This window comes from Theropithecus gelada, chromosome 15, assembly GCF_003255815.1.
Source record: "Theropithecus gelada isolate Dixy chromosome 15, Tgel_1.0, whole genome shotgun sequence".
NCBI classification, from domain to species: domain Eukaryota; kingdom Metazoa; phylum Chordata; class Mammalia; order Primates; family Cercopithecidae; genus Theropithecus; species Theropithecus gelada.
In genome coordinates this window covers 55,017,375-55,089,463 of record NC_037683.1, presented here as the reverse complement: position 1 = coordinate 55,089,463, position 72,089 = coordinate 55,017,375, and the positions used below count along the sequence as shown (strand labels likewise).

The 72,089-nt window shown below is 38.8% G+C and overlaps 1 protein-coding gene across 2 annotated transcripts; it reads right to left on the bottom strand.

Annotated features, from left to right (window-relative positions):
• Positions 1-12,062: 12,062 nt before the first annotated feature.
• Positions 12,063-65,317, bottom strand: CAAP1 (caspase activity and apoptosis inhibitor 1). Of its 2 annotated transcripts, none has more exons than XM_025360672.1 (6): positions 64,421-64,988; positions 59,811-60,011; positions 58,620-58,704; positions 57,332-57,407; positions 31,784-31,857; positions 12,063-14,146 (listed from the first exon to the last, which is right to left on the bottom strand). In XM_025360672.1, exons 2-6 carry the CDS (start codon positions 59,877-59,879, stop codon positions 13,800-13,802), a joined length of 651 nt encoding a protein of 216 aa, XP_025216457.1. In that variant the 5' UTR covers positions 59,880-60,011; positions 64,421-64,988; the 3' UTR covers positions 12,063-13,799. The 2 variants fall into 2 exon arrangements, with proteins under 2 accessions (XP_025216457.1, XP_025216456.1); XM_025360671.1 differs by having other exon boundaries at positions 12,168-14,146; positions 64,575-65,317.
• Positions 65,318-72,089: the final 6,772 nt, after the last annotated feature.

Sequence of the window (72,089 nt, the reverse complement as noted above, 5' to 3'; positions counted from 1 at the left end):
CTAACAAGTCATAAAACCTTCATAATATCAGCCTTTCTGTGAAAGAAAGAGAAGGAAAGCCCATTAGGATAGGTTTTATCTCTAATAAGAATGCAAGGAATAATAAGGTCTGAATGGAGCTGGAACAGTGTAGCCCCTAAGAACTCCAGAAACGGACCAGCCAGGTCTCCCTTCTAGAAAGAATTCCACACTGCGGAGAAAGAACTAGTTGTGATATAGAAAATCCTTCTGCCTTCCTCTAGCAGCTATGGGAGGCCTTAAGGAAATAGACTCCCCTGTGACCCGACTCCCTCCAGGTCAATTGATCCTAAAAGATAAGTTTATTACCCAATCAGCCGCAGATACCAGGAGAAAGCTCCAAAAGCAAGCCCTGGGCCCTGAACAAAATCTGGAGGCATTTTTAAACCTTGCAACCTTGGTGTTCTATAATAGGGACCAAGAGGAACAGGCCCAAAAGGAAAAGCAAGATCGGAGAAAGGCCGCAGCCTTAGATATGGCCCTCAGACAGAAAAACCTTCAGAGAGGACAGAAAACGGAGCAGGCCAATCACCCGGGTAGGGCTTGTTATCAGTGTGGTTTACAAGGACCCTTTAAAAAAGATGGTCCAACGAGAAACAAGCCCCCTCATCCATGTCCCCTGTGCTGAGGCAATCACTGGAAGGCACACTGCCCCAGAGGGCAAAGGTTCTCTGGGTCAGAAGCCCCCAACCAGATGATCCAACAACAGGACTGAAGATGCCCGGGGCAAGCACCAGCTCATGTCATCACCCTCACTGAGTCCCAGGTATGTTAAACATTGAGGGCCAAGAAATTGACTTCCTCCTGGACACTGGCTTGGCCTTCTCAGTGTTAACCTCCTGTCTTGGATGACTGTCCTTAAGGTCCGTTACCATCCGAGGAATCCTGGGACAGCCTCAATCCAGGTATTTCTCCCACCTCCTCAGTTGTAACTGGGAGACTTGGCTCTTTTCACATGCTTTTCTTGTTATGCCTGAAAGTCCCACACCCTTATTAGGGAGGGATATGTTAGCCAAAGCTGGAGCTATTATCTACATGAATATGGGGAAAAAGTTACCCATTTGTTGTCCCCTACTTGAGGAGGGAATCAACCCTGAAGTCTGGGCATTAGAAGGACAATTTGGAAGGGCAGAAAATGCCCGCCCAGTCCAAATCAGGCTAAAAGATCCCACCACTTTTCCTTATCAAAGGCAATATCCCTTAAGACCTGAAGCTCATAAAGGATTACAGGATATTGCTAAACATTTAAAAGCTCAAGGCTTAGTAAGGAAATGTAGCAGTCCCTGCAGCACCCCAATTCTAGGATTATAAAAACCAAATGGTCAGTGGAGACTAGTGCAAGATCTTAGACTCATCAATGAGGCGGTAATTCCTCTATATCCAGTTGTACCAAACCCCTATGCCCTGCTCTCTTAAATACCAGAGGAAGCAGAATGCTTCACTGTTTTGGACCTCAAAGAGGCCTTCTTCCGTATTCCCCTGCACTCTGACTCCCAGTTTCTCTTTGCCTTTGAGGATCCCACAGACCACACGTCCCAATTTACGTGGACAATCTTGCCCCAAGGGTTTTGGGATAGCCCTCATCTGTTTGGTCAGGCACTGGCCCAAGATCTAGGCCACTTCTGAAGTCCAAGCACTCTGGTCCTTCAGTATGTGGATGATTTACTTTTGGCTACCAGTTCAGAAGCCTCATGCCAGTAGGCTACTCTAGATCTCTTGAATTTTCTAGCTAATCAAGGGTACAAGGCATCTAGGACGAAGGCCCAGCTTTGCCTACAGCAAGTCAAATATCTAGGTCTAATCTTAGCCAGAGGGACCAGGGCCCTCAGCAAGGAATGAATTCAGCCTACACTGGCTTATCCTCGCCCTAAGATATTAAAACAGTTGCAGGGGTTCCTTGGAATCACTGGCTTTTGCTGACTATGGATCCCCGGATACAGCGAGTTAGCCAGGCCCCTCTATACTCTAATCAAGGAGACCCAGAGGGCAAATACTCATCTAGTAGAATGGGAACCAGAGGCTGAAACAACCTTCAAAACCTTAATGCAGGCCCTAGTACAAGCTCCAACTTTAAGCCTTCCCACAGGACAAAACTTCTCTTTATATGTCACAGAGAGAGCAGGGATAGCTTTTGGAGTCCTCACTCAGACCCATGGGACAACCCCACAACCAGTGGCATACCTAAGTAAGGAAATTGACGTAGTAGCAAAAGGCTGGCCTCACTGTTTTAGGGTAGTTGTGGCAGTGGCTGTCTTAGTGTCAGAGGCTATCAAAATAATACAAGGAAAGGATCTCACTGTCTGGACTACTCCTGATGTAAATGGCATACTAGGTGCCAAAGGAAGTTTATGGCTATCAGACAACAGCCTGCTTAGATACCAGGTGCTACTCCTTGAGAGACTGGTGCTTCAGGTGCATATGTGTGCTGCCCTCAACCCTGCTACTTTTCTCCCAGAGGATGGGGAGCTGGTCGAGCATGGCTACCAACAGGTTGTAGTCCAGACTTATGCCACCCGAGATGATCTCTTGGAAGTCCCCTTGGCTAATCCTGACCTTAACCTATATGCCGATGGAGGGTCGTTTGTGGAGAGTGGGGATGTGAAGGGCAGGTTATGCCATAGTTAGTGATATAACCATACTTGAAAGTAAGCCTCTTCCCCCAGGAAATAGTAGCACTGACCCGAGTCTTAGAACTGGGAAAGGGAAGAAGAGTAAATGTGTATACAGATCGCAAATATGCTTATCTAATCCTACATGCCCAAGCTGAAATATGGAAAGAAAGGGAGTTCCTAACCTCTGGGGGAACCCCCATTAAATACCAGAAGGAAATCATGGAGTTATTGCATGCAGTGCAAAAATCCAAGGAGGTGTCAGTCTTACACTGCTGAAGCCATCAAAAAGGGGAGGAGAGGGGAGAACAGCTGCATAAGTGGCTGGCAGAGGCAGGGAAAGACCAGCAGAAAGGAAAGAGAGAAAGAGACAGAAAGTAAGAAAGAGAGAGAGAGGAAGAGACAAAGAGGGAGTCAGAGAGAAAGAGAGGAAGAGACAAAGAGGGAGTCAGAGAGAAAGAGAGGAAGAGACAAAGAGGGAGTCAGAGAGAGACAGAAAGTCAAAGAGAGAGAGAAAGAGACAGAGACAAAGGAGTCAAAGAGAGACAGAGAAAGGAAGAGACAAAGACGGAGTCAGAGAGAAAGGGAGTGACAAAGAAGTCAAAGTGAGAGAAAAAGATAGGAGTAGTAAAGAAAAAACGTGTACCTTATTCCTTTAAAAGCTAGGGCAAATTTAAAACCTATAATTGATAATTGAAGGTCTTCTCTATAACCCTATAACACTCCAATACCACCTTGTCGTCAGTGTAAACAAGGGCATAGCCTGAAAGCACTGGGGCCCTGACAACCCATAGTCTTCGTATTAAAAATCCTTAACCCAGCAGGTTTCCTAACAGGGGATCTAAATCTTAATTAATTACCATACAAAGGTCCAACCAGATCTAGAAGGAACTCCCTTCAGGACAGGATGATAGATGGTTCCTCCCAGGCGATTAAGGGAAAAAGACACAACGGATATTCAGTGAGTGATAAGCATTTAGGAAAATTGCCTAATAATCGATCTGCTCAAACTGTTTGCACTCAGCCAAATCTTAAAGTACTTACAGAATCAGGAAGGAGCCATCTATACCAATTCTAAGTTAATATGGAATGAATGAGGTTTTATTAATAGCAAAGAAAAATTAAAATCCCCAACTTACAAGGTTTTCAACTAAAGTAAAGTTTGCTAAAAGTTAACAGTGTAACATGCATTATCCTACTACAACACACTCTCAAAGGATTTGCAAGAAATAACAAAATCTATCCAGTAAAGATAGTAACTACAATCCCAAATAGACTCTTTGGCAGGAATGACTCTCCAAAACTGCTGAGGCTTAGACCTCCTCATTGCTGAGAAAGGAGGACTTGTAACCTTCTCAGGGGAAGAGTGTTGTTTTTACACTAAACAGTCAGGGATTGTACGAGATGCCGCCGACATTTACAGGAAAAGGCTTCTGAAATCAGACAATGCCTTTCAAACTCATACCAACCTCTGGAGTTGGGCAACATGGCTTCTCCCCTTTCTAGGTCCTGTGGCAGCCACCTTGCTATTACTCGCCTTTGGGCCCTGTATTTTTAACCTCCTTGTTACATTTGTTTCCTCTAGAATCTAGGCCATCAAGCTACAGATGGTCTTACAAATGAAACCCCAAATGAGCTCAACTAACAACTTCTACTGAGGACCCCTAGACTGACCCGCTGACTTTTTCACTGGCCTAAAGAGCTCCCGTCTGGAGGACACTACAACTGTAGGGCCCCTTCTTCACCCCATCCAGCAGGAAGTAGCTAGAGCAGTCATCGCCCAATTCCCAACAGCAGTTGGGGTGTCCTGTTTAGAGGGGGGATTGAGAGGTGAATCCAGCTGGGTTTCTGGGTCGATTGGGAACTTGGAGAATTTTTCTGTCTAGCTAAAGGTTTGGAAATGCACCAATCAGTGCTCTGTGTCTAGCTAAAGGTTTGTAAACGCACCAATCACTACTCTGTAAAAACGCACCAATCAGCACTATGTGTCTAGCTAAAGGTTTGTAAATGCACCAATCAGCACTCTGTAAAAACACACCAATCAGCACTCTGTGTCTAGCTAAAGGATTGTAAATGCACCAATCAGCACTCTGTAAAAATAGCCCAATCAGTGCTCTGTGTCTAGCTAAAGGTTTGTAAACGGACCAATTAGCACTCTGTAAAATGGACCAATCAGTGCTCTGTAAAACTGACCAATCAGCAGGATGTGGGCAGGGCCAAATAAGGGCATAAAAGCTGGCCACCAGAGCCAGTAGTGGCAACCTGCTCGGGTCCCCTTCCATGCTGTGGAAGCTTTGTTCTTTTGCTCTTCTCAATAAATCTTGCTGCTGCTCACTCTTTTGGTCCGTACTACCTTTATGAGCTGTAACACTCACTGTGACAGTCTGCAGCTTCACTCCTGAGGTCAGCAAGACCACGAACCCACCAGGAGGCGCAAACAACTCCGGATACACCACCTTTAAGAGCTGTAACACTCACTGCGAAGGTCTGCAGCTGCACTCCTGAAGTGCAGGAGTGTGGTCAGCAAGACCACAAACCCACCAGAAGGAAGAAACTCGACACATCTGAACATCTGGAAGGAACAAACTCTGGACACACCATCTTTAAGAACTGTAACACTCACCGCAAGGGTCCACGGTTTCATTCCTGAAGTCAGCGAGACCAAGAACCCACCGGAAGGAATAAATTCCAGACACAATATTTGAGCTGAGCCGTACAGAGAAAATCACCAGGATGGAATGAAGCCCAGTTAAAAGTAGGGGAGGGGAACAGAGCTGATAAATCTCAGAAAGCAAGCCACCATATTTTTGAACATTAGAGAACAAAAACAGACAAAGGAGCATAAAGGTAGAAAAGCTAACCTGTGCCAAGTTCCTTCTAAAAGTTCAGGAAAACAAGCTTCACATAAAAATGAGAAACAAAAATATTAAGGTCAAATCCCAGGCAATGTTGTTAAAAATAAAAAAGAGAATAGGAGCAGAATAACATTGCTACAGACAAAAGTACACATATTAAAATTATTACTTGTATTTTAAAATGAGATAAAAGTTATGAAAATGATAAAAGGCATAGCAACATAAATCAGCATTAGATATGAAATGATGGAATTCAGGGAAGAAATAGAAATGAAAGAAAAAAATTTCAGAACTGAACACTAAACTAGGAGGAACATAGGAGTGAATAAACACAATAGACAAAGCCTGAAGAGAAGCCAGTGAAAAGGCAAAAATTTTAAACTCAAAAGGAAGAAAACCAAATGATTTAAGAAAGTGACATATGTTGAAGAGAGGCAAAGAAGATAAAATGCAAATAATGGAAAATCCAAAAAAAAAACCGAACCAAGAACAAATGCTACAATAATAATTCAAGGAAATGTACTTGAAATTTTTTTCAAAAAATGTGAAATTACATAATGAAAGAGTACATTGCATATCTGATTATGTCAATACTAAATGATCAATACCAAGACATAGTCTAGTAAAACTTACTGAAATGAAAGAAAGAAGAAATATGGCCACCTATAAGGAAGAGTGTCATTGACAGCCTCACATATCACTGATTTTATTTGCTGTCATCTTGTGTATTCTTTCTCACATCCTTTCCACTTGTAATCTATTAAGATTCTACATTAATTTCACTAAACTTGGATTTAGCAAAAAATAAAAATTAGGATTGACAAAAGCAAAAATAGATTTTTAAAAAGTAACAGCTGCTTAAATATGGTATACTGAACATCACTTTTACCATGGCTCCCTCATGAAAGTCCACTGAAAGTTCAAGATATTAAAAGAATTATCCTATTTAGATAGTGGAAGAAATGACAGAGATGAGTCAAGAAAATTTTGGAAGCTGGAGCCAAATAAGTGAATGGAAATGATTTAGCAGATGAAGAAGGTTTCAACCTAGGGGCCTGTGAAGAGATGAAACTGTAACCACCTGATAGGTTCTTTCACTGCACAAACAAAACCAATCCACAGCATTACAGTACACAAAGAGTTTAATTGACATGAAGCTGGCCATGCCAAGCAGGAGGTGGAGTTATTACTCTAATCAATCTCTCCGAAAATTTGGGGACAGGATTTTTAAGGATAATTTGACAGGTAGGGAGCCAGGAAGCGGGGAGAGTTGATTGGTCGGGTCAGAGATAAAATCATAGGGAGTCAAAGCTGTCCTTTTGCGTTAAGTCAATTTCTGGGTCAGGGCCACGGGACCAGATGAGCTAGTTTGTCAATCTGGGTGGCACCAGCTGATCTATTGAGTGCAGGGTCTGAAAAATCTCTTGAGCACCAATCTTAGGTTTTGCAATAGTGATGTTATCCCTAGGAGCAATTGGGAAGGTTTAGAATCTGATGGCCTCTAGCTGCATGCATGACTCCTAAACCATAATTTCTAATCTTGTGGCTGATTTGTTAGTCCTACAAAGGCAGTCTGGTCTCCAGGCAAGGTTCGTTTCAGGAAAGGGCTGTTATTCATCTTTGTTTCAAAGTTAAATTATAAACTAAGTTCCTCCCAAAGCACAGAGCTCAGGAATGAACAAGGACAGCTTGGAGGTTAGAAGCAAGATGAGGTTAGTTAGGTCAGACTTATTTCATTGTCATAATTTTCTCGCTGTTAATATTTTTGCAAAGACAGTTTCAAACCTAAGAACTTGGTTCTAAACACAAACCAAAGTAAGGCTCAGTACTGATTCTAGGTTCTTCTAAGACAGAGTGCAAGGAGCAAAACATGAAAGTCAGTCTCCTCACAAACAGGCAACAATTCTCCATCTTCACAGAAGACCCAAGTTGAAGTAAGCGATTCTAAACTCAGGTGTACCAAGGAGAGTTAATCGTACTGAAAACAGGGGGATTAAGTAAAAGTCTACATAGTGATCTGTGGGTATCTTCAGTAAGCCCAAGAGAAAAGAGAAAATTCTTCCAATTAAGGAGCTTCATCCATAAACACAGAACTTCCAATCAGCTTTTTAGTGCCTTCCTCTTATAAATCAGCTTTTTAGTGTCTTACTCTTACATATAAAAGCAGCTATGGCCGGGTGCAGTGGCTCATTCCTATAATCCCAACACCTGGGAAGGCTGAGGCAGGTGGATTGCTTGAGGCCAGGAGTTCCAGACCAGCCTGGGCAACATAGCTAAACTTCGTCTCTATAAAACAAACAAACACACAAAAATTGGCCAGGCGTGGTGACACATGCCTGTAGTTCCAGCTACTTGGGAGGCTGAGGTGGGTGGATCACCTGAGTGGGAGAAGTCAAGGTTCCAGTGAGCCATGAATCAACCACTGCACTCCAGCATGGGTGACAGAGTGAGACCCTGTCTCAATAAAAAATAAAATAAAAATAAAATAAAAGCAGCACATCATCAAAGATTTAAGGAAATTTGAGAAAACATCACAGAGAGCACAAGAAAAAATTAACTTGAAAGAAAACAGCAGACAGGAAGCAGACGAAAACTTGAAAACAACCACTACAATTAACACCCTCAGAGAAGTAAATATTATATCCATGAAACCATCAAGCACAAGGCCAGGGGCAAGGGCCTAGCATGTCCTGACAGATTTAGCCATAAAAAAACCCAAAAAACAAAAAACAATGAGCTCTTTTTAGATTCAGACAGCTTATTATTTACATAGACAGTGAAAAATCAGTCAAAGGTGCCAAACCTCCAAGGTCCTGACCTTGTGCGGGGACATCAACACAAAGGGACCAGACAACACAACAGGAGTGAGCGACACCCTGTTGCTGCAGAGCTAATGCCATGCTGCCACTAAGCAATTTTATAGCCTGCAGCTGTGCCCCCGGTGAGGAGGAGGTGGGGGCACGAGGGAGTAGAAAGTCCCATGTCTCAAAGAAAACAGGGAGGGAGATGAGAAAATTGCCTGAAGGCATCCTCCTGCAACACAGGGAGCCTCCTAGATGAAAGAACGGCAAATGAGAAAAAGATCATGCAAAGGCTCTCACAAAACTGTCTGGCTATGCTCCTGGGAGGATCACAGGGTGTGTTCCACCAAGACAGTTCAGTCTGAGGTTCAGGCTCTGCCTGCATGGCCGATCAGGATACATGCAGGGTCAATACCAGGATGCCAAGCAGGAGCTACCGCCCTACAGACACAAAATTTTAGTGCTCTTTTAAAGAAAGAATATTCAGAGAATACAGAATAACAACATCTTTGGGATATTAAACATATGTTTGAAGTTTAAAAAAAAAATCATTGGAAGAACCAGAAGAGAAAATTGAGAAAATATAAAGGAAAGTAGAAAAGATGAAAAATAGAAACAATAAGAAAAAAGAATCAGGCCTAGATATCAATATCTGAATAAAGAGTTCTAGAATAAACACTAGAAAACATAGAGGGAAGGAACTTTTCAAGCAGTATTTTAAAACTTCCCAGAACTGAATGACATGAGTTTCTCCACTGAAGACATCCTCCTGCAAGACAGGGAGCCTCCCAGATGAAAGAACGGCAAGTGACAAAAAGATGATGCAAAGGTTCATGATTAACTCTTTAACATTAAATGAGTAATTCAACAGATAAAAAAAAGATCCATATCCTGACATATCATCAAACACTTTCAGAATATTGGGGATAGAGGTTAGATTCTGACAGCTTCCAAAGAGAAACAGGACACACATTAAGTATCAAGAATCAGAATGACCAATACATTTTCAAATTTAATGGAAGTTGGAAGGCACTGGTGCAATACTGTAAAATACAGGACAATGATTTCTGGCATGTAAACATTATTATTCACAGAAAGTTTCGATCAAGTATGTAGGCAGAACTGAGCCATGCTGGGTCACACCAATGAATCAGAATAACTTATTGTGCATGCAGTCTTTCACAGGAAGCCGTCGGAAGAGGTATGCCACCAAAAGAGAGAGAATTCAGGAAATGGGGGATCCAACATAACAGAGGTGAAGAGCAACCAATCCAGATTAGAATAGTACAGAGAGCTCCAGAAGGAATATCTTTAAAGAAAAAACTGATGGATTATATGACATGTTTGAACCTACTGAGAAGAGATTTACATTTCAGGAGGACAGCCTGGGTGTAAATTCACATCGTTTCATTCTGGGAAGTTTTAAAATACTATATACTACTATATAGCAGTCTTCTGCTATATAGACCACTTAGCAAATAAAACAATAAGGCAGTATTATTAATTCCAAAAACCTCAAGCCAAAAATTGGACCAAAAGAGGAAATATAATTACAGATACCACACATTCCAGTTGTGAATAGTATTTAGTATACATATTGAATGCTAACTTAACCAGAAAGTGTGATGTAACTGCACTCTACTGTGAAAATGAGACAGGAAGATATGTGCTTAGAGGAGAGGCAGAGGAATTACAGCTTAATCTTCAAATCCCAAAATAGGTCAACTGATAAAAATCTAAAACTGAAATATAAAAAAAGGCATAATAATGTTATTTAAAAATACAGAGATAAATATTACAGGTAACAGCTAAATAGCTACATTTGTGGACCGCAGTGAGTAACTCTACAGAGTATATATTAATACTTATCAAGCAATCTTGACACTTAAGACTGGACAGGTAAAAGAAAAAAAAATACTAGATTGTTCACGTCCAGCAACAGTGAGAGACAAGAGAGACTAAACAAATGCCTTCATTTTGAATTAGGTGGGGAAAGGAAGGGAGATGAGAAATACTTGAACTCAAAAGAGTTCTGTAAGTTTGGCAAAGTTGACAGCATTCTGTATTGGAATCACAGGCTATTATAGCTGAAATAAATCTTACATATTGGCTACAATTTATTTCCCTCATTTTACAGTTACTTGCCTAGATAACACAGCTGGTTAGGCAGAATCAGACCCTTCTGCTCTTAACTCTCACATTCTTTTCATTGTATCACAAAGCATTTAAAAATAATTATTAAATATCAAATATGTCAGTATGTTGACTATGAGTTCCTATTGATATACTTCACTGTTTTATTTGAAGAATATAAAGAAAATATAAACACATCTAAAGATGAAGTTTTAAGTTAAAATATATTGGCCTTTTAAAGAATTAAGCAGACACAATCAAGGAAAAGTATCCATAACTGACCTCTTCCTGTTTTTTATGATGGACTAGAACTGAGAATTTTTAGTTTTTAGGCTGCCCAAATATTTGGCCCAAATTACAGGTTCACCTCTGCTTTATCTACCTTGAAAATGGCATTGAAAAATGGTGATTTTATTACAATTTGTATTACTGTCCAAATGCTTCAGAATACCTTTAATCAGGTAACAAATCCTAAGATCTAACATTTTGCTGAAAATAAGTTTTGGCCAAAAGATTTATAAGGAAAGAACATATTGCCTGATTAACTTGAGGAATGAATAGTGTTCAACAAAAAGATGTGTGGATTTTGAGTGATTTTTCATAATTGAAATGTTACTGGTAACCTGTTGATAGACTTTTAGAATATATCTGTGTGGATTAGTAGGAACATCTAAATGTGAACCAAAGCTTAGTTTGAGGTATCTGCTCATTAACACAGAAGACTTATTATCAGTTGCCACCCAGCATTCAAGATTTGAGGGGCCAGGTTCTGTGGTGTGTGCCTGTGGTCCCAGCTACTCAGGAGGCTAACGTGGGAGAGATAGCCTGAGCACAGGAACTTGAGGCCAGCCTGGGCAACACAGCAAAAACCTCGTCTCTAAAAAAATAGAAATAAAAAGGATTTAAGTCAAGTTCTTCATCAAATATCGGGATTGCTTGACAGTGAATACAAATTCAGCTGCCAATTTTTTAAATTACTAATTAAATATTGCCTAAAAATGTTCCTCACCTTAACAAAAGGAAGGAATTGGGCATAAAAACAAGCAGCACCCATGTCTTTATTAACCAGTCGACTACATGATAAAAATCTATACTGTAACATCTCTAGGTTTAAGATTTTTTTTTTTTTTTTGAGACAGAGTCTCACTCTGTCGCCCAGGCTGGAGAGCAGTGGCACGATCTCGGCTCACTGCAAGCTCATCTCCCGGGTTCACACCATTCTCCTGCCTCAGCCTCCCGAGTTGCTGGGACTACAGGTGCCCACCACCACACCTGGCTAATTACTTTTTTGTATTTCTAGTAGAGACGGGGTTTCACCGTGTTAGCCAGGATGGTCTTGATCTCCTGACCTCATGATCCGCCTGCCTTGGCCTCCCAAAGTGCTGGGATTACAGGCATGAGCCACCACACCTGGCCTCTAGGTTTAAGATTTGAGTAAGACTGAGAACCTTACAGGCTTTCAATAAACACCTCTGAGCTGATTATTTAAATGGCAGCATCAGATAGATACATGGTATTTTCCCATTACTTAGGTATTTCTAAAGCAAACATTCCCATTCTCTAAAGCCATTCGTTTTCAAAAATCTCTCAAGTATTTCAACATTTTAAAAGAAGAAGAAGATAAAAAATTGATTTTCCAAGGTAGGGAATTAAGTAGACTAATTTGTTTTGTTCACTCTACCTCACACATATCCACTCCAGTCAAATGTCCTGTAAATCATTCTGCATAGAGCAGAACAGACACAAAATGCTTCATGAAGGTGGAGACTTTAATCATCTACAAAGCCCTCAGACCTTTTTCACTCTTATATGTTTAATCATACAGATGCCATCTACAGTATTTTGTAATTAGTAAGCAGCAATAAAGTTTATTCTGTACTATTTTAGCATATTAACTATTACTTTAAGTTGAAATAGAAAAATTATATCAATGTCTTTTCGTCTTGAAGTAATAGCAATGAAACTCATAACTCAAATCTGTTTACCAGCCTAAGAGAAGCATTTAAAATCATTAGGCTTCTTCTATGCTTTATTAGAAATATTTATGGAGGGGAAAAAATGGTAGAATTATTCCAAGGCATGTTCAGGAACAACAACAACAACAAGAATTTGTAACTGCAACTCCAACGTTTCATAAATGTCCTCTATTTCCATTTAAAAACCCTTTAAAATTAACATAATTAAAGCAGCTAATAAAATACAATCCCTGCAACTTTTATATATAAGGAAAAACCTCATATAGTATCAGTAGACCACGGCTGATAAATCAAATACGCTGTATTCGTTATCAAATATAGAAACAACAGTTCGAGATTTATGTTTTTTGAAAAAATTAATTTATTTTAAGTTAAGGATCTCTATGTAAATTTATTTTGGTATCAAACAACTGCAATTAGTGATGGGGGGATAAAAGCATCCATAATTGTGGAAGGATGGTAATTTATTTACAAAAACTATACAAAATTAGATTAATTATAACAACTTATCAAAGGTTCCTGAAATCAATTTTGCTTTTGAAAAAGTATCAAAAGTCTTCAGATCCAGAATGACAGCATTTTATTATTTCTGATTCATGAAATTATAGCACATCAGATCTTTAAGCAACTACATCAGATAAAATCCTAGATAATAAAATATTCTCCATTTCCTGACAGCTTGGAATGTAAATGAAAACTTGTTCCATTTTCATTAAAGAAAAAAATCTAGAATAATGCATCCAGTGGTATCGAATACCTGTTAGAATGGCTTGTCTGCTATAATTAAACATGGGCAATTAGTTCCACATTGTTAAACATTGCCTTAAATTAATTCCTTCCTTTAATAAAAAAGTTTTTCTCAGTCATTTCAGATCTCTGTTACTCAGTTTTAACTAGGAAATTTGCATCTACATAAGGAATCTTCAAAATAGTGTATATTTAAAAAGTGCATATAAGCAAAACTAAATTTCTCAAATTGTTAACAAATTTAAAGCAATAATTTAATATTATATTGTAATATATAAGTAGACTTAACAGAAACATGCTTGGTCAATCTTTTGCTTTTAGGTTTGGTGCCCAAACATTTAAAAATAAAGAAAAAACTACCATGACTCTTTGCTTTTAAGATTTGCAGACACAGCTAAATACTCATCTAACAAAGTATCCAGGCTATCCAGCTATACTGCCATGAATTCATAAGACACTAACACACATTTATAACAAAAAAGTAATCAAAAAAATAAAAAATAAAAAGAAACAGCCACAGGTATTTTAGGGCTAAAGTAAGTTGACCTAATAAGGGTTACATGAGAAATAACATATAAGACCCCAAATAAATTTTAGATACAAAATTAAATGCTGTGGCTTTGTTCAAACATACCTAAAATTCAAACTCAAGTTAAATACCTACGCTGGCTTTTTTATATCACCAGCTTTCATTAGGGCCTTAATCGCTCTTGCCCTCATCTCAAGTTCTAGCAGCTCCAGTTGCTGTGCAGAAGGTTGAACATCTTCTGGTGGAGGAACAGCCAGAGTGGCTGCTTTGGGTTCGTTTGGGCTAGACTCTGCCAGTCCTAGAATCTCATTCACACTTTTCTCAATGTCTTTCTCCAGGTCATCTATCTGACCAGCTTCACTTTGGACTGTATTTTCTGGTGCCTCGGGAGCAGCTGCTTCTTCGTTGCATGGGCCTTCTATGTCGCTGTCATAAGCATCTGCATTTATACTGAGTACATCACTATCTTCCCCTTTTCCTGTAACAAAAAAAGCAGAAAGATCCATGTTAACCTAAATACCATGGGTCAAAATTTCCTTACTGTTTATAATTTAAAAACTGCTTTGATCCCACCTCCCACTATGGAGTCCCAAACACATTCCATAATCCCCATGCCACCCTCTTTTCCCCTGACTCCTCAATCTTCAAAGCAGATCTAATGCAATGTGAATTCAAATGTATTTTTCATTCTAATTTAGAACATGGGAACATTAAGAAATGTATTCCATCATATGGAGTGCCCATGATCTATTTTCCTAATTAAAATGTCATAACATTTTATATCACAGTAAAGCTTCTGCACTACAAAATGAAAGCTGACACTGGAAATCCTCTGGATAGAATATGGCTTATTATTCAAGTAGTAAAATTTCATTCTAGAAGGTGTTTAAAATACTTTGCTTTATAAACTACAAAAAAGAAAAAGTATCATCAGCAAGCAGTACAACATATGCATTGCAACTATCCCAATATTTTCATATGCTTTTTCAAACACTGTGTTCCAAATCAATAAATTAAAGAAGAATGCCTAAGGCCATTTTCCAAGGTAAAATGTGTTTTAATGACGAGGATTTTAATTAACAAAGTTAGTACACCATAATTTTAAAAAATGCGTTTGTTATAAAACTTCTATAACAGATTATGGCTCTCCACCACCTTGTTCTTGGCATTGAATACTACTCAATTCCAGGCATCATTTGCAACTTTGAGTACTCACTTATATTCCCAATTAATTTATCTTTTAAATATTGAATTTTTTTTTAAAAAAGTCATGATCCCCAAAATGTTAGCTGTCCCTACTATAAGAAAGCTTTGATAGTGCTTTCCTTACAGTAGGGAAAGCTTTTTACAAAACACAGATTGATAGATGGTAAATTCTGGTAACAGACTGTACAGGAAGGACATAAACAATTATACTCCATAGGTTTTATAATAGATGATTTACTGACCTTCAGTAATCCTCCTACATGCTTATAATTCAAAAACCACCCCCATTCCAAAATTAAAGTGGAAAATAAAACAAAAAATCATTTTTGTGTCTATAAATAGAACTTGCAAAAAAAAAAGATTATCATTTTATTTGATGGCAAAGAACATTTTATATATGTCCACAAAGCAACAAATATTTCCAAATAGCAAAAAAAAAAAAAAAAAAAAAAAAAACACTACAGAAAATTGAATGTAACCTTTTAAGAAGCAATATTTTATACAAGTATTCTAACTTGAGACTAAAACAGATTTAAGAAAATAAGGCCGGTTGCGGTGGCTCATGCTTGTAATCCCAGCACTCTGGGAGGCCGAGGTGGGCAGATTACCTGAGATTGGGAGTTTGAGACCAGCCTGACCAACATGGAGAAACCCTGTCTCTACTAAAAATACAAAATTAGCCAGGCGCAGTGGCGCATGCCTGTAATCCCAGCTACTCGGGAGGTTGAGGCAGGAGAATCACTTGAACCCAGGAGACGGAGGTTGTGGTGAGCCAAGATCGTGCCATTGCACTACAGACCGGGCAACGAGGGTGAAACTTCGTCTCAAAAAAAAAAAAAAAGAAAGAAAAGAAGTGCTAAGTTGTTCACAGTCTCAAAAAATTAATATTAGTGTCCACCGGGCTTTACCTAAAATTTAGAGTGCGTAGTCACTGATTCTGAATAAGAAACTATAGGCTGTATAAAATATTTTAAAAGACAAATTTTTGAAAAATGTGACTTGTTTTTCAGACTAGAGGTTGTTGCGGGATAATGAATGAAGAGCTGAATAATATAATGAGGGGGTGGAGAAGAAGTAAACTGGTAGTTGATTCAGAGGCTTGATCAGACTCAGGTTCAATTTTCTGGTAAGAATATTTAGAAGTGACATTGTATACTTCCAGTACATAATATATAATTGCTTTTCTTTTTGTGATCATGTCAGTATCCACTGGGATTGGGTATTGTCTACAGCGGCTGATGAGAATACTCTTGATTCCCTAAACCTAACCACTGTAATGCTTTTGTTTGTAATCTAGTTTTCTTCCTGTGGAAACTTTCAGGGATATTTTTTTTATCCTTGAATTCTATTTCACAGGATGTGTCTTAGGTTTGATGTTCTACACTTGGCAAGCCCTTTCAGGGTGAAGGCCTTCTTCACCTTCTATCAGATTTTATCCAGATTATTTCTTTATTTTCCCTTTCCACTGTCTACTTTCTTGCTTTCTGATTTACTCTGACACTTTATCAAGTCCCTGCTCAAATGGTACCTTATCAGATCACGGTGATCACTCTCTGTGAAAGTGTCATCCTACTACTATCTTCTTATCCTGTTTTATTTTTCTTCATTGCACCTGACATTTTTATGTATTTTTACTCTCTCTACTACTCCAATTTAGGGCAGAGATTTTTGTTGTTCACTGCTGTTTCCTTGGTGCTTAAAACAGTGTCTTGTACACAGTAGGTGCTCAGTAATATTTGTTGAATTATATTCAGTTCCTGTTGGACTTCATGAGTTGTTCATCTTCATCTCTTAACTTTTATTGCACATTTAAAAATATTTTTTCCTGGATTTTGAGATATTTCCTTAACATTATCTCCCAGCAAATGCTGAATATTTGCTTTTTCGGTCGCTCAGGTTGGAATGCAGTGGCGCAATCTCTACTCACTGCAACCTCCACCACCAGGGTTCAAGCGATTCTCCTGCCTCAGCCTCCTGAGTAGCTGGGATTACAGGTGCACACCACCACACTTGGTTACTTTTTGCATTTTTAATAGAGACAGGATTTCCCCATGTTGGTCAGGCTGGTCTCGAACTCCTGACCTCGTGATCCACCTGCCTTGGCCTCCCAAAGTGCTGGGATTACAGGTGTGAGCCACCACACCTGGCCGATATCTGTATTTTTAAATTCTAACAATTCTTGGTCTCTGGCTTGTTTTCATTGCACCCTGTTTTATGGCTGCAGTGTCCACATTAGTCTCTCTAATAAGGATATTAAATGGACTGTCTTCTTCCCCTTTCTTTAAAAGATTATCTTCTGATCCCTGGATTTTATTTCTTTTGTTTATCTTGGTCCTTCATTTGTTTTAGTTATGTTTTTCTGGTAGCTGGTTTTTCAGCAGTTGTTTATTTCTCTAACAGATCTTTTTTTTGATGTAAAGTGGATGTGGGGTAGGCCTCTCAGAGTAGAGTGCTTGGATGTAGGGAAAGGAGGAGGAGTTCAGTTGGCTTAATTATTCAAAATGAATTTAATTTTAATTGCCATGTTGTTTGTTCCACAGCCAATTCTTCCTCGCTTCCAAGACTCTAAGAAAGAGTTACACTTATCGGCCAGGCGCGGTGGCTCACGCCTGTAATCCCAGCACTTTGGGAGGCCGAGGCAGGTGGATCACAAGGTCAGGAGTTCAAAACTCGCCTGGCCGAGATCGTGAAACCCCATCTCTACTAAAAATACAAAAATTAGCAGAGCGTGCTGGCGGGTGCCTGTAATCCCAGCTACTCGGGAGGCCGAGGCAGAGGACTGCCTGAACCAGGAGGCAGAGATTGCAGTGAGCCAAGATTGTGCCACTGCACTCTAGCCTGGGTGACAAAGCGAGACTCTGTCTCAAAAAAAAAAAAAAAGAGTTACACTTATCTACGGTGTCTTTGGTTGTGATTTTCCTTTCGTCAATTTGATCCTGTCTACTTACATTTTGTGAAAACCATAACATTTCTCGTCTTTACATTATATATTTTTTTGTTATACTATAAATTCATTTTTTCTTTTAATGCTTTTTACAGTTCATTCTTCTAAAAGGTTGAAGAAATACATGTTGGTTGACAGAGCAAAACGGGAAAATTCATTTTTCTTTTTTTTTTTTTTTTTGAGACAGAGTTTTGCTCCTGTTGCCCAGGCTGGAGTGCAATGGCGCAATTTCGGCTCACCACAACCTCCACCTCCCAGGTTCAAGCAATTCTCCTGCCTCAGCCTCCTGAGTAGCTGGGATTACGGGCATGCACCACCACTAAAAATAAAAATTTTCTATTTTTAGTAGAGACGGGGGTTTCTCCATGTTGGTCGGACTGATCTCGAACTCCCGATCTCAGGTGATCTGCCTGCCTCAGACTCCCAAAATGCTGGGATTACAGGAGTGAGCCACTGCGTCTGGCCAATTTTTCTTCTTCTTTTATTCCCCTTCCCAGAAGTAATCACTGTTAATAATTTAGAGTACTTAACAAAAACATAATTATCACTCTTTGGCTTACTTTTTTGACTTAACAATATAACTTGGTCATATTTTTTAACCTTAGCAATGTACTAACTTTTTTTATAGACAGATAAAAATCTTCATTTTTACTAGTAAGTAAAAAGTAATATTTTGTTTTAATTTACATTTATCTGATTAGAAATTAGGTTGAGCTTTCTTTGCCACATGTGTACTGCCTTCTGTATTTCCAGTTTTGTGAAATATCTGACTTGTTTCTACCCTTTGCCCATGCTTTTGTTTCTTAACAATACCTCAATTCTATATATTCTTATATTTGCCCTTTTTAAAAACAAATTTGTTATTTTTTTGTAGTTTTCCTGTCTTATAAGTTTATTTGTGGCATTTTTTTCTCAGAAATATTAACATTTAGCTAAATCTGTTGTTTTTTTTTTTCCTTTGTTTATTCCCCATTTTGTGGTTTACTTTGGAAGGACTGCTGTTAGTTCTGTCATCAGTTAACTTACAACTTATGTTATTATTTTAAATATCTCTCTTCCGTCACTTCAGTGGGTTCTTGGTAGGGATGGGAAGTAGATACGTATGTTCAATTTGCTGTCTTTAGCGGAAATTCATACCAGTATCTAAATAATCCATGCTCTACAGTTTGTCTTGGCTTAATTTAATAATTCACTGTCAAGAGGTTTCACAAGCATATCACTCAAAACACTAGATACACTTTCACCTGCATAAGAACTGTTTCTGATAAGCTAAATTATTATCAACTAGAATATTCGTAAGTCCTATCAAGGTTTAAATACGTTAGCATAATTTAAAAGTTCCCTTTATTTTTATACCTCAAAATGTTTGTGATGTGATTAATAGTTCTTATATGTGGCCAGGCGCAGTGGCTCACGCCTGTAATCCCAGCACTTTGGGAGGCCTAGATGGGCGGATCAAGAGGTCAGGAGATTGAGACCATTCTGGCTAACACAGTGAAACCCCGTCTCTACTAAAAAATACCAAAAAAATTAGCTGGGAGTGGTGGCGGGCACCTGTAGTACCAGCTACTTGGGAGGCTGAGGCAGGAGAATGGTGTGAACCCAGGAGGCGGAGCTTGCAGTGAGCCAAGATTGCGCCACTGCACTCCAGCCTGGGCAACAGAGCGAGACTCTTGTCTCAAAAAAACACCAAAAAAACACAACTCTTATATGTTTGTTTACTTTCATTGGATATTCTATTTAAAACTTTTATTTTAACAGAAAGCAAACCTATGCCACGCAGTATTTTCTTTTATCTAATTTAGAGAATCCCACAGCTCTCATGCATTGAGGTTTGTTATAAAAACAGTGGTACTACATTTTAGTTTTTTATATTATGTGGCACACTCCTTTTTATTTACATTAGGAGTCTATTAATTTTAGAGTGATTGGGTCTTACGTTGTTTATTTTTTCTCCTTGCTAATAAAATGTTTACAGAGTGTTGGCTGTTCTATTTAGCTGCCAAATATTTTGCCTTTATGGTTTTATCCCATATTCACAACTATGCCTCACTGAATAACATAAACATATATTCCTCTGAAAAATTATTCCATTTATTTATGTGTCAGTGATGAATCTGAGGAGTGATTGATTCATTTTGCTGTCTAGACACAAGTTTAAATGGATTAGTTTATTTTAAAAATCTTTAGTACTTGGGTGCAGAGTTTGACTGAGATATGAATCAAGTTGGTAGGACTGAAGTTAGCAGGAAACAAAAGAGAAACAGTGAAAGTGTACAGGCTAGAGGACAGTGTAATACAACAAAGGTACATTGGTGAGTAGCTAGCCAGAGGGTCAACCATAAGGGATTGAATGCATGATAAGGCCCTTTTTTTCCCCTGAGAAATCTTTTACGTCTTTGTCTTCTGTAACTATTGCCTAGCCAAGCTCTTAAACTACTTTACTCCTTTCCCATAAGCTATTTGCTCCATTTCTTCATTTGTACTATTTTTCTCTCAAGTGCCCTAAATGGTATGTAGTATTTCAGGGGTTACCCATCTTAGTGAAGGAGCACAGTCAATGTAAGGAATGTATCATATCTTCTTGTTTCTTTGTGTATTGTTTAAAGTTAACTTTAGTTCTTTTGCTGCTCTATAACATCAGTAACTTAGATCTAAGTTTTTACTTGCTCTCTTTCCTGTGCCACTTTGATTATTATGTCTCTAGTTAATAGTATGAATTTTTATTCTTATTATTTTTAATTGCATTTTTTATATTTTACCTCAGACCCAACTGTCTTTTATTTTTCTTGGTGGATTTCAATAATGTTAGTTTAACATCATGCATACATCAAAACTGTTTTTATTTCCTTTTTTTCCTTTAGGTATTTTTTAAAAAGCTTAAATTAAGTGGGCTTAAAGTACTAGCAGTGCCTTTGTAGAACCCAAACACCTCTTTAGTTCACAAACATATTTTTGACATTTTACCACAAACCATGTTATATGATTACTTCTAATAGTAAAACAATTTTTTGAGATGGAGCCTCGCTCTGTCGCCCAGGCTGGAGTGTAGTGGCGTGATCTCGGCTCACCACAAGCTCCGCCTACCGGGTTCACGCCATTCTCCTGTCTCAGCCTCCCAGTGTAGCTGGGACTACAGGCGCCCGCCAACACACCCGGCTAATTTTTTGCATTTTTAGTAGCGACGGGGTTTCACCGTGTTAGCCAGGATGGTCTTGATCTCTGACCTCGTGATCCGCCCGCCTCGGCCTCCCAAAGTGCTGGGGTTACAGGCGTGAGCCACCACGCCCAGCTAGTAAAACAATTTTTGAACAAAACTTTGTGAAAACTTATGTTAATGCTTTATTGAAATAGGTATCACATTACCTGTTATATTTCTTACTACTGACTATACTTTATTTGAAGGAGTAGAAATAATTTACCTCACTTCTTCCTGAAAACTCTCTCTTACACACATACACATACGTATGTGGGCAGAGTGGGGATTAGAGAGACAGAACATGACTACTCCCCAAAATTTTGAGATCTCTGAATGAGTTATTTGGGGATGAAGTTAATTCTTTAGAAAGAATGTACAAGTTTTACCTCTTCTATTTGAGGATCATGATTGATAGGGAAAACCCTGTAATTCCCTAATACCAAAAACGAGAGTAAATTATCTTTGGAAATGTATTAATAAGTTTGCAGATGATGCTTTAAAAAATGAGTTACTGACTCTACTGGAATGATGAAAATTAAGAAATACTGAAAAGACTTGAAGTATAAAGCTCTTCCAATAATTTGCCATGTTCTATTATACAAGTCACTTAACATATACTAAATTATTTCAGATGTGTAAAAAGTTTTGGCATCTATGATGCAGTTATAATGGACAGATGAAACCTATGAAGGCATTCAGCAACACTGTTATGGAGAACTTGGCTTTTTTTTTTTTTTTTTCTGTGTAGTGTATTAAACTACTGATTTAGATTTAAGTGCATTAGGTTGACCATCATTTATAAAATTTAATTGTGGCATAACTGATTTCTAAAGACAAAGAAAAAATGCAAATGATTTAGTAGAGAAAACCTGTCTAGTATTCTGTTGAACCGTCACTGAACTTCCAAATAACATGAATATCCACCAGCCTGTAAACTTGACTTTTAAGACTCACAAATCCATTAACTATCCCTTTCAGAGATTATTCCAAGAATCAAATAAATATTTACTAAGTACCTTTTTTACACATGCCATGATGGTGCTGTAAAGGCCTCAGAAGTAGGTCTTGCAAAATGTCAGAGTGACAAAATATTTGTGGCATGATTAAGATACAGGTTTTGCCTTCACGTTTTGCTTAACGTATGGCATTGTACTTTAACATACCAAATTATGCAATATAAAATATAACAGAATTTCAGAGTATACAAGGCAACAGGCAAAAATCAGGGAGACATTCATAGATACATGACATGAGACGGGTCTTTAAGAATGGGTAAAATCTACTAGGTGATATTAACAGAAGAGGAAACTCCAAAAATGGGCACAAGTAAAATGCTAGATGCAAGCTCAGTACAGAGGTATGTGAGCCTGACAGAATAAAATGCACAAGTGGGAATATATAAAAAAAAGGCAGTATCCAAAATTATTGTCTGAAGACATCACCATTCTAGGATAAAAAGCACAATACGGACTCCCTGCTTGTCTTTTACAATGGATCAGATAAGTGGATATTTTTGGTCTTGCACTGGGGCACAATAACAGGCTGACATAAGCAAGTCCTGACTATAATCTTTTGTCGAGTAATCTGAAAGTAAATAAAAAAATGTTTAAAATAGCATTTATCATTTTTCCTACCACTAATACAGGGTTCTGAAAGAATAAAAGTTTGATATCAAAAAAGAAAATACCTAAAAGGGAAAAATGAAGGCAGAATAGTTGTCTCAATTTCCAAGCACTGGAGTTTGGAAGCAAGCAACTTTTCCCCCTCGAGATTTCTTGGAACTTATACTCATTCAAAAAGGCATCACACTCAAATACTTTGTTAGTAACATCTCAGTGCTCCACAATCTACCCATCCTAGGAAAGTGTGCTCGAACTCACCGTCTACTTCACAAACTACCATGTTTCTTGTGGCGCTGCTTTTGCTTGTTTAAATATAAGCTCAGAAAGAGACACTAGAGACTTGATTCTTAATTTAGATAATGTAAAATTATTTTTAAATTAAATTTTTTTTGAGACAGGGTCTCACTCTGTCACCCAAACTGCAGTGCAGTGGCGCAATCATGGCTCACTGCAACCTCTGCCTCCTGGGCTGAAGCAATCCTCCCATCTCAGTCTCCCAGGGCTCATGCCCATAATCCAGCACTTTGGGAGGCCAAGAGAGATGGATCACTTGAGGTCAGGAGTTTGAGACCAGCCTAGCCAACATGGTGAAACCCCATCTCTATTAAAAATACAAAAATTAGCTGGGCACGGTGGTGTGCACCTGTAATCCCAACTACTCAGGAGAAGGAGGCAAGAGAATTGCTTGAACCCGGGAGGCGGAGGTTGCAGTGAGCTAACACCACTGCACTCCAGCGTGGGTGACAGAGGGAGGCTCTGTCTCAAAAACAAACAAACAAAAAGGGTATTGAGAGAAGAGGGGAGGTGAGCAGAAGTAGGTTAGGGAAGGGAAGGCTTCATAGATATGGAAATAATCTTAAAAACAGTAGTTTGACATAAATAAGAGTACACTACTGGTGTAAATAAGTTTAGATCTCAGATTTGATATATTGGAACACAGGTATTAAAACTTGCAGTCACAACTGATAGGCTGTGAACTAGACATGTGTTAGATCAACACAGTCCTGGTTTTCAAAAGGTGACTTCTATAAGACTGTAGTACAGTAAACCTGACATCAATTCCCAATGAAATTCTAGGTTTATTAGAAGGTTTATGAGCTCTGGGAAAAAAAAAAAATTAGTATCAACTAGTTTAGACAGATCAGGTAACATTTGATCAGGAATCTAAATGATGCATGGAAGACCCATATGGTTATCTGAGGAGGAAGCAGGCAGGCAGAAGGAACAGCAAAAGCAAAGCCCCTGACACAAGAGTGTTTGGAGTGCTAGAAGAAAGCAATGAGGTAGGAGCAGAGACAGCAAGGCAGAGAGTAACAGGTCACATCATGTTAAGGCTGTACTGGCCAAAGGAAAGATGGACTGTGGATTTTGTGTAGAGGTGGGAAGCTATTAGAAGGCTTTGATAAGAACATTGACATGACCATTCATACATTACAAAATAATCAGACTGCTGTGTGAAAGAGACTCCCATGAGCACGGATAGAAACAGGGGGATCAGGATGGAGATGAAGGAAAGGACTGAAGAATGATTCCAAGGTTCTTGGCCTGGACACTGAGAAGAATGTAACTGCTATTTATTAAGACAGGGATAGATGGTAGAAGGACCAAGGTATTGTAGTTTTTATGTTTCTTGTTTTTTGGGTGGGTAGGGAGTCAGAGAGGGATCTAGAATTTATTCAGGTACACATTAACTTTAAGATGCTTACTGGACATTTAATAAGTAAACTGGATACACAAGTGTTAGAAGTCAGAATTGTAGAAATAAATTAGTAGCTGCCAGTCTTGAAACTACATAAGATCATCACTTAGACAGGGTAGAAAAAAGTCAGTCCTGGGGCACTCATCCTTTAGAAGTCAGAAAAAGCCAGGAAAGCCAGTGTCAAGAAAGAGAAAATAACCAATGCTGTCATATGCCGCTGATGGGTCAAGATGAGAACTGAGCAATGACGAGTGAAATGGCTGCTGGCAGTAATTCACCACAGAGGGGGACATTAATTAGGTAGAGAAATGAAGTATTTGCAGGTACCAAAAGGTAGCAGGATCAGGACTCAAACAGAGGGGCTGGTCTTGGCAGCACAAAGAGTTCATCCGTTTTAACAGGAGATAAGGGGAGTATATAGGTTCAGATACAGGGGGATATGAAAAAAATTTATTTACATATCTGTTTTCCTTTATTAGACAAGTTCTTTCCAGATCAGGACATATTTATCTTTCTATCCTTAGTGCCTAGAACAAAACAGTAAGTTTGTTGGATGAAGGGGTGAACTTCAAAATTTTAAGAGCTATTATTTAGAAGATGTATTAAACTCATTTTCTTCAAACCAAAGGGCACAGAGAAACCAATGAATACAAGTTACATAAAGGCATATTATGATTCAATATATAGAGACCCTTTTACCAATTAGAAACTGCCAGGTTGATACTGAGGTGATGAGACAGAAAACAATAATGACAACAATAACAGAAATAATTACTAGGGCTGATCCTTTTGAGCACTTAATATGTACTAAGCACTGCTCTAAAGCATTTTGTGTGTATTAATTCATTCAATCCTTACACCTACATAATGAAACAGGTACTCATATTTACTATCCTTATTTTATAAATGAGGAAGCTGAGGAACAGAGAGTTTAAGTAACTTGCCCTAGGTTCACATAGCTAAAGTAGCAAAACAAAATCAAACCCAAGTAAGTTTCCAAAACCTATGCACTTAAGACATTCTATATGATTTTCCAGAACTTAACAGATTCAAAATAACCACAGAAGCTTCACAAATTAGGATGCTGGGTTCAGCCGAATGTATCTTCTTCTTGTGCGTCCCTTAAATGATATATTTACAAAGTCTCACCTGAATAAATACAGTATGCACCAAACATACACCTAGAGTCTGTGTATTACATATGAATAACTAGTAAGAGAACAAAAAGACAAGCTACAGATTCAGAGAAAACATTTGTAAAACATATGTGACAAAGCACAGGTATCCAAAATACATAGAGAGCTCTTAAAACAACAATACGAAAACAACCCAGTTTTTAAAATGCACAAATGATCTGAAAAGGCAACTCACCAAATATACAAAATGGCAATTAGGTAAATGAAAGATGTTCAACATCATATATCATTAGGGAATTGCAAAAGAAAACAAGAGATTACTTATACGCCTATTAGAATGACCAAAATCCAAAACACTGACACTACCAAATGCTGATGAGAATGTGGAGCAATGGGAACTCTCATTCATCATCAGTGGGAATACAAAATGGTACACTTTGGAATACAGTTAAGCAATTTCTTACAAAACTAAACTTGGTATTTATCCAAATGGGTTGCAAAGTTATGTCCACGCAAAAACCTGCACACTATTTTATTCATAATTGCCAAAACTTGGAAGCAACCAAGATGTCATGGGTGAATGGATAAACTGCTGTACATCATGCAATGGAAATTCAGCAATAAAACAAAATGTGCTATCAAGCCACACAAAGACATGGAGAAACTTCAAATACTCAGTGACAGAAACCAACCTGAAAAGGCTACACACTGTATGATTCAAAACTACAGAGATTTCAGGAAAAGCAAAACTATAGGGATTGTAAAACGATCAGTGGCTGTCAGGGGTTGGGGGAGAGAGAGAGGGCAGGATAAACAGGTAGAACACAGAAGATTTTTAAGCAGTGAAAATATTCTGTACATTGTAATAGTGGATTGATGTCATTATAAAATTATCAAAACCCATAGAATGTACAACACAAAGGGTAAGTCCTAATCATAAATTATGGACTTGGTTAATAATAATGTACAAATTGGTTCACTTGGGGAAGAGTTGGTAAGCAGGTATATGGGAACTCCGTGTACTTCCTGCTCACTTTTTCTGTAAACCTAAAGCTGCTACCAAAAAAAAGCCTTTTAATAAAAAATAAAGTGTAAGTTCATCATGTATCAACTATACGATGTGGCAGCCAAAACCGCAAATTAAATAATAGACTATGATGTGCTGTGTGTAAAGAGTTCTGAAACTGGTAACCAAATCTGGATTCAAGCCTAGTATTTACTGTCTTTCCTTTGGTAGGAGCACTTTGGTAAAGAGGTGCTTTCCCTAATGAACTGAGTAAGAGCGTAATGACTAAAAAGAACCCAGTGTCCCAATAATGATTGAAGGTTTACACTATGTGACCTCCAAAGTAGATGCCTTAGGAGTATGTCTAAGATCCTATGATACACATCACAGGACAGAATGTGTAAAATGAGTACTTAAAACATTTCTCTCAAAATACTGAAATCTTTGTGGTGCAATCATGGCTCACTGCAGCTTCGACCTTCTTCCTGGGTTGAAGCGATTCTCCCTCCGCGGCCTCCTAAAACGCTGGGATTGTGGGTATGAGCCTGGCTAATAACTTTTTTAAAAGGGAGAAGGGTTTGAATCTATTTAAAGCAAAACTCTGTGTGCATATTTTGTGCTTGCATGTCTTTAAGGAAAAGATTCTCACATGAGACAGTTAATGTACAAATATTCACAATAAGATGTAGTAAATATCTTCATTGACTTTGATCATTTTATACACCATTTAATTATATTATTTATTTTAATGACTGTATTCAAATGAATATATTTTAAGGAACCATTAAACAGATCAAAGACTAAATCAAACACATTTTCTTTTCTTCCGATAGAATAAAAAATGTAGAGATAACAAAAAAAAAAGGGGATATTTCACATTGCTTCCATTAAACAATTTAGGAAAACAGTTATTAACCATTCTTCCTAAGCACAAACAATGCACGAGGCACTGGTCTTAACCAAACCTGACAGCTAGAAAGGAACTTGAAGACCAAGGCCAAACAGCCAACCATTGCTTGAATCCTCTACAACAGCACCACCACATGGCTATATATGTGGCCTGTGTCCAAAACCTTCAGCATCAGAAACATCTTAGAACGCAGTCCACTGCGTTAGACCAAAAAATTTTGTCTAATGATAATGCTATTTATTGGTTCCATTTTTTTTCTTCTCCAAGGCCATATAGAAAAAATCTAATCACGCTTCCATTTAATAGTACTTCAAATATTTTACAGCAACAACTATAAACCTCAACTCTTCAATCTAACTTAACAAAGCTATTTCTCATGTATAGTTTTAAAATTTTTCTCATGAAAACTTCCATGAAAAAATACAAACCATAAGAACTGAATTTTTGAATTTACAAAGTAAAACAGTTCACAAAACGACATACTTCTCCAATTGTAAACTTTAAAGCAACAATTTAAATACAGACCAATATTTTACCATTGCTGAATGTCTGCAGTAAACTTAACATTAGCAGATATTTGATATTTTTAAAGTATTTTCTACAAATGAAATACCTTCAACAAAGTTTTTAACTATAGCACAACTGACCAATTCAGAAAATTTATATAAGCCACCATTATTTGAAAAGCAGCAATCTCTGAAATCCTCCAGGAAATTAACATAAGATCTCAAACTTGCACATGTGAGCTTGCACAGGTACATGTGCATGCACATGTGTACCTACAAATGTGCTATAGCTGTGCTAATGAGTAAAAACTATAACTGATGTTTCTTATACAACTGCATTCTGACTGAAATTATTTAAGAAACAATTTCTGGCCGGATACAGTGGCTCACGCCTGTAATCCCAGCACATTGGAAGGCCACGGTGGGTGGATCACCTGAGGTAGGAAGTTCGGGACCAGCCTGGCCAACATGGTGAAACCCCATCTCTACTAAAAATACAAAAATTAGCCAGGCATGGTAGTGGGCACCCATATTCCCACTACTTGGGAGGCTGAGGCAAGAAAATTGCTTGAACCCAGGAGGTGGCGGTTACAGCGAGCTGAAATCACACCACTGCACTCCAGCCTAGGCGACAGGGCAAAAAAATAAAAAGAAAGAGAGAAAGAAAGAATTTCTAACAGAAGAGTTTCTGTTTTACTACAGTTCCAATCATTGAACCAACAGATTATATTTACATTTAAATAACATTTTCATTGTAAAGGTAGTTCCTTTTATTAGTCCATTATTAAAGTGCAGTGGAAGTTAGTGTACAATCTGATACTCATCTTCAGCACTGCCGGTTTCAAAAATATTTTCTAGCAACAAAGACAAATGAAACCAGCACTAGACAAGAAAATGCCAATTTCAACTTAATGTATAATTAATACTTGTGTATTATTCAAGTAATACTTTGGTATTTTAAATGCTCAACTGATAATGTAATTTAAATAACTTATATACCATTAATAGGTCACGATATGATTTATTTTATTCTGAAAGAGCAAAAAGAAAATTCAATGCTGCTTTATATTTTGGTCTACTGAACAAAAGGTTACTTTTGTACTAAATAAGCTTCAGTGAATTTTCTCAATTGGTCAAGCCATTAAAATGACAATGCACTCACAAGGAGCTTATATTCTGCTTTTATTGAGCTCACTGTGAACAAAAATAGCTAGCTAGGCAAGAAAAGTTAGAGATATTAGATGTTGCAGGTTATGCACGTTACAAATAGAAAATATTAGTGCATTAGAAAAAAGGGAATAATCTTTATTGAGCCTATCAGGATGTCTATTTCTTGATATACCTCTCAGCTTGTTTGGTAACTTCAAGCAAGTTACTATCTAGTTCAGATTTCAGCTATACTAATATTTATCTGGAAGATGTTCTCCATAAATAAATATTCTAAGTAACTTATGTTTCTCCATTATGAAATAAAACATTTTATATTTTAATCATTTTGTAGATACTCTTCCAAAAGATTTTAATTCCCTGCTTTTCTTAAAAAGGTTAAAACTGGCCAGTCGCAGTGGCTCACGCGTGTAATCCCAGCACTTTGGGAGGCCGAGGTGGGCAAATCACGAGGTCAGGAGATTGAGACCATCCTGGCCAACACAGTGAAACCCCATCTCTACTAAAAATAATAATAATAATAAAAAATCAGCTGGGTGTGGTGGCGGGCGCCTGTAGTCCCAGCTACTCGGGAGGCTGAGGCATGAGAATGGCGTGAACCCGGGAGGCAGAGCTTGCAATGGGCCGAGATTGCGCCACTGCACTCCAGCCTGGGCAACAGAGCAAGACTCTGTCTCAAAAAAAAAAAAAAAAAAAAAAAAAGGTTAAAACTTAATTTAACTATTTCCTATAGATTTAGTCACAACATGAGCATGAACTGTATTGTACAATGGTACTGCTACACTTTGATCTTACGTCTTCTCAACTCTGCTTGATGTGTTCTTAATATCTCATACCGCAATGAGGACCTGAGTGTGGTGCAGGCTCCTAAGCATAAAAGGCCTGGGCTTTTGAAATCTGGCTCGTCAGAGGTCTTCTTCTCTCCCTCTCTGCACCTTCATGACTAGTTTTTCACATGACTGAAGTTCTCATAAGAAATCACAGCAAATCAGGCTGTTGACACTAGGAAGGGAGTTCTAAAGAACTCTGAGTGTGTGAACATGGGAAAAGAAAAACATCTTCTCTTATAAGGTAACAATGGCTAATCTGTAGTCTCCACTAGCTTTTCTTATCCTTTATAGAACATTCTCTTCTCCTCAGATGATCTAACAGCATATCCTCTATACTGCCTGTTCATTTGATACAAAGAGCAGAAACAAAGAAGAAACAGTAGCAGTGTAGTCTAATGATACATGAGATGTAATCTAATTATACATGAGGTGTAAGATAATATATGATTATATTATATAAAATAATAGGTGTTTAGCATGTATTTATGTATGACAAATAAATGTCAATTAAATTATGAATCTGAGTTTATGGGGGTGCTCAGAAGAAGTCAGAGTACAAACACGTAATTTTGTCTGGCTATATATGAGGTTATCACAACAGGACTTTTGAAGAGCAGTGGGAATTTTCGGAACAATCAAATATTCATAAATCCTACAGTAAATAAATCAGAAATACAGAAAATCTAGATTTTGCTCTCTCTATATAAATTGAACAAATCACTAAATTCATTATCTAACCTTTTTTTCCACTTTTTAAATTAAGCATTAATAAAAGACCAGTTTTTAAAAAAATTCTGCCTAAATAGCGACTTGTTTTTTCTCTACCAAATACGTTCATATGACTCATATTTTAGAGAAACTATTCTAAGCCATCAAAGATTAGGTGATTACATGATAGATAACCTAATCTTCTTGGCTGCAATAAATTTTTACTGCTCTGAATTAATTTTATCAGAAACAAATGTGAGCTGGCATTTGAGTAACTAATAAAAACTTATTTTACTTTCAATTCTTCCTACTAAAGATAAAAAAGAAGCAAAAAAGGCGTTTAAAAGATTAGCCCTACTAATGTACTTGGCTTGAATAAATTAAAATTACCACTTTATTTCTGCTAGCTGCTAATGACAAAAACTGATTTAAAGAAAGCAATAAATAAGGAAGAAAGTAAGTAAACAAGGACAAAATACCTCAGGGGGAAAAACGTTATCCTATAAAACTTACTTTTTTTTTTTTCCCACATACAACCCAAAGCTACCCAGTTAACGTATCTCCAATGTCTTGTAGCTGATGATATATAAATTACTGAAATAGGCCAGGCGCGGTGGCGCACACCTGTAATCCCAGCACTTTGGGAGGCCGAGGCAGGTGGATCACAAGGTCAGGAGATCTAGACCATCCTGGCTAAGACGGTGAAACCCCATCTCTACTAAAAATACAAAAAATTAGCCAGGCGTGGTGGCAGGCACCTGTAGTCCCAGCTACTTGGGAGGCTGAGGCAGAAGAATCACTTGAACCTGGGAGGTGGAGCTTGCAGTGAGCCGAGATCGTGCCACTGCACTCCAGCCTGGGTGCCAGGCCGAGACTCCATCTCAAAAATAAATAAATAAAATAAAATAAAATAAATTACTGAAATAAAACTATTCAAGATGATAAAACATTTTCTGGTGGCTTCTGTAACCAACTATACATCACAAAATATAGTCACTCCAGTAGCTAAAAGAATCATGAAGTAAAGGATATATTCTTTACACTTCTGATTTTTGACCAAATAAATTGCTCTCTTCCTCTATCTGTAAAATGGGGTGAGTTAGACACTGAAAATTTATTATTGGTAAAATGATTCTATTCTTCAGGTAAATTTTATATAATAATCAAGTACTTGATTCATACCTTGTTTTAATTCCAAACCTTCAGGTTGCTTATTCTCTCTCATGGATGAAGCAGAATCTATACAGATGTCTTGCCTGGGAAATGAAAATAAGATCAACTTGTAAAACTATATTCAATCACATAATATTTACTACCCAGGTTCCCAGAATTAAGTTAGGCACTAGGGAAGACAGGCTAAATTCTTCTAAGCTCCCAGGGTGTTATTCAGTGTACTCTGGAAACTCAGAAACATGTACTCAAGTGTCAGAAGCAGCAGCTACAAACTACTAGCAATTTAAGCAGTACGCTTCTTTGTAAAATCAAGGGGCAAACCTGAAAGGAACATGGAAGTAATTTTTTCTCCCTTCCAATACTCTGCAGGGTAGCTGATAGGAGGAATCACAACTCACAGCAGTAACCAATAATTTTTCAAGTTCAATTGTTAAATTTAATGAGCATTTTGGCATTCAAATTACTTTATATTCATTTAATTTCATACCTCAAATGCTTTGATGTGAAGAGTATGTGGAAAATACATATTTTATATGTAATATACAGATGTAATCAAAGTAAAAGGATTAAATGTAAGATCATGTAAAAAAGTTTCGATTCACTATGTTCTGGAATACAGCTGCAAAACAATGTGCCTTCTTTTCTTTTTTTTTTTGAGACGGAGTCTCGCTCTGTCACCCAGGCTGGAGTGCAGTGGCCAGATCTCAGCTCACTGCAAGCTCCACCTCCCGGATTTACACTATTCTCCTGCCTCAGCCTCCTGAGTAGCTGGGACTACAGGCGCCCGCCACCTCACCCAGCTAGTTTTTTGTATTTTTTAGTAGAGACGGAGTTTCACCGTGTTAGCCAGGATGGTCTCGATCTCCTGACCTCGTGATCCGCCCATCTCGGCCTCCCAAAGTGCTGGGGTTACAGGCTTGAGCCACCGCGCCCGGCCAACAATGTGCTTTCTTAGCATTATACCATCTTAATATACTTTTCAGCAAAAAGGTCAAGAAATTATAAATATTCAAATGAGCTATGTGACCATTTTCTTCAAAATAGGCATCTCTATCACCTTCTAAGAATTTTTATACACATCCTAAGGATAACATACCAGCAATATTTAGGAAATCTTCCTATTCACAAAATTGTGTCCATTAACAGTAACAAATCCGTCAAATAACCAAAGGATTAAAAAAGACTTGTGATCATTTCTTTGAGAAGTTTACAATATTCTTTACAGTCAGCACCTCTGGCCCTTATATGTTTGTTTTGTATTAAAACTGCACTAATAAAGCCCAAACTCAGAGAATACAAAATTATTTGGCTTTGCTGTTAATTATGACATCAGAAATTTATAATTGGGATATCTCAGTGTTTTACACTTCTCTCCAACTTCACCTACTCAGATTTTATTCATTCACCAGAATGACTGGCAGGTCCCAAGGAGGGTATCAACAATTTTCCTTGGCAATCCAGGGACAGATTAAATGCCAGTATACTACATTAAGAGCTTTGCAAGGTTTAAAGTTAAAATGTGCTACCTCAAACCTTCCAGTCAAATTAGATTTTACCTACTGGGAGCATTAGTGTAAGTACGTTTCTTGAGAGAAAAATGTTTCCTTTTACACATCCTAGAATTGCATTTAATTATTCTTCTAAACATACACATCTAAATTTACAAAACAAACAAAAAAAGACTTCAAAATATAATGTAACATCACCAGTAAAAGGAGGATGGATATATGTAATACACTGAGGAAGATATATCATTTATATAATATTCTGGCTGAGAATATATAAACCTGTATTATGAAGAATCACCAGACAAACTCAAAATGGAAATAAGTAATGTTCTGTTAAGGAAAGTTGAATGTCATTGTTACAAAATACAAAGGCTGTGGATCTATTCCAGGTTCAAGGGTTGCTAAAGAGCAAAGACAATTAAATGTTATAACTGACCTGAGACTGCTGAACTGGTAGGGAAATTGTTATGAAGGTCATTACTGAGTCAAAGGACACACTGAAATACTGATGGGGAACTGGATAAAAGTATTGTATCAATGTTAAATTTACTCAAGTTGATACTGTGTTACAGTTACATAATAGAGTATCTCTCTCTTGGAAAAACACAGTGTAACATATAGAGAAAAGTGTCATGATGTATATAACTTAGCTTCCAATGTTTCATTAAAAAATATACATATATAAAAAGTTAGTAAGCAAATGGGATAGAAGATCAATAAGTAAATCCTGATAAAGGGTATATGGATATTTCTTGTACTATTCTTATTCTTGCAACATTGTAATAAGTCTGAAAGTGTTTCCAAATGTTTTAATAACTCAATATAACTGCCTTCCCTATGAAAGCCCCTTAGAGCCCCTTTAAATAAAAATTGGACCCCTCTATAAGGACTATCTTCTCTCATACAACAATTTATTTTAGTGCCCAAAGTGAACTTCTACAACATTCTATTTTAAGTTGGGTTCTATTAGGCTGTTGAAGTCACCAAACAGAATTTCAGACAGTAAGTATTGTACACCACCCTGTGGCAGAAAAGTGAAGTTAGATGCTGTCAGTATTACCTGAAGAAAAAGGAAAAAAAAAAAATCCCAGAAAGTTTTCAATAGTTTGAAAATTTAAAATCTATACTAGCAATTTTTACAAGATGTACTTTATGACTAAAATATAAAATTCTCTAATACAATTTAAAGATCTCCAATAAATGGCATAAAAGGCAAGATATTTACAAAAAGGAAATGTCTTAAATTGTAAGAAAATTATGTGTACATGTCTTTTTATTTCTACTTTTAAGAAAATAAAAATTTTGTCCCCTCTCAGGTGGTAAGACATACTAGGTGCCAGAATCAGGAAAACTAAAGCAATTCCACTTTATATTTAAATGACATTCAAATATTTCTATCAAACACTTTAAGGAAGAATTTCATAAACAACTGGAAAAAGAGGAATGGGGAGAGGGTGGGAACACACTGCCAAAACCAGTTTTGGTTATGAATTTTGCAATTATCTTTGTGCTCCTTTCCATTTAAATAAATTTTAAAAAAAAAGAAAAAAAAAAGCCTGTTTTCTTTTTTGAGACAAGTTGTTGCCCCGTCTTCCAGGAGGCTGGAATGCAGTGATCACAGCCCATTGTAGCCTTGACTTCCTGTGCTCAAGAAATCTTCCTACCTCAGCCTCCCAAGTAGCTAGGGCTACAGATGTGCACCACCATGCCCCGCTAATTTTTTAAGTAAAGGTGGTATTTTGCCCTGTTGCCCAAGCTGTTCTCGAACTCCTTGGCCTCCCAAAGTGCTGAGATTACAGGTATGAGCCACCTCACCCAGTTCTGTTTTTATATTTCTAATTCACTTCTCCTATCTCCAACACTCCTTTAAAGCAGCTTAATTTACAAGCTCGGCCTTGAATCACGAGAGCCCTATACTTATGACTGAGATTTAAGTTCTGAAACCAACATCAGTCTAACTTACTTTATTTTACCTCCACAAGCTATCCACTGTCCATCCTTTGTTACAGTTCAATGATTTTTTTAAAATCAGAGTAATACACTGGGGAGATCTGTGGAACTTAATAAAGATCAACCACACATATGAACTCCTATATTTCTAAATTTTTTTTTTTTTTTTAAATTTCTTGCTCAAATGTAAAATAATGGCAAATATATCAACTCACATCTCTGTTGTGTCTCTCATCAAGCCCCTTCCTCAGACAGCAAAATTTAATCCTACACCCGCTGAAGGAAACCTTATCTCCATTTCCTCTGTTCAAATAATATAAATCAAAGGATCAGTTACCACACCCCAGTGCTTTTTCTGACCCATGATTCTCTAAGGCTTCATTGTATATAAACTGTCCCCTACCCTGCGACTCCAAGATTTTGTGAATAGGCAATTTCCTAAATAGGGGGCTCTGTTTTATTTTAAAGTGACTAAAGGGAATCAAAGAGGTGAGTATAGTATCTCCTCTTTGCTCTATCCCTATATTACTGTTTTAATGTCCTTTCTAATTTCAAAAATCAGCATTAGATCACTTTGTATGGACATTTAAAGGTGCAAACATGCAGGTTTTAAAATGTGGAATGCTATCTAGCATTTAAGGTCACAATATTGCCAGTGATTAGTAATACTTTCTGTAAAGATTTTCTGAAAAACTGTTATTTTGAATAAACTTATTATGTTATGTCAAACATTCTACATATTATATAGCCTAATACAATTTACAAAGGATATGAGAACATTAAGTGGTGTCTAGATAACCAATTTATGATCCTTTACCAACCCAAAAGCAGTCAGCTCTTTGCGTCTAAGAGAACTGAATTTATAGAAAATAATGTCAATATAACAAATTGATCTCAACTGTGAGAAAAATCCTTTTATACATTCAAATATATGTTTTCTCCTAAATGATTTTTGTAATAAATGAAAAAAATAGACACATACCAATGAATTTTTTAAGCAATAGTAAAGATTAAAAACCACAAGAAATTTGGCTGGGGACAGTGGCTCATGCCTGTAATCCCAGCACTTTGGGAGGCCGAGGCGGGCAGATCACCTGAGGTCAGGAGTTTGAGACCAGCCTGACCAACATGGAGAAACCCCGTCTCCACTAAAAATACAAAATTAGCCAGGCGTGGTGGCACATGCCTGTAATCCCAGCTACTCAGGAGGTTGAGGCAGGAGAATCACTTGAACCCGGGAGGCAGAGGTTGTGGTGAGCCAAGATCACGCCATTGTACTCCAGCCTGGGCAACGAGAGAAACTCTGTCTCAAACAAACAAACAAACAAACAAACAAAAAACAACAAATGTATTGGTTTCTTTAGGTTTGTGTAGCATAAGAGGAATGGAGGGGAAATCCCCAGTACTCATCGGTATAAAGTAGAATAGTCATTGTTACAGATTCCAAGTAAAAATTCCAAAACAAATACAGTAACATTTTTTTCCAATGCTTACCATGTGGGCAAGTACTAATTCTAAAGACTTTCAATCATTTTCTCATTTAATCATCATAACAACCCTGTGAGGTAGGATTCTATTTTCCAGATGAGAAAATTGAGGCCTAGGAAGGTTTCGTAGTACTAACAAAAGACAGTAAATAACTTTAATTTTATTTATTTATTTATTTATTTATTTAGAGATAGTCTTGCTCTGTCGCCCAAGCTGGAGTGCAGTGGTGCAATCTCGGCTCACTGCAACCTCCGCCTCCCAGGTTCCAGTAATTCTCCTGCCTCAGCCACCCGAGTCGCTGGGATTACAGGCGCATACCACCATGACTGGTTAATTTTTGTACTTTGAGTAGAGACGGGATTTCACCATGTTGGCCAGGCTAGTCTCAAACTCCTGACTTCAAGTGATCCGCCCACCTCGGCCTCTCAAAGTGCTGGGATTACAAGTGTGAGCCACCACATGTGGCCAGTAAATAACTTTAAATGGCCACTAATAAAATGTTTAAATGTCTAATAAGAGACTGTTTATGTTCTGCTGTACCAAACAATGGAATAGTAAATAGGCCTAAGTATATGTACTGGGTAGGACGAAGTCCAAGAGAAAGACATCCTTATATGGAAGAAATAATGGTAAAAGGTACAGAATAGTTTGTACAATATGTTACCATTTGTGTGAGAAGAAAATATATACATATATATGTAAATGTACAGAATACCTCTGGGAGGATACCCAAGAACTGGTTTACTGTGATTGCCTATAGGAAGAAAGAATAGGGAATGGCAAAAGGAGAGACTTACTCTCACTATATCCTTTTAAAATCTTTGTATTATGTGTATGGGTTTATATTTCAAATAAGTTGTTAAGAAACTGACAATACATGAAGACAAACACTCACTCTGGTATAACATTTCTGAATAAGAGGACACACAAGAAAAGGTTAACAGTGGTTACCTTTGAAGCTCGGGACCTTAACTTGGAATCTTGGACCATCTCCATCTCCTTACTGCCAGGTGTATGGATTGAATTCAGAAGATTTGTGAATTTGCCTAGTGTATTTGTTTCCTATGAATTTTGTAATAAACTACCACGGCTTGCTGACTGAAAGACAACAAAAATCTATTCTTTCCCAATTCTGGAGTCCAGAAGCCCAAAATCACTATAAATTACCCAAAACCAATACATTGGCAGGGCCACAATCCCTCCAGATGCTCTACAGCAGGGGTCCCCAACCCCTGGGCTGCAGACTGGTATCAATCCATGGCCTGTTAGGAATCGGGCTGCACAGGAGGTGAGTGAGCGGTGGTGGGCAAGCAAGCATTACGGCCTGAGCCCCATCTCAGCATTAGATTCTCATAGGAATGCGAACCCTATTGTGAAATGCACATGCAAGGGATCTTGGTTGCAAGCTCCTTATGAGAATCTAATGCCTGATAATCTGGGGTGGAACAGATATCATCCTCCCCCCATATTCCCTGGTGGAAAAATTTTCTTCCATGAAACCAGTTCCTGGTGCCAAAAAGGTTGGGGATCACCGCTCTATAGAAGACACTGTTTCACAGGCTTTAAGGCCCTTTCTTCTATCTCCAAAGCCAACATCTCTGACTCTGTTTCCCTATGCTGTTATCATATAGTCTTCTCAAAGACTGTCAAATCCCCTTCTGTTTCCCTCATATAAGGACACTGGATATAACGATACATGCAAGTGATTGCATTTAGAGCCCACCAAAACAATACAGGAATATCTTCCCAACTCACCATCCCACTTAATCATATCTGCAGTCCCTTTTGCTATATAAACTAACATTCACAGATTCTAGGGATTAAGATGTGGCTATGTGGGGGGATTTTCTTTAGCCTACCACAGATGGGGAAAAATTACATCTGTATTTTCACTAGAATCCATTTTTTCTAGGTATTAGTATCTGTGATTCTGTCACCATTAGAAATCACACATATTTTCACATAATATAGTTGTTGCACACATCCAAAATACTGTTTATACTTATTCTGTACTTTAAAATTATGAAAGTTATTAGAACTGCTGCTAGATCTTATTTTCATAAGTATATTACCATATTGCAAAATATTTTAACTATTTTATTATTAATTTCCTTTCTAATTGTTTTAATCCATGAATTTAAAAAAAAAAAAAAAAGAGCAAATATCATTTTGAAAAAGAATCTATAGGCTTCACCGGACTTTCAAGGGTCCCTGACACAAAAAAGGTTTAGAAGTATAGTACTGCTTAGGAGAAAGAACAAGTATGGGAGGAGGATGGGGTGAGATCAGAAGGTGAAACAGAAAGGTTTTTATCTTCATTTTAAACTTGTGTACTATTTGAATTTATCTATTTATCTATTATATATGTACATACAACTTTGCTTTTATTTGAAAGTCAACAGGAGTTATCTTCAACTTCATACTATTCCTTCCTTATTATGCTAGGCTGAATAACAGTCCCCCAAATATGCCCACATTCTAATTCCCCGGAACCTGTGAATGTTACCTTATATGGCAAAAAAGGACTTTGTGATTGTGATTAAGGATCTTGAAATGGGGAAATTATCTTGCATTACTCTGGCGAGCCCAATGTGGTCACAGTAATCATTTTATAAGGATGTAAGAGAAGTCAGAGTCAGAAGAAATGGCAATATCACCCTGGAAGCAGAGAATGATGTGATATGCTCTGAAGATGAAGAAAGGGGCCACAATACAGAGAATATAAGCAGCAACTGGAAGCTGAAAAGGGCAAGAAAATGAATTCTCCCCTCAGAGCTTCCAGAAATAACCAGCCCTGCTGACACCTTGACTTTAGCCCAGAAAAACTGATTTTCACTTGTGATCTCCAGAACTATGAGAGAATAAATATGTGTTGCTTTAAACCACTAAGTTTGTGGTAATTTGTTATAGCAGCAATAGGAAACTAACACACTTATAATTTTAAAAAGTTAATAAATCCCAACTTACAAGAAAAATCAGAGGATACAGGAACAAGTCAAATAACATCATGAAGATACAATCAGATAAAGCCAACAGGTGTACAGGACAACTTACCCACTTTCTTCAACAAGATCATTTATTAACAAAAAAGCAAACAAGAGACAATAGGAAGGTGGACACAGTTCTACATTAAAAGAGACTTAAGAGAGAGAACAGCCGGGCGTGGTGGTTCATGCCTGTAATCCTAGCACTTTGGCAGGCTGAGACGGGTGGATCACGAGGTCAGGAGATCGAGACCATCCTGACTAACACAGTGAAACCCCGTCTCTACCGAAAATACAAAAAATTAGCCGCGCGTGGTGACGGGCGCCTGTAGTCCCAGCTATTCTGGAGGCTGAAGCACGAGAATGGCGTGAACCCGGGAGGCGGAGCTTGCAGTGAGCCGAGATCGCGCCACTGCACTCCAGCCTGGGTGACCAGAGAGACTCTGCCTCAAAAAAAAAAAAAAAAAAAAGGGAGAACAACTAAATGCAATGTGTACTCTTGCTTGTACTCTGCTTCAGAGAAACCACATGTAAAAGACCTTTAGGGAACATCTGGGAAAATCTGAATATGAAATAAATATCACATATTAGAGAATTATTGCTAATTACATTAAGTGTTACAAAGATATGACTGTATAGGCAAATATTAAAATTAAAAAATTAGATTTAAAACATCTGCAATATACTAAAAATACTACAAGAAAATAGATGAAGCAAACATGGAAAACTGTAATAACTGTTAGATCTAGATGACAGGTATATGGGAGTTGATTATACCATTCTTTCTACTTTTCTATATGCTTGATATTTTTCATAATAAAAAGTAATAAAAAATGAACCATAAAATAAACCAAAATAAAACCTAATACAGTGAAATTCCTTTTATTTAACTCAGACAGAAAATGTTACTTCCACACAAAAAAAAAAACTTATTAACATAGGAAAACACTTTTTTTGAAGTTAAATTATGTAATTTTGAGCATTTTTTATTAACTTAAAATTAAAAACATCTTTAATTCACCAATTTGGATATGGGGCCACGGCCTTACCTTTAATACAAATCCATGGAATAGAGTTCCATATCATCCTACTCACATAAACCATTGTTGACATTTCTAGTTTTGGCTTAGTTAAAATGAAAAACTCCGAATGTGAAAAAAAACCCACTTATATTTATACAATGCCCCTCCAGATATTCTGTTTCCCTACAGCTAATTGAGTGCAACTTTTTAGAAACTCGAATTTTCCCAAACTCAAAACAATTTAATCAATTAATCTTTTCTTATTAATAGTTAACCTGTTTACATATTTAAATTACACAATTATAAATTGACTTGGAAACAGAGATGAGTGACTCTTGGTAAGCAAACAGTTTAAATGATGGGACAGGTACATGGGCATTATTAGAGAGTAGTCATTAACAACCAATTTAGGACACTGTGAACATTAGTGAATTTATTTTTCAAATGAAATGAACAATTAATAAAACAAATCAGTTAAGTGATTAAGAGAAACTTCAATTTTAAAAAAAAGTGATAGAGAAAGAGTAGAAAAAAGGAAAAATACCTGCTAATCATCTAACCCAGTGCTTGAGCAGCAGGATGAGGCAGTAAATTGACTGATGGAAAAATGACAATAGATACAGTTTAAAAGTTAGGTTTCTGTAATAGAATAACTTTTATTTTTTATTTTTTTTACCCAGAAGCGGCTACAAAAACAGGTAACAATGCTTCCCAAGTCCCTCAGAGTTCCCCACAGGGAAACAGTTGCCAAGCATACCACCTGATTGAAATGAAGATCCCATCTGGGGCTTCTGGCAAGCTCATGCTCTCCCATTCTAAGGAAAAGTTCTATAGATTCTGGAAAGGTGCCTATCTGTTTCCTATTTAAAAGTAACTATATCAAGATTTGCTTCAAAGTAATCAGATTAGAAAAACTGGGAGGAGGGTGTTTAAAGTCATCATATGGAAGGGACATAATGAGTGATAAGTATGCAAGGGTTCATCGTACTGCTGTCTTTTCTTTTTTGTACATTAAAATTTCTCTGTGATAGAGTTAAGCAAATAAGTAACTGGTACATAACAACTGATACATTCCAGAGTGGTTATCTGAGTTGTCTGAATCACAGGTCAATTTCCCAATTGGATAATTCTCAAGAGGCCTAGATCTCAGGGGTGTGTATATAGACACACACACACACACATATGTATACATACACACACATATACACGTGTGTGTGTGTATACATATATATATATATATATATATATATATATATAAATTTTTTTTTTTTTTTTTCCTGAGACGGAGTCATTCTATTGTCCAGGTTGGAGTAGTGCAACGGTGCGATCTCAGCTCACTGCAACCTCTGCCTCCCCGGTTCAGGTGATCCCCCTGCCTCAGCCTCCCAAGTAGCTGGGACTACTGGCAAGCGCCACCACACCCAGCTAATTTTTCTATTTTTAGAAGAGACCGGGTTTCACCATGTTAGCTGGGCTGGTCTCGAACTCCTGACCTCAAGTGATCCTCCCACCTTGGCCTCCTAAAGTGCTGGGATTACAGGTGTGAGCCACTGTGCCCAGCTTCAGGTCTGTATTTTTGATAAAAGTATTTCCTTAGGTATGTACTGCAGATTTATGCTGCCCATTAATGCAGTTCTATAGAGCACGGTAAATTTTACTCAAATACTTTATTGCATTCAAGTTTATTAATAGTGGTTTAAGGAGAACTCTTTTATTCTCAACAAGTTCAGTTTTGCTGACACTTACTGAGAGAAGTTATCATTTGGCTGAACACCATTGCCCCTCTGAAAGCTATTTTATACATACATATTCAGGGAATATATGTCACCTAAATTGAAACAATTCAAATTCATAGTATTCTAATGACATGAGCTGAACCTACTGGATGGCTCCAACTCATCAAAAAGGACATGGATGTTTTTCCCTTATTAAAAATAAAAGAGACCGGGCGCAGTGGCTCACGCCTGTAATCCTAACACTTTGGGAGGCAGAGGAGGGCAGACCACATGAGGTCAGGAATTAAGAGACGAGCCTGGCCAACATGGTGAAACCCTGTCTCTACTAAAATACAAAGATCAGCCAGGCACGGTGATGCATGCCTGTAATCCCAGCTACTCAGGAGGCTGAGGCAGGATAATCGCTCGAACCAGGGAGGCAGAGGCTGCAGTGAACCAAGATCACGCCATTGCACTCCAGCCTAGATGACAGGGCAAAACTCTGTCTTAAAAAACAAAACAAAACAAAACAAAAAAACACAAAAGATGGTGAGTAGCTGTGTTATAATAGCTCGGTAGAAAAAGTAATGCAGTCTGGGCATGGTGGCTCACACCTGTAATCCCAGCACTTTGGGAGGCCAGGATGGGTGGATCACCTGAGGTCAGGAGTTCAAGACCAGCTTGGCCAACATGGTGAAACCCCATCTCTACTACAATACAAAAATTAGCTGGGCATGGCGGCGGGTGCCTGTAATCCCAGCTACCTGGGAGGCTGAGGCAGGAGAATCACTTGAACCTGGGAGGTGGAGGTTCCAGTGAGCCAAGATCACGCCACTGCACTCCTGCCTGGGCAACAGAGCCAGACTTCACCTCAAAAATAAATAAGTAAAAAATCTAACGCAGCTTTTAATCTCTGGCTTTCAATTGGGCTATGTAAGTGGAAGGGCTATGTAACTCTATACACTCATGAAAATTTATTAAACTAACAAACAGCAAGCGTTTTACCACATATCACTGCTAGGGTTCAGCAATAGAAGAGTGGTTATAGAGGTAACTCTAGTTACTGCTCTCAATAAGACAACTGATCGGCCGGGCGCGGTGGCTCAAGCCTGTAATCCCAGCACTTTGGGAGGCCGAGACGGGCGGATCACGAGGTCAGGAGATCGAGACCATCCTGGCTAACACGGTGAAACCCCGTCTCTATTAAGACATACAAAAAACTAGCCGGGCGAGGTGGCGGGCGCCTGTAGTCCCAGCTACTCGGGAGGCTGAGGCCGGAGAATGGCGTGAACCCGGGAGGCGGAGCTTGCAGTGAGCTGAGATTCGGCCACTGCCCTCCAGCCTGGGCGACAGAGCGAGACTCCGTCTCAAAAAAAAAAAAAAAAAAAAAAAAGACAACTGATCGAGCCAAAGGAATAGCCAGTATTTTTCAAGAATAAATATCTTACTGCAAAAGCAGTCATTAAACCTCGTACATTTACGTACTTTCTTTCATTCTGTCTTCTCTAAATACCTACCCTGACCATAAATGGCAGTATGCAGGAAACTCCTGTTTTGAAGGGTGCAGTACGTTGCAGACTACGTAAGAAACATAACTGTTACAATGTACTAAAATCTAGTATAACCAGTAATCAGTACACTTTAAGTAGTAACTAGTAATTACATGACACCAACTTGCTTTTTGATCAATTTATATTTTAAGAATACACATGTATTCTATTTTAAACAAAAGCACTCATATTTCAGATTTATAAAACAGGCAACTTAAATGGAGATTTTAAACAGATAGATATACATATAATGTATATATTTTTAGACAGAGTGTCAATCTGTTGCCCAGGCTGGAGGGCAGTGGCACAATCAAAGCTCACTGTAGCCTCAGTGTCCTGGGCTCACGCAATCCTCCCACCTCAGCCTCCCAAAGTGCTCAGATTACAGGCATAAGCCACCATGCCCTAAAATAATTATCATCAAAGACTTACTCACATTACAAACAATTCCCTAAGGAATATATTAGATATTTAAATATTCTCATTAGAAATAAAATGGTTCCATTTATACATATTGCCTAAATGCAAGGCCTATTTAGCAGCATCTTTTTTAAGTCAACAATTTCAAATTAAAATTTGGTAACTAATTTAAAACACACCCATCCTCTGCTAAGAAAGCAGTAGTGGCTAGAAAAAATAGCTCCAAAACACTCATATAGAACCTACTTTGGTTGGGTGCAGTGGCTCATTCCTATAATCCTAGCACTTTGGGTGGCTGAGGCAGAAGGATCCCTTGAGCCAAGGAGTTTGAGACTAGCCTGGGCAACACAGGGTCTCTACAAAAACTTTAAAAATTAGCTGGTTGTCATGGCTCATGCCTGTGGTCCCAACTACTCAGGAAGCTGAGGTAGGAGGATCACTTATTACTTCAGCAGTGACCCGTGATTGAGCCAATGCACTCCAGCCTGGCTGACAAGAGAGCAGCTGCCTCAAAAAGAAAAAGTACCTACTTTGTGTTATAACTTATTTTGAGAACTTAAGATTTTAAAAATTTATCTATCTTCTACAACTATGATACTATCTCAACACTGTTTATCATCTGTAGGAAAATGCAGCATCATTTTCACTGATATCTCCCTCAAAATCACTCAATAAAAGCACATTCATTTAAAATTAATAAAGATATTTAGAGAAAGCAATTTTAAAACTTGCTAAGATTTCCCTACAGTATTTACACTTTTATTCCTTATATATAAAACCTCAATCCTGATTATTTTATTGTGTTATTCAAGACTTAAATTTCATTATAAGCACATTCTTTAGAACATAATCATCTAATATTACAGGCCAAACTAATACCTGTTCTCATTTTTAGTGCTATTTTAACTAGAATAAAGCTTTTTTTCCAGCCTATTTCCGATCAGAGACAACACTCTAATTCCAAGACTCCATACTACCTATTTACTTAAAATTGCTGCTTTGTTAAGCAATGTTGTCTTAATCTGTAACTTTTACAAATGTTGTCACAATTCCTAATAGTTTTAAAACACTACAAAAATATACATGCTAAAGTTTTTAGACAACCTGAAATAAAATACAAATTTGCTCATTTTCTTTTCCCTAAGGTGACAATACCATTGCTTGCCTTTTTTCACTCTTTGAAAAATTTTACAGATACCTGGGCCAGGCACGGTGGCTCATGCCTGTAATCCCAGCACTTTGGGAGGCTGAGGCGGGTGGATCACGAGGTCAGGAGATCAAGACCATCTGGGCTAACATGGTGAAACTCCATCTCTACCAAAAATACAAAAAATTAGCTGGGCGTGGTGGTGGGCGCCTGTAGTCCCAGCTGCTCGGGAGATTGAGGCAGGAGAATGGCGTGAAACTGGCAGGTGGAGCTTGCAGTGAGCTGAGATCGCACCACTGCACTCCAGCCTGGGCAACAGAGCGAGAGACTCCATCTCAAAAAAAAATTTTTTTTTTTACAGATACCTAATGGTTGTACATATTTATGGGGTATATGTGGTATTTCAAATACAAGCATACAATGAATAATGATGACATCTGCATAACTGGAATATCCATCACCTCAAACACTTAACATTTCCTTGTGCTGGGAACATTCTAAAGTTTTCTCTTCGACCTATTTCAAAATAAACAATAAATTATTGTTAACTACAGTAGCCTATTGTGCCACTGAACACCAGAACTTATTCCTTTTATCTAACTGTATTTTTACATTCAATGAACTAACCTTCTTCACCCAACCTCTCCCCGTACCCACCCCAACCTCTGGTACCCACCATTCTATTTACTACCTCCATGAAATCAATTTTCTAAATTCATTAAAAAATGAAGGTATTTAGAAACAATGGATTTTGTATCTCCACAGTACCTAATCTTCATCTCCATTAAAACTGTTGTAACACTCATTATTAATTTCAAATTTCAAACTAGCACACTATCAAAAATGTCTTATGGCTACTGCTTTCTTGTTACTATTGGTAGTAAAAAGGAGCTATCTTAAGGTATGGTAAAAGTAGGGAAATAATCTTTAAAACAGCAAGAGAAAGAAAAATCTGGAAAAAAAAATACATTTGAAAGCTGACCTTAGAGGAGAAATAGAATTTGAATATATAAAGCTGGCAGTATGAGAAGATAAACTGTAAAGATAAATTTAGAATCTTTAAAGCTTGTTCAAAACACTTGTGCATAATTCTGTATCTTAAAATCTTTAATGTGTTACAAGAAAACTAACACACGTAGGTTACATTAAATACCATACATATACACACGTATATGTACACCTCATACTGAAAGATGTCACATCACAGCTTCTTAGACAATTCTATTGATGTTATGTCCTTTCTAATTAAAACTTAGACAATTCTATTGATGTTATGTCCTTTCTAATTAAAACTATAATAAAAGACACTTTGGGAAGCCAAGGCGGGTGGATCACTTGAAGTCAGGGGTTCAACACCAGCCTGGGCAACATGGTAAAACTCCAACTCTACTAAAAAATACAAAACTTAGCCAGGCGTGGTAGCATGCACCTGTAATCCCAGCGACTTGGAAGGCTAAGGTGGGAGAACTGCTTGAATCTGGGAGGTGGAGGTTGCAATGAGCTGAGATCACACCACTGCACTCCAGCCTGGGCAACAGACCGAGACCCTATCTCAAAAAACAAAAACAGAAACAAAAAAACACTATAATAAAAAAGCATAGGTCGCCCATTAAAAGAAAACACCAAATTTTTTCATGTATTTTAATAACAGAGTGCTTTAATCTAGACATATTTGAAATTATTTTTCTTCATTAAAAAAGCTATATGTCTTAGTTGATAAGAAGCTGACAAATTGATATGATTGTTTCTAAAGCCAACTTTTGTCCTTTATGTATTTTCCCCTTCAATCAGAGTCTCATTTTATAAACGTTTTGTATATTAAACATTCAGGCAAATGAAGTAGTAGGCAGTGCACTGAAATACAATGTCATATAAAGAACTGTAGCACTCAGCTCTAATTTTTGGCACACCCGGAAAGTTGCTTGATCTGATTATTTTCTGAGCAACTAAGAAATCCAGATTGTGGTGTGATCTCACTTGGAATGTTGGAAACAATTTCAAAAATTTTAAAACATTGCTTAGGTCATAGAAAATGACCCTATTGTTCTAGGCAACCAATCTATAACTTTGCTTATTGTCCAGATTTTAATCAAGTACATTGTATTAGTTTTCTATTGCCACTCTAACATACTATCACAAGTTGAGTGGCTTAAAAGAACATATATTTATCCTCATACAGTTCTGAAGGTTGTAAGTCCAAAATAAGTCTTAACTAGAATTAAGTTGTAGGTAATTTCTTGCAGAGGATCCAGGGAAAAATCTATTTCCTTCCGGTCTTTTCCAGCTTCTAAAAGGCAGCCTACATTCCCTGGCTTGTGGATCTTTCCTCCATCTTCAAAGCACATCATTTTAATCTCTGCTTCCAGCATCTCTTGCCTTTTTTTTTTTTTTTTTTTGAGATGGAGTCTCATGCTGTGGCCCAGCACTGGAGTGCAGTGGCGTGATCTCAGCTCACTGCAAGCTCCGCCTCCCGGGTTCACGCCATTCTCCAGCCTCAGTCTCCCAAGTAGCTACGACTACAGGTGCCCACTACCATGCCCGGCTAATTTTTTGTTTTTCAGTAGAGGCAGAGTTTCACCATATTAGCCAGCATGGTCTCGATCTCCTGACCTTGTGATCCACCCGCCTTGGCCTCCCAAAGTGCTGGGATTACAGGTGTGAGCCACCGCGCCCAGCCCAGCATCTCTTGGCTTTAACTGTCTTATCTCCCTCATATAAGGATCCTCATGATTATACTGGTCTCATCTTGATAATCCAGAAGAGTTTTCCCATCTCAAGATCCTTAATTAATCACATCAGCAAAGTCTCTTTTGTCTTTTAAAAGTACATATTCACAGATTCTGGGAATTAAAATCTGGATATCTCTTGGTTGAGGGGGAGGTCATTATTCTATCATATATGCATTCTAAAGGGTTTTTTTTTTTTTTGAGATTCCTTAAAACTTTCTATATAAATGGTCATACTTCTGTATTGGTAAGTGCCCTATGCAGGTGTATCATTTATTGTACCTTTTCTGTTTAGACAATATTTGGATACACAAATACCACTGTACCACAACTGTCTACAGTATTCACTACAATAACCTGTTGTACAGGTTTGGAGTCTAGGAATAACAGGCTATATCACATGGCCTAGGTATGTAGTAGGCTACAGTTTAAGCATCCCTAATCTGAAAATCCGAAATCCAAAATGCTCCAAAGTATGAATTTTTTTGAGCACCAACATAATGCCACAAGTGGGAAATTCCACACCTGACCTCTTGTGACAGGTGCACAAAAGCATTAAAAATATTTGGTCAGGAGTGGTGGCTCACGCCTGTAATCCCATCACTTTGGGAGGCTGAGGTGGGCAGATCACAAGGTCAGGAGATTGAGACCATCCTGGCTAACACGGTGAAATCCCGTCTCTACTAAAAATACAATTAGCTGGGCATGGTGGTGGGCACCTGTAGTCCCAGCTACTCGGGAGGCTGAGGCTGGAGAATGGCATGAATCTGGGAGGCGGAGCTTGCAGTGAGCCGAGATCTTGCCATTGCACTCCAGCCTGGGGACAGAGCAAGTCTCCATCTCAAAAAAAAAAAAACTAAAAATATTTTGTAACATTGGCTAGGTGCAGTGGCTCATGTCTGTAATCCTAGCACTTTGGAAGTCCAAAGTGGGAAGATCACTTGAGGCTGGGAGTTCAAGACCAGCCTGGGTAACATAGTGAGACCCTGTCTCTACAAAAAATTTAAAAGTAAGCCAGGGACGGTAGCACACGCCTATAGTCCCAGCTGCTTAGGAAGCTGAGGCGGTTCACTTGAGCTCAGGAGTTTGAGGCTACAGTGAGCTATGATTGCACCTGCACTCCAGCATCCGCAAAAGAGCGAGACCTGCCTCTAAAATAATTTGTTTAATAAATAAATATTGTGTAAAACTACCTTCAGGCTATATATATAAGATGTATATGAAACATAAATGAATTTCATGTTTAGACTTGGGTCCATCCCCAAGATAACAGTATGTATATGCAAATACTCCAAAATCTGAAAAAAAATCTGAGATCCAAAACACTTCCGGCCCCAAGCATTTCCAATAAAGGATACTGAACCTGTAACATCTAGGTTTGTGTAAGTGTAGTCTATGATGTTTGCACAACAAATCACCTAACTACACATCTCTCAGTACAACTCCCCATTATCGTCACATGACTGTGTTTTCCTCAGATGAGTACAAGGGTATATAACTCTGCATTCCTGCCTAACTGCATCCTTCTTTCACCCAACAGATGAATGGTAACTTAACCAAGTATAGAAGCAAGGGTTGCAATTTCAGTTGTATGAACATGTTACTCCATTATCTTATTACAGTTTCCGGTATTGCAGATGAAAAATCTGATCTTTTTCCTTCTTTGATGTGTTATGTTGACTGGAAGGCTGTTAAATTTTTCACTTTATTAAAAAAAACTGCTTCCATGTTATTTTTTCCCTGCAATCCTGCCTAGAACTCAGTGAGCACTTTAAATTTGAAGACTAAAATTTGTTTTTCAGGTCAGAAAAATTTTCCTATATTTATTAAGTATATTTCCTATATTTGTTATATTTTCCTGTATTTATCACACAGGAAAAAATTCCTATATTATTGAATTACTATTTAATAATTCCTTAATGATTTAGTATTTTACCTCTTCTTTCTATGTTTCATTTTCTCTTTCTAGGATTCCTATTTATTATACATGAGGATGCCAAAGCCTTCTAACTTACTTGATTATTTTCTCTTATGATTTCCATCTTTTATATTTTTGCTTTGTGATCCATTCTTTCAGGCATCTAATTTGGGACTTAACAGTAACGATCCCCTACTCTGATTAACTTACAGAATTTAGTTTAAAAAAATCATATTTTTCAGCCCAAGAATAATTATTTGTGCTGCACTTGATTTTCCATAAGAGCTCATTTTATTCCCTGCAAGTGTTCATTCCTCTAACAGTTTAATTTAGCGTGGCATGTGCTTTGTTTCTTTCAAGTAATCTTTTCTCCAGATATCAAGATCCTTTAAAGATGTTATATATGTATTCATGCATGTGTTTATGCATGTCATTATGGTCAATTCCTTGGGACTCAGGTTTAGCAGCTACTCTGAAACTGGCAGAAAGCAAAGCAGTCTCTCCCTCCACAGATCCACAATGAAGAAGTAAACCACTATTCTTTGAGATATCTACTCCCCAGTTTTTTTCAGGTTCTCCCAGACTCAGAGACAGGAAACAGCTGGTGCATTCAATTATATTTTCAACTTATAAAATGAAAGTAACCAGACATATTCACGCAAGATATATGTTAACTTTCCCTTTCCCATTCCCCATCTTCCTCCATTTCCCCACAGGAGTTCTCAGACCTCAGTAAACCAAGTTTTCCTCAAGATCCACCACTTTGGCCAGGCGTGGTGGCTTAAGTCTCTAGCCCCAGCAGTTTGGGAGGCCAAGGTAGGAGGATCGCTTGAGCGTGGGAGAGAGAGGTTTCAGCGAGCCAAGACTGCACACTATACTCCAGCTTGGGGGACAGAGTGAGACACTGTCTAAAAAAAAAATCCAACACTTTCCTCTAGGATCTTCAATGCAAATCAGCAACTACCTATCCACCCCAAAGTAAACACCTTTGTAGTTATTATCTTTGCCATGATTCCCAAAGGGCCAAAATCTTACCAGCAACCAACATCCATCTTACTCTGGAGAAACAGATACACTACCACATGGCTACTAGTCAAAGAAAAAAGGAGCAACATTAAAGTTTCCTTCTTCCCTGAAACACTTCCTCTGACTTTGGAGAAACGTACACTGAATCTTTGAGATTTGTACACATGGAAGTTTTCCACAGGTATCTTTGCACAACATTATTTGAAAATCACCGCATTTAAGAATAGTTCCTCAAAGTGATTTGAAGTTAAGGATATCTCATTTCATCCAAGATAATGTCTATTTCTGTTTATTTTTGTTGTTGCTTTGTAGTAAATTCTAAAAAGGGCAAAACTGCTGTTTATGATGTCATTTTTTCCCAGAAAATTTTAACAGATTTATAATTATTATAAAGTTGAACCACTGAAACTTGTTCACTGAAATATTTTGACTTGCATTAATGCTTTATGTCTCTGAATTTATGTTAAAAATTCACACATAAATAAAAATGGAAAAACTGGAAATAGTTGATTTCTATCCCCTATTTTTTCACTAACAATCATATACTTAGGTACTGTGACGGTTAATATTAAGTGTCAACTTGATTGGATTGAAGGATGCAAAGTATTGTTCCTGGGTCTGTGAGGATGTTGCCAAAGGAGATTAACATTTGAGTCAGTGGACTGGGAGAGGCAGACCCACCCTCAATCGGTGGGCACCATCTAATCAGCAGCCAGCACAGCTAGAATAAAGCAGACAGGAAAAGATGTAAGAGTAGACTTGCTGAGTCTTCCGGCCTTCATCTTTCTCCCGTGCTGGATGCCCTTGAACATCAGACTCCAGGTTCTTCAGTTTTTGGATTCTTGGACTTATGCCAGTGTTTGCCAGGGGCTCTCGGCCTTTGGCCACAGACTGAGGGCTACACTGTCGGCTTCCCTACTTTTGAGGTTTTGGGACTTGGACTGATCCACCATTGGCTTCCATGCTCCTCAACCTGCAGATAGTCTATCATGGGACTTTACCTTGTCATCATGTGACTCAATTCTCCTTAATAAACTCCCTTTCACACATACATATATCCTATTAGTTCTGTCCCTCCAGAGAACCCTGACTAATACAGGTACCTTTTGACTCTATGGCAAAAAAAATCTAAGCTCAAAACTACCAATAACAGGAAAAAAATTGTGGGGGGGTTCTCTTTTAGATAATGAAATGTTTCCCATCACAGTGGCTTCTTAAAAGGACGTTCTCCATGCTGACTGGGTATCTTTTGGCATAATTGTTATACATTTGGCATGGATAGCACACAGGTTGGTGTCTTCAAAAAGGTCAACCAGATAGGCCTCACTTGCCTCCTGCAAAGCACCAATAGCTGTTGTGCTCTGCAAACACTGGTCTGATTTGAAGTCCTGAGCAATTTCTCAAGCCAGACTGTGGAAGGGAAGTTTGTGATTCAGAAGTTCAGCAGACTTCCAGAAACAACTGATTTCATGGAGGGCCATAGTACCAGGCCTATAACAATGAGGTTTCTTCACCACTCCAGGAAAGGGTGCACTCTCGTATGCAGGCTTTGCAGTCAGTTGCTTCCTGGGTGCTTTGCCACCAGTTAATGTGCAGTCTGCTTTGTAGGAGCCACCATATAGCAACCTCCTTACTTAGTCCCCTTTTCCTTCACCTAGAGTTCAGTAAGCTAGAGACGGCACCAGCCTTGTAGAGTCACAGTGGGTCAGCAGAACAGGAGAAGTTGTGAAAACCTGTCATCTTTCTTTATTTTTGAGATGGGAGTTTTGCTCTGTCACCCAGGAATGCAGTGGGGGGGGATCTTGGCTCTCTGCAGCCTCCATTTCCCGGGTTCAAGTGACTCTCCTGCCTCAGCCTACCAAGTAGCTGGGATTACAGGTGTGCATCACCAGGCCTGGCTAATTTTTGTATTTTTAGTGGAGACCGGGTTTCATCACGTTGGCCAGGCTGGTCTCAAACTCCTGACCTCAAGTCATCCACCCACCTTGGTCTCCCAAAGTGCTGGGACTACAGGCATAAGCAAGTGTGCCAAGCCCTCTCTGTCATCTTTAAACCTTAAATCCTATTCCATAACTTTAGAAAAAACCTTGACTAAAAATCAAAATGGAGCCACCCATGCTTTGGGATGCTGAGGTGGGAGGACAGCTTGAGGCCAGGAGTTCAACATCAACCTGGGTAACATAGCAAGACCCCATCTAATTTAATTTTTTGTAGAGACAGGGTCTCACTATGTTGCCCAGGCTGGTCTCAAACTCCTAGCCTCAAGTGATCCTCTCAACCTGTTCTCACAAAGTGCTGGGATCACAGGTGTGAACCACCATGCACAGCCATTGCTGTAATCGTTTAAAAAAGTTAAATAGCTACTATAATTGGCTATCTCCACTTGGTATAGTTTGGCTATGTCCTCACCCAAGTTTTATCTTGAATTGTAGTTCCCGTAATTCCCACATATTGTAGGAGGAAACTGGTGGGAGACAACTGAATCATGGGGGCAGTTTCTCCCATACTGTTCTGGTGATAGTGAGTAAGTCTCACAAGATCTGATGGTTTTATAAGGGGAAACCCCTTTCACTTGGTTCCCTCATTCTCTCTTGCTGCCGCCATATAAGAAGTGCCTTTTGCCTTCCACCATGACTGTGAGGCCTCCCCAGCCATATGGAACTGTGAGCCCAGTAAACCTCTTTTTCCTTATAAATTAACTAGTCTCAGGTATGTCTTTATTAGCAGTGTGAAAACAGACTAATACAGTAAATTGGTACCAGAAGAGTGGGGTACTGCTTTACAGATACACAAAAATGTGGAACTGGGTAACAGGCAGAGGTTAGAACAGTTTGGAGGGCCAGAAGACAGGAAAATGTGGGAAAGTCTGGAACTTCCTAGAGACTTGTTGAATGGCTTTGACCAAATGCCGATAATGATATGGACAAGGAAATCCAGGGTGTGGTGGTTTCAGATGGAGATGAGAAACTTGTTGGGAGCTGGGGTAAAGGTGACTCTTGCTATATTTTAGCAGACTGGCAGCATTTTGTCCTTGAGCTAGAGATTTGTGGAACTTTGAACTTGAGGGAGATGATTTAGGGTATCCAGTGGAAGAAATTTCTAAGCAGCAAAGTATTCAAGACGTATGTGGGTGTTATTAAAAGGATTTGGTTTTAAAAGGGAAACAGAGCATAAAAGTTCAGAAAATTTGCAGCCTCCAAAGCCAAAGACAAACCCATTTTCAGAGGAGAAAATCAAGCCGGCTGCAGAAATTTGCATAAGTAACAAGCAGCCGAGTGTTAATCGCCAAGACAATGAGGAAAATGTCAGAGGTCTTCACAGTAGCCCCTCCCATCACAGGCCTGGAGGCTTAGGAGGGAAAAATAGTTTCACGGGCCAGGCTTGGGGACTTGGTGCTTCAGAGGGCGCAAGCCCCAAGCCTTGGCAGCTTCCATGTGGTGTTGAGCCTGCAGGTGCACAGAAGTCAAGAAATGTGCACCTGCAGGAGGTTTGGGAACCTCCATATAGATTTCAGAGGATGTATGGAAACAACTAGAAGTCCAGGCAGAAGTTAGATGCAGGGGCAGGGCTCTTATAGAGAACCTCTGCTAGGGCAGTGCAGAAGGGAAATGTGGGGTTGAAGCCTTACACAGAGTCCTCATTGGGGCACTGCCTAGTGGAGCTGGGAGAAGAGGGCCACCATCCTCCAAATCTCGCGATGGTATATTCACTGACAACCTGCACTGTGCACCTGGAAAAACCTCAGACACTCAACACCAGCATGTGAAAGCAGTTAGGAGGTAGACCGTACCCTGCAAAGCCACAAGGGCGTAGCTTCCCAAGACCATGGAAACCTACCATTTGCATCAGTGTGACCTGGATATGAGACATGTAGTCAAAAGAGATCATTTTGGAGCTTTTAAGATTTGACTGTCTTGCTGGATTTCAGACTTGCATGGGGCCTGTAGCCCCTTCAATTTGGCCAATTTATCCCATTTGGAAAGGGTGTATTTACCCAATGCCTGTATCCCCATTATATTTAGGAAGTAACTAACTTGCTTTTGATTTTACAGGTTCATAGGCGGAAGGGACTTGCCTTGTTTCAGATGAGCCTTTGGACTGTAGACTTTTGAGTTAATGCTGAAATGAGTTAAGACTTTGGGGGAATGTTGGAAAGGCATGATTGGTTTTCAAATGTGAGGACACGAGATCTGGGAGGGGCCGGGGCAGAATTATATGGTTTGGCTGTGTCTCCACCCAAATCTCATCTGGAATTATAGCTCCCAAAATTCTTACATGTTGTGGAAGGGAACCAGTGGGAGATAACTGAATCATGGGGGTGGTTTTACAACCATTAGATCTTTCACAGTGGTTCCCTCATTCTCTCTTGCCGCCACCATGTATGAAGCACCTTTCACCTTCCACCATGATTATGAGGCATCCCCAGCCACGTGGAACTATGAGTCCATTAAATCTCTTTTTCTTTATATATTACCCCGTCTTGGGTATGTCTTTATCAGCAACATGAAAACAAACTAATACACCATTAAATGGCTTCTAACAGTTGAAAACATAACACTAATGCCCAGGTATGAAGAAGTAAAGCACTTAAGCCTAATGGCACCTCAAAAACTGGAAAAAAATAATAGATTTTTAAAGAGGGAAAATAAATATAATCAAGCAGAAGCTCAATTTAGGATTCTCTATAAGTAGCATCAAGAAACAAAATGTTGATCAATGTGGGGATTGGGGGAAAGAAATTTTTTTAAAAACAAAGTGATTAATTTAGATAATTTAAGGAACTTTAAAATATTAAAAAGTTAACAGGCCTTGTAAATGCTTAAACTAGCTGAACTACATTAGTATACTATATAAATGATTTAAAGCTAAGTATTTTGTAGGAACGCCAACAGTAAGATGTTAAAAATGTGTACACTTTCTACTCTATGTTTTCTTTTTTTTTTTTTTGAGACGGAGTCTCGCTCTGTTGCCCAGGCTGGAGTGCAGTGGCACGATCTCAGCTCACTGTAACCTCCGCCCCTCCAGGTTTTTAAGCAATTCTCTGCCTCAGCCTCCAGAGTAGCTGGGATTACAGGCGCGTGCCACCATGCCCAGCTAATTTTTTTGTATTTTATTAGAGACGGGGTTTCACCATCTTGGCCAAGCTGGTCTTCAACTCCCGACCTCAAGTGATTTGCCTGCCTCAGCCTCCCAAAGTGCTGGGATTACAGGCATGAGCCACCATGTCCGGCTTACTCTATGTTTTCATATAAATTACCCTATAATACTCCTGCCCAATAGCATTCTTTTAGAAATGAAAAAAATTCTGCATTTCTGGTTAACTATGTACTTCTCTATGCTACTGCCCCTGGTAACCTCTTCTTATGTGTATTACTGCCTGTGACACAAGTATTTCTTTTTCTTTTATACTTTATCTTTTTCTGATCTAGCACAAGTCTTTTATATTCTTCAGGAAAAATGCTAAGCTTTGCAAAGAACAAGTCATTCTTTGGAAACTACCAAAATAATTATTTTAAGCAAATAGCATCAATAGATGCTCAAATTAAAAGATGAAAGTTTGATGTGCACTAATGAAGAAAAAACTAATAATTAGCATGTAGCTTCTTGATTAGTCAGCACCCCAAAATGGGTATTTTTTTAATCATCCCAATAATCAAATAATACATATTTATAGGTAAAATATGTAGACTTACATGAACATAACTATCTCATCTGTGAAATGAGGCTATTATTGACTAATATTAATAGATACATAGATGAATTTCATGAGATCAAGTGTTCTATGCTGTTTAATATAGTACCTGGTAGAGTAAGTGCTTAATAAATAAATACTGAGGATCATGAAGAGTATATTCAAAATCCAAGTAAGAGTGATTCTGCTTTAGGTTGGCACTGCTATTGTTCTATATCTATGTGGAGTAGTTTTTAAAAACCATCTTAATCCTGAAAGTAGTTCACTCCATCCTCATATATACAAATCTTTCTATACCACTGAATGATTTTATAAATAAAACACAGAAAAACAATCACAGCTTTGACATAAGAAATCACCAAAGGAGTAACAAAGACATTTTGAAATAAAAATGAAAGTTTTTAAACTTACTGACTGACTAAATCACATCCCATCTTAGAACCATCATCTGCTTCCTCTTCCATATCAGAATCCATTCCATTGTCACCTTATAAATGAAAGAAACTATTGAAAGCACACTTATAAAAACGTTAAAATGATGTAATCATTACATTAAAAAGTATAATCTTTAAAAGTTATGCAGATTAAAGAACTTTATACTGGGTCAAAATTTAAATTTTTAATTGCTTGTATTTAAAATAATTTTTTTCAATGCCTTAGGTATTTCTCATTGACATCTTTTTTTTTGTTTTGTTTTTTAAGACGGAGTCTTGCACTGTCACCAGGGCTGGTGTGCAGTGGCGCGACCTCGGCTCACTGCGAATTCCACCTCCTGGGTTCAAGCAATTCTCCTGCCTCAGCCTCCCGAGTAGCTGGGACTACAGGCGCCCGCCACCACACCCGGCTAATTTTTATATTTTTAGTAGAGACGGGGTTTCACTATGTTGGCCAGGCTGGTCTCAAACTCCTGACCTTGTGATCCGCCCGCCTCAGCCTCCCAAAGTGCTGGGATTACAGGCGTAAGCCATCGCGCCCGGCCTCATTGCCTTCTTTTTACCTATTATATAAATGTATACAGACAAGAAAATGTGTATATACACTTACACACTACATACATAAATATGTATCTATTTCCAGAGTTACAAAATGCCATCAATTTTACATTTAAAAATGAAGCAATCTCTCTGGAAACTAAAAGGCTCCAATTTTTGTTTCTTCTTCTGTCATGTTAAAGCTAAAATCCTTGCAAAGTTCCAAAAGGAAAAAAAACATGCCTGAAAATCCAAAATTCTAGAGGTGTAAGTATCACAAAGAGTAGTCATACTACAGGCAGACAAACAAATATTGGTAAATTGCATGGAAGTATTCTAACTCTACATCTGGGTCTTACTAGAGAGTAAACAGTATGCAATAAGTAACTAAACACTATAAAAAATCTAAAGCAGAAAACTAAAAAGATTTTAAGGGAAATTCTTTGCCTTTCCAATAATTAATTTTTTTACAGATTTTTGGTACTTTTTAAAATTTCATTTTATTATACTCTTACCTATATATACTTTATTTGGAAAAATGATATATTGTCTATTCTTGAAATGCTTTTCTGATATGTAAACTATATTTTTTAGTACAAACAGAAGTAAAAATACTCTTCAATGATAACGAAATTAAATATCCAAGTAGGAGAAAGAATACCTCAGGATTTATGCTGAATACAGTATTAATTAATAAGTTGCCAGAATGTAAAAATATGTATTCTTACCCTCAAGAATCTTCAAAATTTTTTTTTCAGACAGGAGCTCTAACTGTTCCTGGCATAGTTTTTTAATTTCTTCTATTGAACAGTTCTAAAGGAAATGACATTTTAAAAAATGCATTTATGTAACACAGCCCCAATGTAAACTGGAAAATTTCAATCATAAAAATTTAAGTTAGCAAAATCTTACAATAAAATAAATTAAAGCCTCAAGTAGATTCACATCTTCTCCTGGGATGAAATCTGAAAAACTGCCAGTTAATATGTGAACACTGTAGATTCGATGGGAATGCATAAAGCTGTATTTATTATCAAAGAACAAACTAAAGAGTGAGACAGTTTCCCAGCTATTCTTAAGCAATCTATTTACGTTAAGTAATTATTCTAAAGGTTTAAAATATTAAAGTCTTGTATCTTTAGATATATGATCTCGGGCTTGAGTGTCCAAGGTCAATTTCTACAATTGTAAAACTAGAACAACAAATATTTCCCTAAATAATTTTCAAAAATAATCAAATAAAAACACTTGTGAATCTAATGAAATATAAACTATTATTAACCATTACTGTTTGTTGTTACACAGCAGCATATTGTGACATTATTTCTTAAAGCACCAGAAAGATTATATGTCCAATTTAGTTACCATCATTCCCTGCATTTAACAGAATTATCTCCACAGGGTCAATAAATTTCTTGCCTAAACATTTTATCTTGGCAAATTTTTAAATATACAAGGCTGTTTATGGTTGTTTATTTTACAAAATCTTTTCAAGTAGCTTGTTTTAGATGCAAACATCCAATTAAAAACTGCATTAAGGCCAGGCACGATGGCTCACACCTGTAATCCCAACACTTTGGGAGGCCAAGGTGGGAGGATCACGAGGTCAGGAGTTCAAGACCAGCCTGGCCAACATGGTGAAACCCCGTCTCCATTAAAAATCCAAAAATTAGCTGGGCGTGGTGGTGCGTGCCTGTAATCCCAGCTACTCAGGAGGCTGAGGCAAGAGAATTGCTTGAACCCGGGAGGCAGAGATTGCAGTGGGCCGAGATCACGCCACTGCACTCCAGCCTGGGCGACAGAGCAAGACTCTGTCTCAAAAAAAAACAAACAAAAAAACGCATTAAGTAAAACAAACAATTGTGACAAAGAACGTTGTATTTCTATGTATGTATCTAGTGTGATGTGTAATGAAGTACCTTTAACACATCAGGAAGCATCTTCTGTAACTTCTTCTCTCCTATAATACAGAAGCACTGCTGAAGCATTTCTTTTTTGTCTGATATATAGAAACTAACTGGTTTCAATGACACAGTCAGGTCCAGTCCACCTTCTTCAAGGTCACTGTGCTCTGCCAAGAATAATTCTTTTTCCAAAGTTGGCAAAATATATTTGGTTTCCTAAAGTTAAAAGAATAAAGAACCATTAAACAATACTATTTAAAATATAAAGAATATGTACATGCCATCATACATTTTCATTTAATAAATTCTTCTTCATCAAAAATTCCCAAATTCTTTGCACATTTCTCTAAAACCATAGGAGAGAATATTTGTTTAATATTCTTTGATTTTCCTCTCCATACTGCAATTAACTCAAGGAGTAGCTATAAAGGGAAGAGATACTTAGGATACACAAACAAAAGTATACTAAATATTGAATAATTTCTTAAAGTTTTAGACTTTTGAAGAATTAGGATTTTCCCCTAAAAGGCCATTCACCCAAAAGCTCTATGTATGCATAATCATTGTACTTAAATTCATATAAATAAATTGAAGTAAAAATGTCACAAATCACAAATATACAGAAAAGTAACATACTTACCAGGAGCTATCATCATTTTTAAAACTTACATAATCATAGTCAAAGTAACCAAGTAATTTCAGTAATTTAAGATATTTCTGTCCATTTTACTTTCTGTCTCCCTACTCTATCCAGTCTCTTCAAATCTACTGCCGTAGTTTTGTTCCAAACTACCAAAATTTTTTGCCTACGTTATACCAATAGCCATTGAATGGGACTCCCTGCATCTAATCTGAGGTCTCTTTGTTTTGGACACTGTTAGCAGAATGGATTTTATAAAATGTATATGTACTCATCCTTCTTGTTTCAAACCCTTCAACGAATTCCCATTGCTCTTAAGGTAATATGGCCTACCTGACCTTCATGCTCATTCTTTGTGTTTAGAACACAATCTTCTTTGAATTACTCGACTGTAACCTATTCTCCTTCCTTCACCTCATACAGGCAGGGCTTTGGCGTACCATTTTCCTATGACAGTCTTTCTTCTTTCCTTTCTCTATCACACTATATTCACAAGATTAACAAATTCAGATACTTCGGACAATTCAACAGTCACCTCCTCTGGAAAATCTTCCCTGACCACAGAGGTCAGATAGTTGTTTACAAAGCAGTTTTAAAATAGGTCAATTTTAAAGAACACTATGATAATTAGACTGAAAAAGTAAAAGAATCAGCACTTGTTCTAACAGCTTACAATGAAATAATGTAGAGAAACTGGAATCCTCACACACTGTTAGCAGGAATATAAAATTGTGCAGCTACTTTGGAAGCTAATTTGGCAGTACCTCAAAAAGTTACCGTATGACCCAGCATTTTCATTCCTAGATATATACCCAAGAGAAATGTAATGATATGTCTACACAAAAACTTACTTGTTCTTAACAGCATGACTCATAATAGCCAAAAAGCAAAACAACACAAATGTCCATCAAGTGATAAATGGAAAAATGACATGTTGTATAGCGGTACCTACACATATGTGGTACATATGTACAGCTATACAAAAACAAAACAAAATGTGATATAGCAGTCATAAAAAGGCATGAATCTGTGATACAAAGGAATGAACCCTATGTGCTACAACATGGATGAATCTTGAAAACATTATGCTAAGTAAAAGATGCCAGACACAAAACACCACATATTATATAAGCTAAAAGTTACACATAAGGTTGCTTTCTGGAGTGATGAAAATATTTTAAAACTGACTAGGCAGGGCACAGTGACTCAGCCTGTAATCCCAGCACTTTGGGAGGCCGAGGTGAGCAGATCACCTGAGGTCAGGAGTTCAAGACCAGCCTGGCCAACATGGTGAAACCCCGTCTCTAATAAAAACAGAAAAATTAGCCGGGCAGGTGGCGGGTGCCTGTAATCCCAGCCACTTGGGAGGCTGAGGCAGGAGAACTGCTTGAACCCAGCAGTCTGAGATTGCAGTGAGCCGAGATGGCACCACTGTACTCCAGCCTGGGAAACAAGAGGGAAACTCTATCTCAAAAAAACAAAAACAAAAACAAAAACAAAAAAATTGACTGTAGTGATGGTTGTACAACTCTATGAATATATGCAAAATCACTTAACTGTACATGTGAAATGGGTGAATTGTATGGTATGTCAACTATATTTCAATAAAGTTCTTCCCCCAAAAATAGGGAACTCAGCGGGGCAAGGTGGCTCATGCCTGTAATCCCAGCACTTTGAGAGGCCGAAGCGGGCAGATCACCAGGTCAGGAGATCTAGACCATCCTAGCTAACACGGTGAAACCCCGTCTCCACTAAAAATACAGAAACATTAGCTGGGCGCGGTGGCGGGCGTCTGTAGTCCCAGCTACTCGGGAGGCTGAGGCAGGAGAATGGCGTGAACCGGAGAGGCGGCACTTACAGTGAGCTGAGAGCGCCACTGCACTCCAGCCTGGGCGACAGAGCAAGACTCCGTCTCAAAAAATAAAAATAAAAACAAAAATTAAAAAAATAAAATAAGGAACTCAATACACAACAGATATAATGGCACTCTCTAAAGTTTGAAATGTTATCTACAAGCCTAATATGCAATGACCTTTTCTTCAAAAATACATTAATTTTTCATTAGAAAATGGGTTTAGTTCTGTACGCAAATGTTTTCAATATTCAACTGACCAATGTTGTTGGTCTCCCCATTACAACGGAGTGTTAGAACTAGGGAAACTGGCCAGGCGCGGTGGCTCACGCCTGTAATCCCAGCACTCTGGGAGGCTGAGATGGGTGGATCACCTGAGGTCAGGAGTTCAAGACCAGCCTGGCCAACATGGTGAAACCCCACCTCTGTTAAAAATACAAAAATTAGCTGGCCATGGTGGCGGGTACATGTAATCCCAGCTACTCAGGAGGCTAAGCCAGGAGAATTACCTGAACCCGGGAGGCAGAGGTTGCAGTGGGCTGAGATGGTGCCTCTCACTGCACTCCAGCCTAGGCGACACAGTGAGACTCCACCTCAAAAAAAAAAAAAAAAAAAAGGAAACTATTTAAAATAAGAATGGTGATATGCAACACTGAATCTAGAAGGGGTGGGAAAACTGAATAGATCTATATTAAATAATTTTTTAAAGACTGTTTTAAAAAATCACCCTAAAAATCTCCACTAGACCCAGATACTTCTGACAAATATTTGAGAAGAAAATACAAACCATTCTAGAACACACCAAAAAAACACAAAGCTTCCTAATTCAATCCATTACAAAAATAAAAACTACAGACTGATCTAATTTAGAAACACATACATAAAAGTAAAAACACTGATTTCCAGCCAAGTACAACAAACCAAACAGAACTTGTCCCAAGACTCCAAAGACTGTTCAACATCAACTAACTTATCAATAAATTACAGTATCTGATTAAAGGAGAAAAAGTACGTGATCATCTCAACAGAATACCAGAAAACCACCTGATAAAATCTCTACATAAAGAGAAACTGTACTCTACGAAAGAGAAAAATGAGCAGAGGATATATGTACAGAAAATTACACGAGAAGGAATCAAATGGCAAATAAAAATATTAAAATGTTCAATCTCACTAATCAGGAAAATAAAAATTAAAACAAACACAATATTAATTTGACCCATTAGTCTGGCATTTTTTTAAAAAAAAAATGGTTATCAAAAGCTAGTTAAGAATTTCAGAAATAGGTATTCTTATATATGTACTGTTTGCACTATAAATCTGTAAAGTCTCATTTGGAAAGCATTTGGCGGCATTCACCAAGTTTTTAACAGCACAAACTTTGACCCAGGAACTTCAGTGCTGACACTCTCTCCCAACATAACTCTTGTATAAGATATATACATAAAGGTGTTCGTAGTCACAATACAAAAAAAACCTGCAAACCTAAATACCAAAAAAAATAATAAAATACCAGGCAGTCACTAAAAATAACAAACCACGTATATATGAAGCCTATCACAACAATGCAGGTACTCAACAGCGGGAATAACACAACACAGCTTAAATGTAGCAACTTAAATACACATATCTGACGAGGAGTGATTAAAAGAGGCCGCGTATCAAAATATTAATGGAGGGGCAAGAAGGACTTAACGCTTTCCCTTTATTTCTGCATTGAATGAATTTAAATTACATTGTTTTGAAACAAATTACGAACTTTTTTAAAACGGCGTTCTCTTGATAGATTGGTGGCGTATAAAGAACATGGCCTTTGTAGTCAGATATTTGGATTCAAACCTAGGAGCTATTAACAAACTCTGTGACTGTGGGTAAAGTTTCTTAACTTCCTCGGGCCTCAATTTTCTCATCAGTAATGTGGAGTAAACCACATCTATGAAAAGATGAAGACGAAGGGAGAACTGTTTGGCTTGCAAGGGAAATGAAGGCTAGCTTCCAACTCATATTCTTCTGGGAGACTGAAACCATAGGAGTGGAAGGAGCCAAGAGTATTAAAAAAAAAAAAAAGATGATCAGGAAATCCAGAAACCTGACGTTCAAGATTCAAGACACGGATGGGAGTGTGGGGCTCACCAGGACTTAGGTAGGAACATGAACCTCAAGCACGGACGACCTTGGGATCGCCGCGCTAGCAGTGAGCTCCAGCCGGCGCCCCATCCCTCTGGTAGCCCGACTTCTTCCGAAAAAGCAGCAGCTCCGGGAAGCGGCCAGAGGGGCGCGCACGCACCTGCTGCAGGGAGCCCGAGACGCTGGAAGAGTCGGTACTCCTCCGCTTCCGGCGCTCACTACGCTCCACGCTGCTCCCGCCCCAGCAGCTGCCGCCGCTCCCACCGCCGGTGACACTTCCACTAAAGCTGGCGTTCCCACAGCAGCTGACGCTCCCGCAGCCCCCGACGCTCCCGCAGCCGCTAGTGCTTCCACTGCCGCCGCTGGCCAAGGCGGGTACGATGTCCGGGGCCGCGAGCGCCGCAGCAGCCTCCTGACTGCTACGTTTGCGCCGTTTCTCCCGGGAGGACTTTTTCCCCGTCATGATCCCTCTGCTGCAACCATCGGAGGAAAGTCCGCTGCCTGGTGTGACCGAAACCCGACTCCCGCGGCAGTGGGCGGCAGGCACTGGCGTCGCAGGTTATGCGTCACTTCCGTCCGTGACACAGAACGTGGTGAAGCGTTATGGGCCAGGGTGGCGGAGGGGTTGCTAGAATCAGTTGCGCTTCCTCCTCCGGTTGCTGAGGTCGGTTGGAGTGTGTAGCGGGTAGCCTGTCTAGTCAGTTTTTGTTTTGTTTTGTTTTGTTTTTATACCTCCACAAAGCATAGAAGGTGGAACTTACGTCCTTTTACCTTCGAAACTTTTTAGTGTTAGTGTTTGTCAATTTACAGTAAGGTTGAAGTATAGTTGTTGATTCTCCATTTCCGTTTACCTCCAAATCTTAAGATATTAACAACGCTGTAACAATAAAGAGAACCTAGGGAAAAGTTGTTGCATCTCCTTTTCGTCATTACCTGGGCAAATTATGTATTTCTTGCGTAGAGTCTAACATGGACAAGTAAAGAGCTTGAGTTCATTTTTAAAATTGAAAATGGGTCAAAGCTTTATGAGATTTTATGAGTGGATGTAATCTAAACAGAAGGCAGATTTTGAGGAAAGGGAGCTAGAACACTTAAAAAGTGAACCAAGGTCTTTGCCGTTTCAGCAGGGGCCTTTAGCCACTGAGGGAAAAACGTAGAGCCTGGGGCAAAACTAGCTGAGTGGTAGTAATTCTGTGCCTTTCCCTGGGGTAAGAAGCAATTAAAGAAGCTTCCCTTCACTTTGTCTCCTATTTGTCTCAGTCATTCAGCAACTACTTAAGTGCCTAAAACAAACCAGCCTAGGGTTAATAACTAGGAATACTTCCAGCCCTAGGAAAACTGTCGAGCCCCAGGCCCCACTCTTAAATTGGTCTTCTAAGGTAAATGCTGGGACTCAGCCCAGTGTGTTCCCAGGGGTTCCATTAAGTATCACACTCATTAAGAGTCATATCTGAAAGGATTGAGAGTGTTGTGTTCACAGATGGGAAAAATACATAAAATTAATAACATGTTACATTTATAAACCTGTTATGAATTGTGTCCCTGAAACCATCGTCATAATTTTAATAAAACTAAATTGCTATAATTTTTTTTTTTTGAGACTGAGTTTCACTCTTGTTGCCCAGGCTGGAGTACAATGCGCGATCCCAGCTCACAGTAACCTCCGCCTCCCGTGTTCAAGCGATTCTCCTGCCTCAGCCTCCTAAGTAGCTGGGACTACAGCCATGCGCCACCACGGCAGGCTAAGTTTGTATTTTTAGTAGAGACAAGGTTTCTCCATGTTGGTCAGGCTGGTCTCGAACTCCCGACCTCAGGTGATCCACCCTCCTCAGCCTCCCAAAGTGCTGGTATTACAGGTGTGAGCAACCGTGCCCTGCCAAATTGCGAGATTTTTAACAAAAGATAAGTTTTGAGTAGAAGCATAGCTAAACATTAACAAACTTTTCCTATAGCCCACTTCCTTATAGCTGCTTATTGCTTTATAGATAGTATCTTTGACTCAGTTAAGAAATCTCAAGTTTCCCATTTTGAGATATTTCCCAGATTCTGTACTCCAATGGTGTTATAGGAGTTAAGAAATTATTTTAGGTAGATAGAGAGGAAAAGCGGTCTTTGGAAAGTTTTTTTCCTTTTAAAGCAGCTCCAGAAATGTTCCTTGTCTAGCAAGAAAGCTGGGCTGGCAAGCTTTGATATGCAAATGCAGGCCATTAGAAACTTGGTTTACTCAATATAGCGATTCCCCTCTTCTTCTTGTCCCCACATGCCTGGCAATATGACCATCCCCACATACCCCCACATGTGTAGAACATCATGGCACCCTGCATTTGCATATTAAAAGACTAGGGTGGGAGGGCCACTTTTTTTGCAGGCTATGTGAATGACATACCTGGTCAAACCAATTCCCTGGGTCATATGCAGATTTGTCACCACCTCCTCCAGCCTCATAATTGGCTGTTGCCTGCTGCACCCGGGATTCCCTCTTTTGGCTTGGAGCCCTCTTCCCTCTGGCTGTGTATGAGGGAGCCTCTTATTTCTTGCATATTAAATTCTCCATTCCTTAAAACCACTCCACTTTTGTCTGTATCATTTTATTTAAACCAGCATGAGACAAAGGGCTCCTCCAGTCATTGGAACCATATCAGTGGGGTCACTGATGCTACTCCGTCTGAAGACCCCTTCTAAGAAACGAACTCAGCACAAGAATACACTTTCTACCTTCTTATGATTACATCCCCCATGCCCTAACCAATCAGCAACCCCTAGCTCCTCAGCCCCCTACCTACCAACATTTCCTTAAAAACCCCTGTCCAAAACTTACGGGGGGAGGTGATTTGAGGTTCCCTCCCATCTTCTCCCTTGGCTGCCATACCATTATTAAACTATTTCTCTGCTGCAACTCCTGCTGTTTCCATGTATTGGTCTGGTACCATGTAGTGGTTAATAGAACCTGATGGTTCTATAACATCACCCACAAAATTCATATGTTGAATCCCTAAACCCTAACCTCAATGTGACTGAATTTGGAGATAGGGTCATTAAGGAGGTAATTAAGGTTAAATGAGGTCGTAAGGGTGGATCCCTAATCTAACTGGTGTCCTTATTAAAAGAACAGCCTGGGCCAGTGATGGTGGCTCACACCTGTAATCCCAGCACTTTGGGAGGCTGAGGCGGGCAGATCACAAGGGAGATGGAGACCATCCTGGCCAACACGGTGAAACCCCATCTCTACCAAAAATACAAAATTAGCCCAGCGTGGTGGCGGGCACCTGTATCCCAGCTACTTGGGAGGCTGAGGCAGGAGAATGGTGTGAACCCGGGAGGCAGAGCTTGCAATGAACCGAGATCGCACCACTGCACTCCAGCCTGGGTGACAGAGTGAGACTCCATCTCAAAAAAAAAAAAAAAAAAAAAAAGAGCCTGGTACAGTGGTGCATGCCTGCAGTGCAAGCTACTCAGGAGGCAAACTGGGGAGGATTGCTTGAGGCCAGAAATTCCGGGCTGTGGTGTGCTGTACTGATCAGGTGTCTGCACTTAGTCATCAATATGGTGACCTTCTGGGAGTGGAAGCCACCAGGTTGCCTAAGCGGGGTGAACTGGGCCAGGCCCAAAATGGAACAGGTAAAAACTCCCATGCTAGGCTAGGCATGGTGGCTCACACCTATAATTATAGCACTTTGGGAGGCCGAGGCAGGCAGATCCCCTGAGGTCAAGAGTTCGAGACCAGCCTGGCCAACATAGTGAAACCCCATCTCTACTAAAAATACAAAAATTAGCCAGAAATTGCTTGAACTCTGGAGGTGGAGGTTGCAGTGAGCCGAGATGGTGCCACTGCACTCCAGCCTGAGCAACAGAGCAAGACTCCATCTCAAAAAACAAAACAAAACCTCCCATGCTGATTAGTAATGAGGTCACAGCTGTGAATAGCCACTGTACTCCACCCTGAACAACAAAGCAAGACCACGCCTCTAAAGAAAAGAACAGACTGCCCTGTCTTCTCACCACGCACAGAGGAAAGGCCATGTGAAGACACAGTGAGAAGGTAGCCATCTACAAGCTGGGAAGAGAAGCCTCACCAGAAACCAACCTTGATGACATGCTGATCTTGGACCTTTAGCCTCCAGAACTGAGAAAATAAATTCTGTTTAAGCCACCCAGTTTGTGGCACTTCGTTATGGCAGCTTCAGCTAGCTAATACAGATCTACAGTGTTATGTGTAGCCTGGATAGAGCTAGTTCTTTATTAATTTCTGGCTGCAAATTGCTCTCTTATAAAATTAATTGAGAAGCTTCCGGGTTTCCACTTTGTTCTACAGCTACCTGACAGACGGTGTTCATATTTCTTCAGGTGGACCAAGAAGGCAAGGCACTCCTCACTAGATTGCTGTACAGTATTTATGAACTTGGCAGATGAATCACAGTCTTTGTCCTCTCACACACTTGTTCTAGGACACAAAGGCATTGTTCTACCTCTGGCGATAGAGAAGGGGAGAAAATAGACAAAATGCAGGCCTTCATAAGCATATTTTTAGTGAGGGGAAACAATAAGAAAATACACAATAGGAAGTGCTTCTGTCCTCACTCACTATGGCACTCTGCATTCTTCTTACCATTTTTCTTCAGCACCCTTAAACACTACCACACATATATTTATCTGTCTCCTTCCACTTGAATGTAAGCTCTTTGAAAGCAAGGACTTTGTTTTATTTGCTGCTGCTTTTTTTTTTGAGACAGAATCTCGCCCTGTTGCTTAGGCTGGAGTGCAATGGTGCGACCTCAGCTCACTGCAGCCTCAGATTCAAGTGATTCTCCTGCCCCAGCCTCCCGAGTAGCCGGGATTACAGGCACCCACCACCACGCCCAGCTAATTTTTGTAGTTTTAGTAGAGATGGGGTTTCACCATGTTGGCCAAGCTGTTCTAGAACTCCTGACCTTGTGATCTACCTGCCTGAGCCTCCCAAAGTGCTAGGATTACAGGCGTGAGCCACTGCGCCTGGCCTTATTTGCTTCTTTATTCCAAATATCCCACTGTCCTTATTAAAAATTTGACAAAGGCTGGATACAGTGGCCCAATCTGTAATACTAGCACTTTAGGAGGCTGAGTTGGGTGGATCCCTTGAACCCAGGAGTTCAAGAACAGCCTGAGCAACATGGCAAAACACCATCTCTACAAAAAAATACAAAAAAAAAAAAAAAGAAAAAAAAAATTAGCCAGGCATGCTGGCACATGCCTGTAGTCCCAGCTACTCAGGAAGCTGAGGTGGAAGGATTACCTGAGGCCTGGGGAGACTGAGGCTGCTGTGAGCTGTGAATGCACCACTGCACTCCAGTATGGGGGACAGAATGAGTAAAATTAATGGCTAGAAACTAGTCTTTTAATAAATGAGGTCGGGAGGAGGTTTGCAGTGCTCTTACATCGCATGGCAGAGAGAGATAGCTGTAGGGACTTAGCTGCTACTGAGAAGTTTACAGTCAAGTGGGTTTTGGAACCACAGGTACAAACTGCTTTCTATATGGGGTTCTGCTGAATGGAAGACAGGGGAGGACTTTGATTTATGCTAGGAACATGCCATAGAGACATCACAAGCCTGACTTAGAGAGATGTCTCTTTAGGTTGAACTATATGAAACTGGCTTTTTATAGGTTTAAAATGGTTGAATGTTGATTCAAGCAGCAGAGAGAGAGAGAGAAAAAAAAGGAAAATGTAGTTGAATATTGACAGCTTCATATGGTTCAACTTAATATGCTTAAGAGGCTCAGCACTAAACATTGCTATGGACTTAAAGCTCTGCAAACAAATGCAGACTGCTTTTCTGCCCAGAACAAGTATATATGGGAGGGTGGACAGAGATTGGTTCTTACACACCAATTTCAGCAATGCATTGAGCATTGATCACAATGATTGCCAGGGATAAGCATGCATTAATGCCGGGGTCAATCAGTTCTCTGGGATTTTATAAAGAGATATTAGGTGAGAAATTTGCTCTTTCACACTAAGTCTACTGTAAGGAAACTGTCTACTGTAAGGAAACTGTCTCTTTTAATTTCATTAGTCTACTGTAAGGAAACTGTCTCTTAGCTGCTCGTTGTCGTGTTCTCTGTCTTGTGACAATTCTCAGAAAATGAGGCCAACAAAAGCACTTCCGGAAATAAGTAAAAAAAATCCTGATACTATTATTTTCCATCAGTGAGCCAATGTAGTTCTTTTTTTTTTCCCCCATTAAGCTGATCTGAGTTAAGTTTTTTGTTTTTGTTTTTGTTTTTTGAGACAGCCTCACTCTGTTACCCAGGCTGGAGTGCAATGGCATGATCTCGACTCACTGCCACCTCCACCTCCTGGGTTCAAGCCATTCTCCTGTCTCAGCCTCCTGAGTAGCTGGGACTAGAGGCGTGCACCACTATGCCTGGCTAATTTAGAGGGTTTCACCATATCAGTCAAGCTGGTCTTGAACTCCTGACCTCAAATGATCCCCCGCCTTGGCCTCCCAAATTGCTGGGATTACAGGCATGAGCCACAGCACACTGCCTGATCTGAGTTGATTTCTGTTGCTTGCAACCTGAAGTCCTAATTAATAGTACATGTAAGACCTTCCATGATCTGACAGCATTTTTCTCTTCAGCCTTTCCTAGAAATATACTCTTCAGGCCTGTTCAACAGCCCCACATATACTTACTGCATCTAAGATTCATTTTAAGTATAACTTATTTAAAACATTTCCACATCACTTCCATTCTCAATCCTCCTAAAATTAACCACTTCTTTTTTTTGTAACCCACTGTTCTCCCTAGAGTGTCCAGAACTCTTTACTGCAGGCGCTTGCTCAGTTTCTTCTCCAGTATACTGTTAGTTCCCAGGAACTATGCATATACATTTTTTTGTAGTCTCAACACCTAATACATTGCCTGGAACAAGCTAGGGATGCAAATATTTGTCAAAATTCTAAACTGATAATTTCAGGACCCACACAGAGCTTCTTTTTCTATCACACTTGTAGCAAATTGCATTAATGACCCCAGTTCTTCACTTCTCCCTATATCCACAGCTTGCAATGTAATTTGGCAGTGCTCTTCTGCTACAGGCAAGAGACATAATTCCCTACCCTTCTGCTCAGCCATCTAACTTACTTTGGCCAAATGGATGTTAGCAGATGTGCAGCAAGTGGAGTCTCAAAAAAGCTTGTGCAATTAGGATGACTGACTTGTGCTTCCACCATCATCATGAAAATTATATACCCAAAGTGGCCCACTGGTCCCAGAAGATAAGAAACAAGTAGAGCACAGCTGCCTCAACTAAGCTACCCAGACAAGCCCAGCCTGGAGGTGAGTCCTCAGACAACCTGTAGAAACATGAATGAGCCCAGCCAGGACCATACTACCCGAAGCTTGAAACTCCTGAGCTAAATAAAAACTATTATTTTTGTTGTTGGTTGTTGCACACTATTACTGTGGCTATAGTTAACCGATATGCACTCTGTCTAAAAGAGACCCTTTCCCTGTATTTCTCTGTTAGTAGTAAGAAGTCTTCAAAACTGGTTTGATATTGTCACTATACGATATACGGAAGTCTTACAAGAAATCTTGAGACCACTGCTAGGGTTGTAGTATGCATATATGTGATTTTTACAGTCCAGCAGAACAATTTCTTGCTGGGTCCTGGGGCATTATAAGAAGTTTAAAAG

Coding starts and splice junctions, on each gene's coding strand:
- CAAP1 (XM_025360671.1), bottom strand. CDS start 64,877: ATGACGGGGAAAAAGTCCTCCCGGGAGAAACGGCGCAAACGTAGCAGT. Junction 58,705..59,810: donor TGCTTCCTGATGTGTTAAAG/GTACTTCATTAC, acceptor CATTTCCTTTAG/AACTGTTCAATAGAAGAAAT. Junction 31,858..57,331: donor GGATGTGATTTAGTCAGTCA/GTAAGTTTAAAA, acceptor TTCATTTCCCAG/GCAAGACATCTGTATAGATT.